This window comes from Talpa europaea (genome assembly GCF_964194135.1).
Source record: "Talpa europaea genome assembly, chromosome: 6".
NCBI classification, from domain to species: domain Eukaryota; kingdom Metazoa; phylum Chordata; class Mammalia; order Eulipotyphla; family Talpidae; genus Talpa; species Talpa europaea.
The window spans coordinates 89,621,561-89,693,649 of NC_140072.1; the positions used below are offsets into that span (position 1 = coordinate 89,621,561).

Below are 72,089 nucleotides of genomic sequence, written 5' to 3' on the forward strand. Positions count from 1 at the left end.
ATACTGGAGAGTACAGAGCTCCTGTGGAGAAAATCCAATACAGCAAAGTGAGCAGACAAAATCAAAACAAAATGAACAAATGATAAAAAAAACAAACACCCAACCCACAACACAAGGAATCTTGAGTCCTCAGGTAAATACATCACCACAAGGACTTCTGTTACAAAGTCACCACTGAAGAAAAACAGAAAAAAAACAAAAACAAAAAATAAACAAAGTCACAACTGAGTCAGTCACTGATCACCCTAGCATCACTAAACAAGTGTAAGTTTTGTTAGTCTCCAGATAGTCCAAAAATAAATTTTTCTTGTATTTGAACTAGTTAAAACTTTGTAACTCAAAATAATTATGAATTTGCTTAGGTCCTGGAGGAAGGGGTGCCACCTGAGGCTGGCCCAGGATGATCAGATGGCAAAAGATCCTCATTCCTGGATCTACAATTTTGTCATTTGGCCTTGTTACTCTCTAATTGTAATTTATTTCTCCCATGTGTGTCATATGGAAAATATCTTGGAGACTATTTTAATGAAATTTTTTGAGTAATAAGTTTCAATCAGCTTCCAAGCTTTGAGAAATTTTCTTCAAGGACTTTGAGATATCCTCCTGAGAAAAGACATTTAAAAGGGAAATAGATGATTTTAATTTCATTTTCCTGGTTCAGAAGTAAACAAGATTGTTATTATGTATCTTCCATCTTTCCTAAACAGGATGTCAGACATCTGACATGTAAGCAGATAAATATATAATCAGATAAATATTAAGATAGATCTTTGTAATCACTCTTCCTCTCTTATTCACCAGTGCAAGAGAATAAGAAAACAGAAATACTTACATTTAACACTTTGTTTCTTGAGTAAATGTTGTATAAGACTATATGCAGTATTTATATTACAATACAAGCTAAAAAGAAGTATGTCTTACACAAATTCCTTGCTGATTTTACAAGATATATTTCCTTCTGACACTCTTGGGCATTCAAAAAATGATGGGGTGACTATGATTGGTGGAATTTTGCCATTTCTCGATTCTATCATGTCTATTTTCTGCCTCTCTGAGTTGCTTACAAACTTCAGGATGACAAAGTTGAGTGAAGAATCATTTTGGGTGCGATAAATTATGGAAATTATAGCACAAGTAGAAATGTAACAAACTGTCAAATACTGACTTAATCTGGCCTCAGAGTGATCATGAAGAGACAACTAATAGGGTATGTGTCTGTTTTCATGGATCGGTGATTTTAAAAAGAATAGGACATGGAACTGCAAAATTGGGTTACAAGTAGGGTTGGAAGAAGATAATACTGCTGCTACCTATGTACAAAAGTTCAGATATTTGTAATTTCATTTAAAATCCCTGATTATACCAAAATGAAAATGCATACATTGTGCAAAAATGAAAAATGATGTAAGAATTATATAAAATAAAATATTAAAATAAAATCCCTGATTATCAAGAATCTATTTCAGGAACTACAATGAACAGAAACTTAATTTTTATTAGAAATAAACCTTAAAATGAAACAAAGTGATGTTAACAAGCTTACCTATGTCTAACTCAGATAACTCACGTACCCTTTTTCTGTACATTTCTCTAAAGACTCATATGGACTTTTCAGAATATCTTTTTCTTTTCAAGACAAGATGTTGGTCATGTGTAGATCTTTGGTGGGGATTTGGATCAAGTAATTTGTCATCACCCTCTCCCACTCAGAGACAGCACATTGTATGACCTCTTAAATTCTGTAGTGATATTTAATTGATTTTTATATTATTTTGGAAAGTCATTGATGAACAGAGCTGGTGTTTTCATAACCACACAGAAATACTGCATTTATGAAACAAATCTGACCTACCACTTAGCACTTACTCAATTCAGAGACAAGAATATAAAATGCTAAAATCAAATATATTTCTGATGGTTTTCTATATACATAACAGTACAGAATAAGATTGTAAATCACCAAGCCATCAATTCTTCAGTGAGATACGTTGCCAACTTCCCTGATGTCTTTGACCTTGTGCTTCTCATGTCCACTGCTCAAAGGTTAGAGTGCAGAAATTCACAAACACAGTTCCCAGATGTTAGGTTCATGGGCCATGTTTCATGCTTTCCATGAAGAGAAGAGACACATTTGTGCTAAGATTGAAGTTCCCTAGGCTCAGGGTCTTTTCCTTTTTCATGTCCTTGATGTTGGGAAGTATATTAGGAAATAAACCATATGATGATCAAGGCAAGTAAAGTTTAATAAAATGTTGGTAAATATAGAAAACATGTTAAGAAGTGACTAGTCGTAGTGAAGAGACAAGATGAAGAAAAGTTTGAAACCATATGGAAAAGGGCAGCTTCATTAGTGAATAGGAATGTCATTTCTAGAATCCGATGGAAAGATTTCATTGATGTAAAAAATCTCCCACTTGATCAAAATGACAAAACTCACATAATGATTTTAGTAAATATTAAGCAATGAGAGATAAACATAAAGTCTGAGAATCTTTCTTTTCTGAATTCAACTTGATAGTTCATTTACTATGCAGTGGGATAACTGGTATTGCCAGGCAGTGTCTGACCCTGCATTTCATTACAGGAACTCAGGATGATGTGAACAACAAATAAATTAAATTACTGCCTCACACTGTGGAAAAAAAAGAGAAGAGAAAGAAAAATCTAAGATGTGTTTTGTTAACTGAAGTCCTGTTTCCTGACTTGATCTGGAAAGCATATTCTCTACCAGTCAATAAACCTTACTATGGTCTTTATTCAACTTAAAATAATATATGGACAAATGCAAAATAAAATTTTATTCACCTGAATTGTTTTTCACATATGAACTTTAGTTATAAAAACATGTCCAGGCCTTCACTTTTTATTTGCAAAATGCAAATCCAAACTTAACTGGCCTTTTTGTTAAAAACAATGGGAATTTATCCAACCAAGCAAATGATCCCAAATCAAGCACACTTCTTAAATTTCCTTTAACACTCTTATCTGTGCGTTCTCTGAATGCATAACTTGCCAGTCATAGAGATATGTTAAATAAGTTATACTTAAAAACATGGTAAAATATATTTTTTTTTGGTATTTGAAGTGCCTAATTTTTCCTTTGTGGCCTGGGAACAAGAAAAATATCTTGTCTGAGGTCTAAGCTTTTCTGACATTAAGTAAAAGTCAACAAGGTGACTGGTATGAGGTTTCATCACTGTGTGTGTCTGAGCATATATTACACATGGTAACTTTATATGAACTTTCCCAGCATTTGTACTCTACCCGCCTTCTTAGGACAGGAATTGAGGGGGATGAACATCTCAGAAATCCTTTGCTATCAGTTCAGGAGGATGCTGATGGTTTTATTGGACATTGAAAAGACAAGGAAAGAGATGTCAGTCTTCTGTTGTTACACTAAAATTAGATGTTGTGAATGTTTTTATTCTACTGAGAGGACATCTCAATTTAAAAGCAGACTTATGTGGTACTAACATGTGAATATTTGCTGGTAGTAGGTAGTGCTGACTAGCTAGAGATCAAATACATGTCAACCTACTATACATGCATTCACTGGCGCATTTCAGCCATGTGAGGGCGACAGGAACCCTTAGGTACAGTTCTCAGTACAGTGGATAGCAGTGCAGCTGCCCCTGGAACGCAAGGCCAGAAGTCACTCTGCTGTGCTCTCCGTGCAGAAAGGCTTGCTACTGGTGAAGATGAAAAGCATGGTGATGTCATTTTCCAAATGCTGTACTTTTTGTTTTTTTTTAGGTAGTCCATTGAAAGTGCAGATTCAAAACCATCACTAGGAAATTGGCTTCACTATACTGTCCCCAAGGGTGATTTTGTTCAAAACCTCAAGTTTAAGTGAGGAGGAGTCATCTGTGCACACAATGGATGTAGATAAACTTTTCTTTTTAGTTTTGAAATTAGCTTTCCTCCGATGCTTGTGCAGCAACTGTTTCAACTTGTCTTTGAAAAAGCTGGTTGTGAGAGTGTAGAGGATTGGGTTCAAGGCACTGTTTACTGGAAGGAAAAAAATGACTATCCAGGAAGTGATGGTACCTGGAGAGGGAAAAGGAGTGTGAAAAAGAGGAGTGAGGTTTTAAATACAAACAAATGCACATAACAGTTTGTTGTGAGTGCTCTCTTGGAGAAGGCTACCCAGTTTACTTGTGTTTTCGCTCATCTTAGTGAATCAGGGTTGTTCTTCTGAGGGAAGAACATAAAAGCGATGTCATAAATTTTTCTGAATTTCAGTAAGGATTCTGTAGGTTTTGTATAATCAATGAAAGGAAATACTTTCATGAATTATAAACTGACCATAATGTATTTTTTACTGTGTAGATTACCTTTTTTTTATAAAGAAAAATAGGAAAATAAGGACATAATTTTCATCAATAGAACAATGTTCAGGAAACTTCTGCTCTAGAGTTAGACCTAACCTTGATCCTGACTTAAATCTGGAGGGCCTATTGTTCCACCTCATATTCCTACTGTCTGTGGAATCTGAAGATATGAAAAACAAAGAATATATTCTCCAAACTTACAGAATTATTTTTACATGAAGTCTTACAAATACTAATACAATAGTATAGGAAAGATGCCTCGAAAATTCTTTATGAGAAGAAATTTTGGATGATAGGCCCCTTCCAAGTACAGGTGCCCTTTGAACTACAGGGGTTTGAACTGAGCAGGCTCACTGATTTGTGGATTTTCTTGTAAATGGATGATGTGAACTAACAGTATTAATAAATATAGTACAGTGCTGTTAGTGTATTTTCTTTTTCTTTGTGATTTTCTTAATAACATTTCCTTTTCATTAACTTACTTTATGGTAATAATACAGCATACAATATATATCACATACAGTGTATGTTAATCATACATTATCAGTAAGGCTTTAGAGTAGTTTGGAGAAAGTCAAATGTTACATGCAGATATTTGGCAGCAAGAGGAGGGAGGAGGTAAGTGTTCACATTGGTAAAGGGGCCACTGTACATCATTTCCCTGATTACAATGAGTGTTTTTCTTCCCCTAAATGCAGCCTGCTCTGAGATCAGATACTTCTTAGCTATCTAAGGCAATCACCTAAGCTTCCTATGCCTCAACTGCTCTATCTGTGAAAGGGGAAAATGATAAGTAACTTGATAGAAATCAGAGTTTGTGCCAGAGTCAGCAATGTTGAAGGCCCTTTTTAGCATGAATCCCTGCAATTTTCCACCAATTCTCACCTAACTGTATTCCTCCTTCCACATCTTCAAAATCTTGAAGATGTCCCAGCGCAGGTGATCTTTCCTTACATTTTCCTCACTCCCCAACCCTGTCATTTTCTTCTCCCTTGGACACTCTTCCTTGTTCTTTTCTTAGCCCCATTTACTCCTTCTTTCCATTTCCAGTTCTTCTCTTACTACTTATCTGTCCTACCCCCCCTTTTTATCTCCTTCCTCTGTTTCCATGTTTGCTTTCTTTTTTCCCCATACCGTCATTTTTTTTGTCCTTAATTTTTTTTAGCTAGAAGGAATATGGAAGAAAAATACCTATGCTTAGCATGTCTTAGATTTATATTACTATATTACTTGTCCTTAATTGTCACTAATATATGGAATATAAATTAACTAAATTAATGGTCAGTAAAGACAAGCTGAAAATCTAACCCTTGAAAGCTGACTATAGAACCAAGCAGGGAGGGAGGGTAGGGTTAAGGAGTAAGAACAAAGAGGAGGGAAGCTCAGTGGTCTACAGTGGTGGAAAATGGGTGAGTGGGTGGTGGGCTCACTATGGTGGTAATACCTGATGGGGTACCTCAATATTACTTAGTTAAAAATGAATTTTTAAAAATTATTTAAAAATATATGATATAAATAGATCATAGTTGAAGAAAAGCAAAATAAGTTGGTTTTTGTCTGTTGTGTCCCAAAGGAAATTTTTCTTAGAAATGTGGCTTCTCTTTCAGTCTCAGGGTGACTCAGTACTTAAGGTTAGCAGACATGTAGGCTAAGCTGGCTGGCTTTGGGGGCTGACACCAGGTACTATCAGTGACATACCATGATGGAGCAGACCACAAAGTTCTTGAAGGGTGGGGACAGGATGGGTTAGAAAGACTGTTGTGTGTCCTGATCATGTTTTCACAAGGTCTTTTCCCTGTTATAGTTCCCAAGCATGGTCTGAAATGCCTTAGAGACTCCAAGGATGATGATTACTCCTGTTATCACATACCCTTGATCACTAGACAGATCCTGATTCCAAGTCAGAGAGTGCTAATGACTGTGTCCTCCCCTGTTCACTCAAATTTATTTTTTGAATGCCTCTCCTCCCCTCAAGTGCTTCAGAGTATGACTATTTTTGGAGATAGGGCCTTTGGAGATGTGATTAATTTAAAATGAGGCCATTAGAGTGGGCCTTTTTCCAATCTGAGAGATGTCCTTATAAGAAAGCACATGTGGACACCCAGGGAGTGTGCACACAGAGGAAAGACCATGTGAGGGCATGGTGAGCAGGTGCCATCTGTCAGCCAAGGAGAGGCTCCAAGGAAAACAAATCTGCTGACATCTTGATCCCAGAACTCCAGCCTTCAGAGCTATGAGAAAATAAATGTCTGTTGCTTAAGCCACCCTGTCCATGGTACTTTGTTGCGGCAGCCCTAGCAACTAATACAGAGAGAAGACACCTCAAGGAAGTTAGTAGACTCACAGAATACTAAAAGTGAAAGGAACTTGAAAGACCCTCTTGGAATGGTCTGGAGGTCTCAGAATTTCAGCTGAGGAGATTTTGCTAAGTCCCCTGAACTGGTCAGTGGCAGAGTTAGTTCAGGAATAAGTTAGAGGAATTCAATTGACTAGATCAAAAATATATTTAAAATACATAAATCCTGCCTGTCTCACCTGGCCCTTCTTGCACCAACAAGGCTTCCTCCCATCCAAGAAAGCCAGTGCCTGGGGTTGGGAAAGACATTAAAAGATGTGAAACAGGAGTTGGGGAGGTTGATAAGACAAATCCACCTCTAACATCATTCTTGGACCAGTTCAGTATCCTTAATTAGAAATGCATTATTAAATAATGCTATATGAAAATCATATAGTCAGACAAATAAATCATGTACCCTACCCTCCTGCAGCTTATACTCTGAAAGGTGTGATGAACACATTAAAAAAAAAAAAACACTGCTATGAGGCAATGTAAATGAAGTTAAATTCGCAATCTGCACACAGAAGGCAATAGGCATTTAAGCAGCTGAGTTGGATGTGAGTAGTTTGGGGAGAAGTCTGGAATGGTACCATAGAAGAAGGAATATTTAGCTTTCTTGAAATATGAGAAGAGGGTTTAATAGGCTAGAATCTTATAGTTTAAAAATATAATCCAGGAGAGGGAATAGTTTCAGCAAAGGCGAGACATCAAAAAGTGCAGACTAAAAGCCCAGTAATTTTAAAGAACATGGAGCATAGAATATGTGAGAGTAAGAAATGTTTTCATGCTAGTTCCAGCTTGAACTTTATACCATGAGCAATGGTGACCAAAAGACATCTTAATCTTGTTGAATTAGAAATGTTAGGATGTAAAAATGGGGATAATCCAGGTAGCTCTGGTAGACTGGAGACTTTTTATCTGCAAACCCATTGTGGTCGCTTATGTTTCACGAACTCTGCTCGTCATGTAAACCTGGCTTTCCCCCAGCGATTGAACATTTTCTTATAGCTTCCGTTCATGCTATCTAGTAAAGGCTCCATTTCAAATCGTCAACCCTGGTCTCCCTTCTCGATCTTCATTTCTACATTTTACATGGCTCAAGCGCCATCTGTGCCTTAGAGTGAGACAAGCTGATAGGTTAAGCAGATGATGGGGATATGGTGTGTCATTTTGCAGTGAGGCATTTGACAAGGTCTCTCATGCACCAGCCGGAGAGAAGTAAATTGTTCCAGCTGTTCATTGTTCCAAACTGTACATTTATTACTCCTTCATAATGGCTTCCCAGGTGTCAACCCCATGCTTGACACTCGAGAACCAGATGAGTCAGATATTTGTGCCTTGGGTGCACTTCCCAAGTAGATTTGGAATAGACTGAAGCCAAGAGTTAATCCCAAACTGTTTCACCGAGTATCAGGCTGACGCTGTGGGAGGAACCCAAGCTAGTTATGATTTCTAGGTTCTAGAAAGGTCTTTAAGTAAAATCCTAATCAGAAAGGTGATTTTTCTCTGGTTAAAGTTGTGTTGTGAGTGGGGAACCTGGCCTTTCTGATGGAGTGCTTCTACAGAACACCTAGCCCTCCACAACCCAGGAGACAATGACTGGGCTGGGCCTGAGACAGATAGGTTCTCCACCAGGGCTGTGTGTGTCAGAGCCATGGGGGGATCTTTTCCAAGACACACATCCCTAGATGATACAGACTTTACTTTGTGTGTACTAAAACCCAGATGCTCTGGGTTAGAGCTGTATATATGCATGTATGTATACATGTGCTGCATGTATACTTTGGTTTTCTATGTGTACTCTTGGTTAAGAAACAGTATCTAACTCAGGTAAAGCAAAACACTAAGATGTAGTTTCTCTAGCTGCTGTATTTTCTTCTCTGGATTGTTCCATTATCAGATTTTGATTTTGGAATACTGATCATAAAAGACAGAGAAATAATAATTCTTTATATTGACATTGTAGGCATTAATGGAGAAGTTACTGTAAGAAGTTACTGTATGTAAGACACTGTAATATATATATGTATGTATGTATGTATGTACATATGTATGTATGTATGTCTGGCCTCACCAAACAAAGAGGGTAAGAAGGCACAGTGTATTTGGGAATAATAGAAGAGACTGACCTGGTATTTCCACCCGGAAGAGGGAAAGAATTTTAATTACAAATACAGGAATCCAGCAGATGGCATCAGAGAACACTATAAAAAAGAAACGATTTGCAACAGCCACTTCTCTTCCAATGTGATTCCTCACTTCCGAAGTTTGCAAGGCAGTTTTTTGAATGGAACAGAACATAGTAACATAGGCAAACACAATGATGAGAAAAGCCAGCAAGTTCACACCTGTTGGGAAAAGTACACCTCTTAACATCTCAGGTGTAAAAGTCAACAGTAAAAAGCATTATGTATGCTGTCTACTATGATGTTTTTTCACTATACTTCTAAGGAACATTCTTTTGTCTAAGCCCAGTAGTAACCAACTAAAACTCCAAGTCCAAGACTGTAAGTTGGAATAAATTACAAGAATTCAGTTGACCAGATCAAAAATAAATTTAAAATACATAAACCCTTTATAAAGAATTAGAGATCCCTGAAATTCAGATCTATGCATATCATGAAGTAAATTTTAGCTATTTTTTTAAGCAAGAAAAATGCTATTTTCTTTTTAGCTCTCTGTACATTCAAAATTTAAGGGATTGCTATAATGATGTGTGCATCTCCAAAAAAAAAAAAATATGACCCCATTCCTTTATTTACAAATATGAATAAGATAACTTTGGGACAGCAAGAAAATAATAGCTTTGGAAACATTAATCCTTATATTTTTTTATCTTAAAAGCATTACATAGAATAAAAACATTATTATTTATTTTTCTTCATGTTGCTTGCAGTAATTTAAATTACTATAGTTCAGCATTCACTTTAAAAAAGAAGAATAAGAAAAAATCTAAAAAATTCAAGTCTATGAATCACTCTTTTTGCTCACATATGTTCAGAATTTTCACTTAACATCACTATCTTATAAAGTCAACTTCTTAATCATTATTTTGCTCATGCTTTGATGAAAATTCTGTTTGATAATCTCATTTGTCATCATAAACACAAACTTTACATATAATTTTAAGTTTTTTAAAAAAATTCATCTGACCCTAGACTGTATGTAAAACTAATAAAATCTGGGGAAAATAATACAAATTCAAGGTATTTTGTTGCTTTTATCCAAAACATTTAATTTTCCATAAACTCTTCATTACAAACACATGCATTAGAGTTTTATAAAATTAATTTATCTTAGTCTTCTTGTTAGGAATTTAAGAATAAAATAAGATGACTGTTGAAGATGTTGCTCTGGTACAAATTCTAAAAAGAGACTTATAGAAAGGATCAAAAGTGTGTGTTCTGAATGTGAGGTGTTAACACAGGAAACTGGGTCAGGGTATATAGGATCCTTGCAACTTTTTTCCTAAAAAAACTACTGAAAAATAAAAACATTAATTAAAAAACTGTATTATATTCTGTAATGAGAAGAAAGAACACTACGCTGCCTTCTCTTACAAGTCAGTCAGTATACACAGATGATGATGATGTGTGTGTATTTCTTTATCTGGAATATATCACAGGTGTTAAAACCCTTGAAGAGGACGCCCCTCCCTCCACCACCACCACCATGTCTTAACTAAGATCCAATCATACCCAGCTGCTTTCATCCTTCAGCTGGGATTATTTACTAATTCTGTGCCTCTAAATCCTCTGTCTTTTCCTGGAACATAACATCTGCCTTCACTTGGCTAAAGCCTCCTCATCTTTTATGCCTGAGTTTGGATTCATCTCTGCTGGAAAGCTGCCCCTAGTCCTCACATCTGCGGCTTCTAGAACATCCTGTACTCCTCCTTTCACGGCATTTGTCAGTCTGTGATGTAAGGATGTGTTTATTTATCTTCAGATGTGTTTATTTATCTCCAGACTCTCTACCTGCAGATCTGTGAGGAATGACTGTTGTATCTCCAGTACCCAAAATGGTGCATGGCCTATTGTAGGTGTTTAATAAATTCATGTTGAATCAATTAATGGAATAGCTATATAGGTATATATGTATGTGTGCATGTGTGTGGGTGTGTGAGCATATGTGTGTGAGAGACAGTCTTCATGAAGTGTACCTGTGCTAGAAATAGTTTACAAAATCAGAGGTGTGACAAATTCATGAAAAATCAACTATAAAGTAGGGTACTAAGTGAGGAATAAGATAAAAGTGCAAATAAAAATGTTGTGTTTTTTTTTTCCAAAGGAAGAATAAAAAGTGGAGAAAAGCTGGGAATAGTAGTTAGGGTAATTTTGTGATGGGTTTCAAGTGACTAATCTAAACTTGACCTTGGCAGTACTGAGGAGTCATTGAAGGTCTCTGACCAAGGGCACACACATTCTTCTGGTTGCTTGGAGATTATAATAGTGATGGAGAACAGATAAATAGGATAGAAAGGCCCCAAAGGCCACAAGGCCAGTAAAAGCTAATGTAGTAACTCAAGGTTAAGATAGCAGATTTTTAGTGAAAGGTGATAGCAGTGGAAAAAAGAGGAGACAGAGTCATATTTAAACAAAACTATCTGATGGAAAAGAAAGGATAGTGAAGCTTGTTGCCTGTTTAGATGAGGGGAGAAGATGGATAAGGGGAGTTGAGAGGATAATACTGTCCTAGCTAAGAAGAGGACAAGGAAACAGCTTTAATTTAAACAGGAGAGACAGCTTTTAGACAACACAAACTTTCTTACTGTTAAAGGATTAAACTTCTCATTCATTTGGATCCACATTCTTTATAGCAACAGGATTTCATAGGTAGGATCTATTTTTTGTAAAAAATTTGGGGGCATTAAGAAAGTGAAAAGCAAAGAGTTTTCTTAAGTATCTGATGTTATAGTTGTATTTATCAAAGACAATAAACCTTCCTGGTATTTCCATTCTGATAATCCTCTGCTAGCAAGTTCCAGAGTTTTATTGTAATTATTTATTTGTATTGTATCCTTCAAATAACTTGGAGGAATTACAGGATAAGATAGGATTCCTCTAGCTCAGTCATGAGTGAACATGACCCTCCAAGGGTCTGAGAGCTAACAAAAAGAAACCCCAGAGGTCCTGATAGTATGTTGCTGTTTTCTACACTAACTCTATACAATAAAAAGTTTAATGAAAACTTTTACCGATATACAACAAGAGCTTTTCTTTAAAAAAGTCTTGACTATATTCACCTACTTTTTGAAATAGACAAGTTCTCCTTTACTGAAATTTATGGTATATACATCAAAATCATGTATGTACAGGAAGTGAAAAATATAATTTACCTAAGAAAATTCCAAGAGAATACCCTTTGCTTCCAAAATCTTCTGTTTGGTCATCATAAAGTGGGAAACAGACTCCATTTTTTCCATAAAAGTTTCCAAAATAATCCTCATTCCAAAGTGGAATTACAGCTATTAAAAACCCCACTATCCAAATGCAAATGAGGACCACTGAGGTCTGCCATTTTCCAGGACGAATGTTACTGAAGGGAAAGACAATGACAAGGAATTTCTCCAGAGTCAGATAGGTCAGCAACAGGACAGAGACTTCGGTGGACAGCATGGCCAGGAACCCTATGAGGCGGCATTGTAAGCTCTCCATCCACAGCAGCGCGTACTTCTGATACTGCCCGCGGTATTTTATATCAAAAAAACCAATGAAGAACAAGTACACACCCATCAGGCAGTCTGCACCTGTTGAGGAATCAACACAGTGTTGGAGTTCTCAACATCTCTGTTTCAACTTTGTTTAGTTTTAGTTCCAGCATCTTAGTTTTCTGATTAGGGCAACTTCCTTCAATCTGTATTAAAGGAACTAATGCAGACACCAGCAATAGTACCTAGAAGCCAATGGGTTTCAAAAGGTATGCTCTTTCTAAAGTTCCAGATGCCTCCTTGTTTTATAGTTACAAAAATGGGGATGGTGAGGTAGTTGTGGGGAGCTAGTCTTTAAATAGTAAACATGACTTACTTGCATAGTTAATAGAGGACAATTTCCTGGGCTTTAGGAGCAAGGGAATTATTGTAATTGAAGGTAAACAAATTTGGTGTTATAATCCAAAACCTGTCCTCTGGAGTCCATCCCTTATTCATGTGCTCACCATTACCCCATTTTCAAGACATAACTTCCAGGGATGTGTACCCCTAAAGCACTGTAAAGCCATGCAATCTACAACAGAGCAGCCAAGTAAAACAGAACCTTCACACTTAGGAAAAAATTCCCAGTACATGTAATTGACACTAAATGTCATTTGCGGAAGGCCAATATATATCTAGTGCACAACTCACAGACGATATCCTAAATCTATTTAGATTGTGAACATACTTACAACAAAGGATTTTGATGGACATAGCGTGAGTCGTATTTTCAGCTTTAATGAAAGATCTCATGCCAATGACAAAAAGATTTCCAAAGCAGGTTATGAAAGCTATAACCCAGACAAATATTCTGAGGATATTGTTAGCCAAGAGGTCCTCAAATGAAGAAATGCCGTCAGTCAAGGGCATACATATTCGGACATGGGGAGCATAGGAGCAGTATCGAAAGTTTTTGAAATAACTAAAGTCAAAAGGAAAAAAAGAGTCACTTTACAGCAATGACAGAGGAACTACAGTTGTCATCCTATTAGGGCTGCAGCTCTGTTAGGTATGCAACTTCACTAGATCTATTTATTTCTTGTCTAGTAGTGATTACATAAGTATAGAGTTCTTTATTAATTGTTATGTTACTCTGGATAGTAAGATGAAGAACCTAAAGGACATAGAAATTCCATAGCTTGTGTGAAGTAAGGGAGAGAAGACATGAGAAATGTGGTGTCCAGGACTATTTTTTTCCCCATCACATTGGCTTGTTCTCCAGAGTAATATAATAAATTGTTTGTCAGTGTTAATTTGATCGCTAGCAAGCATTCAGGGGTTTGAGTTTGGGATGTAAGGGACCAACAACAGTTCACTAAAAACAATCCTGTCATCTACTTAGTTTTAAATATACTCACTTCGACTAGTCTCATTTTCCGTGACACTGGCAGGAAAGGAGAGTTACTGAGACTAGGAAAAGTCATCTCACTGGAGCTAGGAGAAGCAGCAGTTGCCTTAAACACAGATGTCTTACAGGGGTTGGGAAGGGCTCAAGCAATTTCTAGAGGAAAATATAAGCTTGTTTGTGATCAATGCATTTATGACTTAAGCTTGTGGAATCTTGCAGTGTTTGAATTGGGATGGCCACTTGACTTATCACCATTCCCCAAATCTGTGTGCTTAGGATTTTCTCCCATAAAACTCATACTAATTTTATACTTCTGTATTTTTCTTTCAGTTCATATCTCTGCATCTAAACTTTTTCGGGTCATCTCCCTTTTTAATTCTAGACCAGCAAGTTTATTTTGCCATGGCTTCAAAGTCTCCCATGATCAGAATACTGGCTGCAGAATCTACCTCACCGCCTCTTAATCATTCACTCTGACACAGTGACCTTTCTCTTGAATCCTCCACCTCTGAGCCAGGCTCATCTCCTTCTTGGTATAGTGTTCTTGCTGTTCTCGCGGCCTGGAAGATTCTTCCCTTGACAGTGCCAGGAATACCCCACCCTCCACGCAAGCATGCTGGCATGTCACATCTCTTGGACTTGTATGTTGCCATCTACATCCTCCCTCTGTTCCTTTAACTTTACTTTTTTTTTTTTTTCACAGCACTTATTAACTATTTAGTTGTCTATGCTCTGAAGCTCCACGAAGTATTCTCTCTCCTGTTCATCCCTGGGTTTTCAGATCTCAAATAATTCCCCTGACACATGGAAGTCAACAAGTCCTTCTTAGATAAGCAAATGAATGATGGATCATTTCATGCTGGATAAGCAGGTGGAGAAATAGGAGGCAATCCCTGACCTGGAGTAATTTATAGTCTAACTTCCTGATATCATCTAAATAATTAAAGGGTCTTGACGTGTAATTCCCTTGTTTTCTTCTCCTTTCCTGGAGTCCCTGGCACACACTTGACCTGATCTCTTTGTTCTTTCAGGATTCCACCATGTCCACTGTCTTCAGATAGAGCCAGCTAGGATCCCTCAGAGATTCAACCTCTCCTCCTGCTGTGCCCATGGCTCTGGTTGGCAGATGGAAGGAATGGTGACTCTGGGGTGGAGGTGTTTCAATAAGTGGCGGGCAAAGGGGATGAAAAAGTTCACTTAGCATGAAGTAACTAATCAAACCAACTTTCTGTTAATTGTTGGGTCCTTCTGGACCTCAACCTGACATTCACATTTAAAATGGCAGATTTTCCGTCAAGTTCTAAAATGGTTGAATTCCTCTAAGAAAACCTCACATTTCTGCTTGCAACAAGGAATTGATAGCCTCATTAAATATTTACCTTTGGTGCCACAGAAAGACAAATTACAAAACCATCTGGATATGCATCAAATGCTTATCTTTTAGCTACCCCTACTGCACAGACGTAATAAAATGTTATCCCAAAAGAGCACCTTCACACCAACCATTTCATCCACTTGCTGCACCCAACTTGTAATCTTACATCGAATCCTCCCTATTGTTGTGGATAACAAGGGTTAATTTTTGAAAAAAATGAACACATAGATTATACAGTTGATAAAGAAATGATTGTCAAAAACACAATATATTAACACAACTTACACAGTGCACTTTAGCCAAATATATTATAGTGACTTATCAAAACTACTATAAAGATTAATTACCTCCATTTTGTAGTGCACTTAGTAACAGTAACAACACCTGGAATTTATATAGCACCTTTCTTCCTAAGGGCTCAAATCTTAGAGCAGCCGACTGCTCATTCATGTGAGGTGAATTAATGTTTCCAGGTCGCCTGAGTACCATTTAGCCAGTGACTTCATCTTGTGTAATATGTGGCATTCTGGTACCCTGATCTCTTATTGGGCCTCAATTGGATAAACAGCGTGTTTCCAGAGAGAAGTGTCATTCATGTCGGCACATCATAATATTGAACTCTATTTGAACAGGGACCAAAGGTGACAAAATTAAAAAGTTCTCAATAAAAAGACTTTTCTTGCATAAAAACACATTGCAGTGATACATTAGACAGTTTACATGAGATTATCTGAAACATTTCACTTTGCTCTCCACTCTTTTATACATACATACATGTGAGATAGATTCTTCATATGCTGAAACATCTGTGTGTTTATATTTGGAATCTCTATCCTTTCCAGGTCTCTGAAAAAACATGAACAATAGGCTTAATGCTTTAAGGGATTAACATTTAAATGACTGCATTCTTTGTCACATCCTAAATATCATTCTTCTGATTTGTATGCAACCAATTCAAATTAGGATGAATATTTTACAATAAACTATCTTAGAAAATTACCATTTCTATTTTTGTCTCCTATAAGTTTGGGCTGATTTGGTCACTTCATAAGCAGAAATACATTCTAAAGAACACTGTCATTCATTTCTTTGATTTAAAAATGACAGTGTTGATTTGTGTGATTATGAAATTGGTTTTGTAGCCTGATTTTTTGAACCACATCACATGAGTTAGAGGGTTTCAGACAGGAGCTAATATTTCCAACCTGAGAGTATCACTGAAATGGGTTTGTTGGAGAATCTGGATTTAAATCCAGTCATTTCTCCCTCGTCTATATGTCTTTGGGGTGGAAATCCACAGAGGCAGAAGGAAGAGCTCCAATTCAAGACAATTGTTTTATAAGACAACAATGGGAAATATATTTCCATTCATTCCTTCGGGCCCCATAAAATGTCTTCAGAAGACTCCAATGATAACCCCTAGACTCCTCATTATCTAGACATCTCTTCAAATATAGATTCCTTGAAGATCTCTTGAATGATAGCATGAATTATGGAAGTCTGCCATGTTTTCAGAAAACACAAGTGGAGAGAGAAAAATAAAAAAAAAAACCAGAAGCTTTTTCTTTTTACTTTGAAGATGTTTGATTCTCAGTTTCATTTTGACTAATCTGAATAAGGAGTTCAAGTTGTGGTTCTAAGTTTTCTTTGGCCCATTGAGTACTTCAGTGAAGAATCACCCTGCTCTTTCAGTCAGAGCTGAAAGGTAGAAAAAATTATACTGTTGAATCATCACAAGGTCCCCCCGGCAGAAGAGTTTTGAATCTTTTTGAAAGAATTTTCCCTTCTTCTGCTTTCCAGCTTTCTGCTGGACCTAAAATTTTAGCTTTACATGGTTTGTGTAATTATTTTACTGATAGCTTATGGTGTCCAAAAGAGCAGCAGCTACTCTATCCTGGATGTCTAAGACAGTGCTATGAATAGGTGGTGCTCAATGAATAGGAAGTGGGCGTGTAGATAAATCTGTAGCAAAAAATAAATGAGACCAAAAAAAAAAAAAAAAAGAGAGAGAGAGAGATGAAGAAAGAATGAAGTAAATAGTTATTACTTTGACTTTTCATGACGTGGGAACTTGATATTTTGACTTTCAGACCAGTATATGGTAAGTGAAGATCCATTTTGTCCACATCCTGAGATCTAATCTTATATCAAAACAAAGTATTCAATTTGAGTGTTTTATATTCTAGTTTATTGAGAGCAGGAATCAAGTCTTTTTAATTAGTGGAATGCTCATTAATATCTATTCAGAGAGATCATATATCTTGCATTAAACTCTAATAGAAAACTATTTAACAAGAATAAAAGGGGATATTAAACATTGGCCACTGGAATTAAATGAAGAAAAACTTTAGGCTGAGATCAAGTAATATAGCATACTCTGTAAAAGTAAGAAAATCAATTTTAACTACCAGTGGCTATTCATGGGAAAGGAGTGATGACATTCAAAGGGTAACTGGCAGAGTTCTTCACATTATTTGAAACAGTGCATTTTACATTTTAAAATATGAAGTAACTTTATCTGAATATTCACATTTGTGGGATAATATTTTCTTTACTGATGAAAAAGTAAAACTTATGTACTATAGACAGGTATAAAATAGATTGTTGAGTGAAAGGGGAAGGAAAAAAGCAGGCAAATCTGACCTCATTTGTGTTTTAGCAACTGTTCAGTAACAAAAGTATTGAAAATTGGGCCTCCCGGGTGGTGCAGCTGTTGAGCACCGGGTTGCGAAGCTGCCCGCGGCCTCTGCGGCGCCAGTTCGATCCCCGGCTGCTCCCCAGCCACCAGAGGAGGGTCCCACATGGCGCGCAGACCTCTCCTGCCGCCCGCTGCTCCCCTCAGCAGTGTGATTCGGTCCTTCTGCCTGCTCTGCTCCCCGCTCTGGCTCTGGTGAATTCTCTCACCCTCCCGCGCTTCTGACTGTACCCAGTGCTTGTATAAATAAAATAAATAAAAATCTAAAAAAAAAAAAAGTATTGAAAATTTAATTCTCTGTGATAATTGTAGGATAAGAGTTTTCCACATGAACCCAGTTTCCTGAAGGAGTGACATATAGCTTCAAATACAGAAATGATCTATAAGCCTATTGGATGGTATGCGACTTTGTTGCAAAATGAGACTTTGTCTTTCAACAAACATCTGATGGCAACCAAATTTTGCAACCATCTGAGGATACTCAAGTGAACAACCCTTCTGTGTATCAAATATCATTTAAACATAAATATATTTCTAGGTAAAGTACATCTACTAAAATGATAATCAACATACTATTTTATTTCACTTACAGAGACTGAAGTTGCTTAAGACTTTCAAACTGGTTCTTGTGAAGATACAAAAGAGGATTGGACGACAGACTCCTTTTGTACCATTAGAAGGAAGAAGGGGAGAAGCATCAGGACATTATTATTTTGGAAGCTCAAGTGGTTGCCATTTCAATCTGATGATGACAAAAAGAACTTACAGTTTTTGTAGAAGCTTCAAGTCTTTAAAAATGTGGGGTGGTAGCTCCATTATCATATTGCTAGATAGATCCCTGTTGGTGACAGTTAAAACCCAAAGCAATTGCATTAGAAATAAATGACATAGTTAATATTGCTCACGATTATTCATTCCATTTGATGTAATAGAAAATATGATCCAATTTAACCAACCTGATAACTTGTTACACAACCAGGCCACGTGAGTCAGCCAAATGGATATGTTTTCTATCACTTTCAGACATGTGACAATTTGTTCATCCAGTTCCTGTCTGGAATTTCCTCTCACATCCTTTCCAACACATGTCCGACCTGGCTTCAATATCTACTTTGATTAAATTTTTGGTACTCCTTGTACACTTCTACCAGTCATAAGTTTCTGTGATTCCTACTTGGTCCATGTAGGTGATAACTTGTTTGCCCAACAAAATATGAAGCTTTCTGAGGAAGCTTTACATTCTAACAAGATAGTATTGGCCACACAATTTATGCTCCAATAATATTGAATGTTAAAGTTCACACATTTGGACTATCCAACACATAAGGACTCAAAAAGAAGTATGTCTACAGAATGTGGAAAAGAGATTTCTTAGGATCAGAAGGAATAAGGAATCTCTAAGTGTCCAAATATCCTGAACTAATATTGTTAAAAGTGAAACAGATGTGAAATTACCTAAGAGTCAAATAAAACTCTTGGGGTTTTTTTTGGTACTTTGAAACTGCTTTTGGATATGTGGGAGTTGGAAGTAACTAAGACTTAGCTCTCTCTCTCAAGGAGCTTAGTGTCAGAGTAAACAACTAGATTACAAAACAAGGAAAGAATACAACAAGTTCTATTTCATAATTACAGATAAAAATCAGGAGATGGAGTCCTTGAACTTGGCCTGGGAAATTAGGTAATGTTTGGACAAAGTTTGATGATTTTTATAGGTAGAGTTCAAGAAGAGCAGTGTTTTAGGGGAGGGGACAGGCAGGATCAGCGAAACAGATGCATGAAATTCAGTGACATCTTCAGGAGTCAGCAAGTGGTCCACCATGAAAGGAGAAGAGAAAGGATGAGGAGAGGTAGGGGAGGTGAGCCTGGGGAGAGATGGAGACAGGATAGAAGGATCAGAAACACCTTCCAAGGCAGTATTTCCCAGAATATTGCCCAGTCATTGGAATCAAGGAAGATGCATATTAGAAAGTACATTTCTGGTGCCCACTCCAGAACTATCACACTAGAAATTCTGCAAGGGAGCCAGGTTGACATGCATGTACAGTCAATATCCCCTGTGATTCTTCTGCACACTGACATTTGAGAACTGTGTCAAGAAATTCAATAAATAACAGGCAACAAGGAAGGAGAACAGTAAGCAGGACAGTGGTATAATAGGCTATAGGTTACGGGGTGAAAATTCTGTCAGAAGCTTGAAAGCCAGAGAGTTGGGGGACTCTGACCCTGGACCAGGTGGGAGTTGATGAGGATTAAAGGGTGCAGGGTGGTGGGGGAGCACTCGCAGGGATTATAGTCTGATAGCTCTTAAAGTAGAAAGAGAATAAAGGAAAAGGGAGCAGATTTTCCTGGAGTCATCTGGCAGGAAGGATGCATATACCATTAAAATGGTAAGTCCAGGGGAGAAGCTGACTGTGAGGTAAGGACCATCTATAAATTTAGTTTTGACAAACTGTTTTTGAGATGCTGTCATGACATCCAAGTGTAGGGGTCCTGCCAACTGGAAATTTTAATGTAGTGTCCCAGGTGAGAGGCAGGATCTGAGTAACAGGCCGGGAGAAAGCCATGGGTGTGCACAGGTCAGAGAGAACAAGATGATGGTGACCTTGAAAACCTAGAAATGGCCTGCAGAGAGTTCCCTTGAAAAATAAAGTACAGTCTTTAAGGGGGAAGGACTTTCCAAGCCTCATCTATGTGTGCTCATTTCTTTCCAGGAAGGGTTTGTTGTAATGAAGACACATCAAACTTAGTCAACATTTTTACAAATTCAGAAAACATAAATGTCTTATTCCATTAACTTCTGAATTTCTTTTAGCTCACTAATATTAAATGGATTGGAATGGGCTATAGATGGCCTTTTAAAAAACCAAAATCTTTGAATATTTTTCAATGAGCCTAATCCTCATTCTAGACCTTTGTAGTTTCTCCATCTACTCTAGAAATCATAATTTCTTAAGGGATAATAAGCATCTCTGAATTGGCTCTTTTTTGGGAGATGTGTCTGGTTCTGCCTAAGTCTAGGATAAAAGGATAATTTTTTAATATATGGATGTCATACCACTCTTTCCTTAGCTTTCTACAGAAAACATGCCCATTTGTTCTGTGATGCTACCGCACTCTATCCCTCTGACCCAAATCCACACCCATCCTCCAAGGTCTGATCAGGAACGCCCCTGTGAGAAACGAGGGAACTCTTCTGCGTGAGTTACCCTTAATTTTTGTCATAAAATGATAATATTTTTAGTTTTAATGCACATGCTAGGCATTTAGTAAATGCTGATTTGGTTCATGACACTCACTAATTAGACTGAAATATCTTAATGAGTTATAAATTATTTTTCAAATGACTTACATGTCCCAGTTCTTCTGGATTTTAAAACAAGGTATAAAGGATGGGATAGAGGTTAATTAAGGTAATAATTTCTATTTTCAGACCTCAGTTCAGGAGGGGGAGTGCTCTGTCCTAATCGCCAGTACTTATAATGTAACAGACTTAATTTGAACATCCAATGATGCATAATTTTGTGGGAAGCGGTCAATTAACGGCAAGACAGATGTTTTTTAAAAGATTCATTCTATAAGATATATATTTGAACAGAAGAAAATAACATGACATCTTTGAATATTTTTCAATGAGCCTAATTCTCATTCTAGACCTTTGTAACTTCTCCATCTACTCTAGAAATCATAATTTCTTAAGGGATAATAAGCATCTTCATGCCTTTGTTCAGTTGCAATTAATATTATTTCAGTCAGTCAGTTACTCATTCAACAGCAATTTATTGAAAATTGGCAGTACTCAAATCACCAGGAATAATCAGCCCTGAGTTTTAGGAGTTATGGAACACTCTTTTACTCCCAAACACATATATATATGAAATCACTGGGAGAAAATCGGCAGGAAATTAGAGTGAGCTAAATCCATATTAAGTCCACTGTCTGATTTTAATTTGCTCTTGATTTTAGGAAAATGTTGGTTTTCTTGTTTGATTTTGAATATCCAGCCGTCTACAGGATTTTGATTGTTACTAGTGAAAAAGCAATCTCACTAGTCAGTTAAATTTATAATCCTGGAAGAAGCAATCCTATTTTCCTAGTAGACAAAGCTACTTACAGTTCTCCTAAATTTTTTAATGAAGAAAATGTCTTCTCTGGAACAAAATCAATTTGATTTCTAGGCAGAAACCTGTAAGACATGGTGAGAGTCAGCACTGTTGGTTTGTGTCTGCTGTAATAACCAGTTTTCATTGGGAGATGCCATTGATCTGGGTGTCATTTAATAAGCCTCTACTGAAGTCTCAAAGTGAGGCACCTTCCGGTGTGGAACACAAGGCATTAGCTTCTCACCAAGGATATCCACATTCTCTCCAGGAAGTGCTGCCATGAGTAATTTGAAGTATTGAGTGTGGTTTACAAAGCTGCCCTTTGTTTGGATTCTAATTATTTCAAAAAGTGTTTCTCTCCCAAAACACACATATAATGTCAAATTTTGACCCTGTTAATAATTCCCAGAGAAGGCTTTGAGAGGATCCTTGTGTAAGGCACGTTTCTTAGGAGAAGATGGTCAGCAAGAGCAAAGCTTGAACCAACTCCATAGCAGTTCCTGGGGACACAAACACATTTTAGATTTGGTGGAAGGATAGTAATCTTACTTTTCTTTCATTTAGAAATGGAATCCTTTGAGACACAGGGCAAAAGAGGAATCAGCCACTAACAGCCTTACTGAGGTATTAACAAATGAGATAATGAATGTGAAAATGATTCAAAAGCTAGATGGAGCTGTAAAATAGAAGCTCATGGAACTTTTTAAAATAGTTTTCCAGTGTCCTCTCTTATTATCTATAAGAAAAAGAATAAACCCTTTGCATCTCCTAAATGAGACAGCCTTTGTTCTTACTAAATACTCCTATTCTGCATTCAGTGACAAATATGCAAAAAAGTCTTATCTTTTTGTTGGAGAAAAGTGGTTAGATTATTATAAATGGATATACTTTGATTTTTCATTTCCAACCACCAATCCAAACAGCAAATATTAGATATGGAAAACTATGATTAAAACAAAAGCAATTTTGTGTTTTTGAGCTTGCCAGTGGAAATGTGCCACTTAACCAATTCATTTGCCTTCCTGCTGTCACAAAATACATAAACAACCAGATTTATCAATCAGAAACCTTTGGCCAGTCAGAATACATTAGCTGTCCTTCTCTTTATCATGCAATTATTATTTTTTTCTTTAGAGAGAAAAAGAGAGGCATCAAATAATATGTGTTATGGGCATTAACAATAGTGGCGTGACTAACCACTTTCACACACATTATCTCATTTCTTTGGTGATCCTGGGATTAGGTGCCAGTTTACCTGAGAGGATACAAAGAAATAATGAGAACACCTGGAAACCTAAATGATGGGCAGCTAAGCATAAGGCTAGACCCCACTATCAAAATCATGGGTGCATTTTCTAGCACTGCAGAGGACAAACACTGTAAACAAAATACTACTTTCAAGTTCCTTGTCAAAGTTTTCTATTGATTTCCAATACTACTGAGTTGCCCCTCATCTGTGTTTGTTCACTGTATACTTACAGCACTGTGAGAGATTCACACGAGAGGAAGGTAGAATTCATGAGATGTTTTATTCTATTGCCTTCCAAATCTCTATAAGGCAGAGAGAAAAATATTTTAATATTTTTGCACCAACCATATATCTAAAGGTACTTCATGTTATAACTCAATTTTATTTTACTTCATTCCAGTTTTTATGCTTTCCTCCTAATTATTGCAGGGTTAGTATAACTAACATTATGTTTCTTTTCACCTTCCAGTTAATGCTAGAAAATGATAAAATTGAGGACAGGGAAGTCTAGCATTTATGGTGTGTCAATCTGTGCCAAATACCATGCTATTAATTATTGCCACCAAAATAGTACTTACTAACATTTATTGGGTTTTTATGGTATCAGGAGCTGTTCTAAATGCCTTACAAAGTTGGTATTATTACCCCTCTACTTAACATAAGAGGGATCTGAGGCTCTTGGAAATTCACTTCAGATCACACAGCTAGCAAGTGGTGTATTAACATTCTAGTGCAGATATGTCTGAGTCTAAGCCAGACACTAGGCCACAGCATCACAGATCGCTATATTCTCACATTCCTCCCAACATCAATTTTGTCTCTCTTTTACTGAAGAAGAAACTCAGGTCAGCGTTACCTGGCATGTACTGAATGCTAGATTTAGAACCTGTATCTGGTCTGTGTGTTCTTTGAGCCACACCTTAGTGATGTGGATGTGAGTATGGCTGGGACAGGCATCACCATTACAGGAACTTTTAGGATGAAGATTCTTAGGTTCCACCCCAGGCCTATTGAATCAGAAACTTTAGAAGTTCTCTTGTGCGCCTATGCACACAATGCTCGAGAAGCACTGGTGCTGATTACATCCTGCCAGGTGATTCCTTAGGGCAGGGACATCCCGTAAACTCAGGGAATGCCTCAGGACCCCTCAAACATTCCGCCTCCAGCAGTGCCAGGGAATGAGAAAAAGTGGCCTTTTCTGAAAGATAGGACTTTCCTAACTTTTTTGTTTCAGTATGAACATATTGTAAAGTTTTCTGGAACTACTCCCTTGGCCCCCAGATCTAGTAGGCAAGAAAGCAAAGCCATTTTCATAGACTTAATGTCAGAATCAGGCTCCATTCTGTAGTCTATGCAGGAGTTTGCTGCCTGAAGGTCAAGCCATTGATGTCCAAGAAGCTGGAAGATTTTAACAGTGGGTGCCCTGGCTTTGCATCTTTGTATCACATGCTTTAGAAAGTAGAAAGGGAGATTAGGTTCTACATTGTCTTTCTCTAGGATCAGCATATCCTCAGGTCAGGACAACTAAGAACTAGAAGCTCCTTCTGTGTTATATTCTTAATGTCATTGGCTCACTGTTCCTAAACTAAATTCAAATTTGTGTTTATTGAAACAGTTCTGGCAGATTAATATCTGCTGGACTGCTACCTGGGTTAGAATCCTCACTTTGATTATCTAATACACTCTTTATCTGACTATCATTGAGATTTTATTTCCAGTTAACAGTAGTCAGCTTCCTATACTCTCCCCTATATAGGACAATAACTATTTTGCTATCTCTGAATTTGCTGACATTCACACTAAAATCACTGATTCCTTTCTCATTTCCTTTTAAATACTATTTTTAATGACATCTTGGATGTCTAAGAAATTAGACTTTTTTTCCACCCTTAAAATACTGTGATTAAAAATAATAAACACTATATTCTCTTGTCTGAACATTGTCAAATAGAATAGGAAAAATGTTTCTACTTCTTGTAAGCACAGTATTTTGGAGTTGTGACCTACAGGTGTAGATGACAGCAAATGGAAGATGAGAAGCCTGGTCAGAGCAGATTTCTCCTGCCTTTGAAATGGAGCAATTCTGGTCTGACCTCTCAGTTCTCTGTTCTCATGAAAGCCTGTTCTCATTTGTGTTCAAGCAACCTTGCTAACTACATACTGACACTGGATGTCTATGAGTATAGTGAAAATGAGAAACCAAGGAAACCCAGCTTTATGCTGGTTCATGATTTCTTCCTTGTCACTGATGCTAATTTGGGGGTACAGGACAGGCCAAGACTTTGATATATTTTTCTGCTAATTTTACTCTTTCCTGCTTGTTTCCTATCATATAGATGTGCTTAGTTAGTTCCTCAGCATTTCTTTTACTTACTCTTAATGAGTTTTATTCTCATAGTTTTTGGATCATTATTTTCATTTTTAACAATGGCACCCTTTTAGGAGACCTCTACTGCCTTAAGAGCCTTTTGATAGCAGGCATAAAAATAATTACCCAATAAAGTCAGTAGATAAACACAAGCCACATAATAATGTTGTAACAAGAAATTCTGAGGCCAGTTCAGAGAGGATCAAGAGCTGAGGGACTGATAGCTATCATCTTATGGGCATCACATCCCCTGATTTGACCATTGAAGGAGTTCTGGGGGCTGATACACTCAGCATTTTCATAGAGTAGGAAATAGCTGCCTGTGACAATATTGCCATGTCCAGAGATGGTGAGGATGAGCACAAAGGGAGTGGTGGGTAGTGGTGCTGAACTCATAGTAACTTACACAAATGTCTTGAACAGGTATTGTTTCAAAGTTCCACTTCAAAAGGAGTCGAAATGGTTTGAACATTCACTTAGCTAAGATTCATTGAGCACCTATTATATGCTAATCATTGTGCTAATGCTGGAGTATAAAATCATAAGAAAAGTTGCAGGTACATAGAGTTTATAGAATAATATATGACAAATCAATGAGTATATCAAGATAACCCTGTGAGAAGATGTGTAGTGTAGAAAATGGGTGGCATGGTGGGAAGTCTGTTTCTGATGTCATGGGAACACAAAGGCAGTCACTGATGCTGGCTGCTGTGTCAGACAACTTCCTGGAGGTGATGTTTAGGCTGACTGTTGAAAGAATTCTTGGAGTTACCAAAAACAATAAAGGAGCAAGACTTCTGAAGTTAATTGATTATAGAAGAGGTAGTTTGGTACATCTGGAAGGAAGGCCCATCAGGAAGCGGGGTAGTGAAAGAGACTAAGTGTGTAAGAGATAGAAAATGAGGGCTCTTGTGTGCTCAAGGGCAATTTTGAATTTTACCCCATGGAGGAGTTTAAATGAGGAAGAAATTATATGATCAGATTTTGGTTTTAGAAAGATCATAGATGGGCTCTTTCAATTCTTGAATTTAGGTGCTAGTTTCCTGGGTGAACAACAAATTAGATACTAAATGCATACTCACATCCAGTTGAGTTGAGGCATGTGGGCACACATCTGCCTGGGAAGAGCTTCTAAGTAGTTATTAATCATAGACCTTTACAAAGAAGATGTTAATTAGAAGCAAAATGATCTACCAATTTAAGGACAACATTTTCATTCTCTCCACATTTTGGAGACTTCCATGATAAAATTGATATATTAGGATGAATAATATAAACATAACTACCACTTAAAAGTGGTCTTTAGATATTGTATAGCACAGGTAGGAGAGCAAATGTCAATGAAACTGTGAATGCACGAGTGTAATACATTACCAAGGAATAAATATTATATAGTTTAATTTTATGAGATGAAACTAAAGTATATTTTGTGTAATAATTTTGAAATTCATGGTAATTTTCCCTGTGAACTTCAAATTTGCAATCATTTCCAATACTAGACAGCCTAAGTTTCTTCTAAAGGGAAACATTAATCATTTACAATAGTAAAGGCCACCTTGAAAACTGCATCAAACCTTAGAAGTTATGGGAGGGAAATTTGGGGAACAAAAACAACTCTTGAAAACATTAAGTGGCATGATTAATTTGTGACATCATGATTCCTTTTGAAAAATGGAAAATAAAGCTCTACAATCAACTGTAAAGGAACAAGATGATCCCCTGCTGATGGACAGTGTATGAACAAGTAGTGGAAATGTAATTATGAGAACAACCCTGTTGGTAAGCTAAAGATTTTGAATTTTTCAGTGATTCTTGCTGGGTAAAGGCACCTCTTCCTCTGTTAAAATGTATTTGGTGCTAAACTCCTGGGAGAGTCTAACGTATTTAAATGCAGCGAGGAAATTGACATGGGTGTTATCTTTGTCAAACATTGTGAATAAAAACATGCTTTAGAACAAAAGGACATGCAAGGGATTCAAAAAGAAATCTACCGAAAAGCTCAATATATACCAGGAGTCATGGCCTGGAAGTAGCAGTGGTAATTGCAAATGCAACTACAAAAAGGATTTCACTAATACACATTTTTGATTTTCTTAAAGTTCTTTTTGTAAACTAGAGCTAGATTTCATTGCAAATTGTAGACAGCATAGTGAAAAGTAGATGAATACTTACAGGAAAAACAAGGAATTTAATCCAGTAAACAACCGCTGAGAAATTCTGGTTATTGGATTGTCATCTAGAATTCTGACAAAATATATCACAAACATTTCCAACATTAGAGACATTTGTGAAATAAAACCAGGAAAAAATAGAAGACCCATCACAGTCCCACCTCCCCCCAACTTGCTCCTCTTCTCTGTGTACTCCCACATTTGGCTGGCAGCTCTCCTCCTTGACAACCTTTCCTTCACCCTGTGGTTGTAGCAATTCTTACCTCCAAATCCTCATAACTCTCCCTTCCCCACCAGCACTATTCAAGTCCATTCAGATTGGTTTCTCTCCCTGTATCCACCTCCCACTGGACTGAAAGACTCAAGTTGTACCTTTCACCTCTGGATACCTGGGTCCAGCACAAGCTTCCCTTATTTACTGACCAAATATGGGCTCTGTATATGATATCATCTGATCCTAATTGCTGAGTAAAGAATGAATGAATGAAAAAACTTCCTACTTCGAAATCATGAATGGTTCTTTGGTCTCATGGTGTTTAAATAATGCATTCAATAAGATATGTATAAATAAGTCTGTTAGGAAATTTGAGGGTAAAGAGTAAAAGTATTTGTATCACTATTATTAATTACATATGATATTTTCTAGAAAAAATTAGACTATTGGGAATTGTGCCTTCTTATCTTTTGTTACCTCTGAAACCAAGTACTATTTCCTTTTACTCTCTGTAGTTGGCGAGGATAGGAATTGAAGAAGGTAGTTACATTGAGCACCAACTATATATCACTGTATGTGCACTTTCTATATGCTAAGTGATTTAGTTCTCTCAATAGTCCCTCTTACAAAGGAACTGTGATTGTAGTTTATGAGTGAGGACAAAGAGGCCTAGGAAGATTAAGAAAGTTGCTTGGATCATTAAACATTGGGCCACAGCACACACATGGATCTGGATGAAGCTGGATTCTGCTCTTCTGTAAGATCAGACTCACCCACAGAAAATGGTAAGTTTGGCACAGAGTGTCTCCTGCCTGCACTTTGTTTATTTTTTGATGAAAACACAAACTTCTGAGGGGACTCCTTGGGATGTTGTTGATGGCTTAGTAAGCAAAGAGGTGAAACACCACAAGCTATTATATTATCAGACTTATCTCTGAAAATCAAAAAAGTCCTTAACTTGCTTACTTTCTAGGTTAGTGGTTTTCCATAGAGGGTGCTCTCTCCTTTCCCTCCTTTCTCTCCAAGAGACATGGGCAGTGTCTGGGGATATTTTAGGTTGTCACAACTCTGGGAATGAGTATTACTATGGAGTTCTAGTAAGGTAGAGACCACAGATGCGGCTAAACATCCAAAAATATATAGGACATACCCTCTTTTGTCCCTAGTAAAGAATTTTCTTGGCCAAAGTGCCAAGAGTATTAAGCCTGAGAAACCCCCTACATGGATGATGCACACCGAGAGTGGCTTGTCTCATCTGGTGAGCAGCTCCTCCTGTCAGTAAAAGGAGGCCCTGCAGTTCCTCAAACATTATCACATAGGAGCTCAGTGGACCAATCAGGATCTGTTGCCTGAGTACTTTGAGGATAGGCCAGAGCCATCTCTCAATAGAAAACATCTACTTCGCAACAGGAGAACAGAACTTGGGACTTTATAAACCAGTTTCACGAACTGGTTTTGGGTGAAGAAAGGGGAGCTCGAAGGCTACCTGGAAGCTTGGCACCCATTTCTTTTCACATAACTACCATCTGGGATGCAATTGTCAGAATTGCTTGGGTAAAGTGTTCCAGATTATATGACAAAAATAAGTACAATAAACAGGATATATAAATAGAGTGAAATTATGTGCATTTATGTACTTTATTAAGACTGTGATACTTTGTGAGTGAAGAACAAAATAGAATACTTACAGCCAAGTTAGCTGATGTAAGTCTTTGAATACTCCAGGTCTGAGAGTTGTGATGCAATTATGGCTGAGATATCTACAAACAGCACAGGGGGGTTAATTAGGCAAACTCAGTATTCCACTTTAGTCACATATGATTCAAATATGAGCCTCTGATGATGATTATTACGAAAAATAACATCTGTTTCCAAAAGCATTCTGCTGGTGAGCAGAGGGGCAGAAATCAAAGAATCTTCAGGATATACAGGTAACCACTAGTGTGTGCAACACCAGGGTCAGGGCCAAGGCAAGAAAAGTATTGGGATATTATGTCAGAGTATAAGAGTACAATAAATATGTGGAGTGAGTTTTATGCTTTTTCCTTTATGCTTTTCCTTTTCATATTGTTTGGTAGACTAGCATTTTATAAGTATGTAGGTGAAATAGCAAAACTTAGAAAAAAGTGTTAAGTTTTGTGGAAGTGACCCAAACTGGAGAAGACAAGGCCAAGGAGAGCCTTAATATAGATTCTCTGGTAAAATCAGAAATCTTGTATAAGTATTTCAGTGTAATAACTAATCCAAGTACTTTTTGATAAGTACTATGCCTCCCATTTCCCTACAACCAGGTCAAACCTTTAAGAAGTACGATTTTAATCTTTTCTTAAAATTATACTCAAAGTATAATTATAAAGAAATTACTCACAATATTTGCAGATTATACAATCCAAAAAACGCTTTCCTGGATATGTGTCTAATACAATTATACTGGAGAAATCTGGTAGGAATAAGAAAAAAGTCATGTGATTATGGTTTATGTACTTCATTAGGTGATTGAATGTGAGCTCCCCTTTCTTCACCCAAAACCAGTTCGTGAAACTGGTTTATAAAGTCCCAAGTTCTGTTCTCCTGTTGCGAAGTAGATGTTTTCTATTGAGAGATGGCTCTGGCCTATCCTCAAAGTACTCAGGCAACAGATCCTGATTGGTCCACTGAGCTCCTATGTGATAATGTTTGAGGAACTGCAGGGCCTCCTTTTACTGACAGGAGGAGCTGCTCACCAGATGAGACAAGCCACTCTCGGTGCTGAGCTTCTGTACTTGCTCAGCAGAGTTCCACCTGTAACTCCTCATTCATGTTCATTTTATTCCCACTAAAAAAGGGAGAGGGCAAATCTTATTCTTTTCTTATTTTGAGAAGCAGAACGACCAGCACAAAGCAGTTAACAAGGTGCTCAAGGTCATAAATGTCATCAGTAGCAGAACAGGGACTCATATATCACTTTCAGATCACAGGGTCATGATTTACTTAACCTCTGAAACAAATTAGCAATATAACATTGATTTAAAATAGCACAGTTGGGTGATCTGAATAAATAATTTCCATTTCCTGTATATATTATTTGATAATTAGCCCTGATTTACAGTTTCTAAATGCCTTTAGGGGCAGGAAATAGCCACACAAATAATATTAATGACTATGTAGTTTTTTAAATGATGTCCATATCTCTTATTTTGATTTAAATTAGTTGCTAAAATACTATACAGCATTGCTATGATACTCTACTGTAAAACTACTGGCAAAACATATGTTCATTTGGAATCTGGCTATATTCTCATTTTTGCAATACCACAATTACTACCCCAGGTTTCCCAGCCTGCAACTCATGTAAGCATTATAGGCGTGACAGGAAAAGTGCCGATCAGCGTCTAGTTATTATTAACAAATCCATTCTCAGAACAAATTATGTCATTTTCTCTGTGTACCACCATGTGGAAAAGGTTGGTACTGCAGAGCACATGCATTATCTCTATAACCATATGCAAAGCATCAGTTTCAATCCTAAGTAAACTTGAAACCGACCTCCTTCTCCCTCCATCCTGTTTGAGGAGATGCTTTCACCCTACAGCAAAAAATTCTACTTTTGGTTTAAAGTTGTGGTATGAGAAGATTGAATCCATATAGATTCAACCAGTTTTAGCATTTTCAGAGCTGTTGGATTGATGTAATGAAAATTGGGACGACGGATTAGGATTCAATAGAAAAATGAAAATAGGAAAAGAATATAATGTTATAGATATGTTGAAGTTTATCTTAAAAGTAAAATTTACTACTTAACTAGTGCTACTTACATTTTATTAAGGATAATTAATTCAGAAGTGTAATGCACATTTACCTACATGTCACATCTTGAAAAGAAGGACCATAAATTGTGAATTTGACCTTGTGTGTACTTACCTGACATGTACAGCCTATCTCCTTTTACTGACTCTAGTTAAGATTTATACGTTCAAAATAAGGAGACTCTAGTCTTCAATTTAGTCTGCATGCTGGCACCCCATAGAAAACTAGAGTCCCTCGTTCCTTGTTTCAGATTTAGGTTGCTGAATTTTAACTTGATCCTTTAGTATCCATGTACTGTGCAGAAGAGTAGCTTGATGAATATAAGGGGAAGTTTGGAAACATGACAATTTGGCAAGTGGTGTCCTCTTTTTATTCAGAGTTGAGATATGAGCCCATTTAATATACTTTACATTGAATGGCTTTCTAAGAATAACTTACTGGTTCATGAATTCCTGCTGTTTCAGCTGTCAGGACTTTTCAAGCAGAAACGCCAGGAATTTATGTACCTGAAACTAAACCAAATAAATGCTTTAATGACATGCATGTTTATAGGCTATTTTTTAATACAACATTTTGTATTCATGAGCCAAGCAGACTCTTGAATTACATTTGTTGCCAGTGATTGTGTTGAACGAAACCTATTTTAAAAAGGAATTTTTTATATGGTTTCTGTTACAATGAGAACTGCTGTTGGTTTCCATGGCAGCAGTGATAAAGTATTATAGTCAATCTCATATATTATGTTTTATTACTCTGAAAGGTCATCTTAGATTGCCCTCCCTTTGTTAGAGAGGCTTGATATTTTGAAAGATTATTAAAACAAATAAACTGATCAATAGTAAAAGCACTCAGATTAGCTGAACAACATTTATTCATCTAGCAATTAAAATTTCAGTTTTATTTAGGAATTAACTTTTCTGGATGTCTAAATGACCTCAGCTCCATTGTGAACATTTAGAGCACCCCAGGCCAAAAAGTCAATGTAAAATTCACTTATCTCTTGGATATATCCGAATACAACTTAAAAATGAACATCAACTTTTTGAGCTCAATGCAATCTAAAATACATATTTACATCTGTCTTTTTCTTGCTTAAACAGAATAAGTCCCAGATTTTTTTTAAAAAAAAACCTTTTTTTTTTTTTAAGATTTATTTATTTATTTATACAAGCACTGGGTAAAGTCAGAAGCGCGGGAGGGTGAGAGAATTCACCAGAGCCAGAGCAGGGAGCAGAACAGACAGACTGATGAAATGCACTGCTGAGGGGAGCAGCGGGTGCAGCAGGAGATGTCTGCGTGCCATGTGGGACCCTCGCCAGAGGCCAGGGATTGAATGGGTGCTGCAGAGGCTGTGGGCAGTTTCAGAGCCCAGCGCTCAACCACTGAGCCACCAGGGGAGGCCCAGGCCCAGATTTTTTTAAGCCTGGCATTCAAAAGCCCCACAACCATGATTCAGTGACCTCTCCAACATAGGCTTCAGCATCTTCTTCAGACAAACTGCCAAAATTATCCTCTGCCCAGTACCCTTGTGTTTCTGCTTATGTTTCTTTATTCTTCCTGTCAAAAATGTGCCCCACCTTCTCTTTAGTCCTGCATGTTATTCCTGAATCTCATTCCTTTAACCAATAGTCATTGATCCTCGCTGAGCCCTTGCAATGTGTGTTTTCAGCATATGCTATGATGAGGGAAGGGTGGGTGTGGTGCTATGAGAGGACAGAAGGACCACCCATCTCAAAAGAAGGATTTCTTCAAAATTCAAGGATGAATGTGTGTGGTTCACAATATGGAATCATGGCAGAAAGAATGACGAAAGTCATGTTCAAAACTCAGGGAGTGAAGAATCTGTGGGCAACAGAAAAGCATTTCTGGTTATGTTTTAGAAATAAGAAAATGTTAAGAAAAAATCCAAGCCTGCAACATGGGCCCCACTTTATAATATTATGAAATATATAAAAGAAACACCACTCACATCTCAACTCTTAATTTGTCCTTTCTTCTCAGTCCCAAAAGATGATCTCAGGACTGAAGTGAATGAAAAGAATATGGGGGTAAAGGCAGTGCAAGCCCAACGTGGTTAATCAAAATGAGTTAAAGCCCTCTGGTTTGGAAAATTTCTTTTAAAAATTGAGAAATGGCAAAAATGAGAACACTAAATCATGATCACTTACTGAAGAATCGAGCCAGGAGAGGAGCAGTTTCTAATTTAAGGAGGAAATAAATTAAACATGGCAAATGTAGATTTGCTTTTTCAAAAAAGGGAAGATGTAGACTTCATAAGCTCTAGCATGAGCTCCATGTTGATCCTGGGGAAGATCCCGGCTGTTAAGGGGCTTCTCTGTGAGCACCTCAAGAGAAGTTGAACAGGGCCATTGATGAGAAGTAGGACAACCTGGTTTCCTTCTTTAATGGAGTGATTGCACAAAACATGTGGCCAGTAGTGCTTACATGGCCACCAGACATTGATCAAGTGGTTTTACGATTTTTTATGGACAAAATAAAGAACAATATACATTATCCAGAGGGTGATAATGAACGACTCTGGATAGATGATTTGGCACTGTCTTCTTCAGTATTTTATTCCATGACTTAGGTAAAACGGTTTATCTTAAGATGGCAGAATGCTAGGAGGAACAGTAAATATGTTAAATGATCTAGAGATATCTCCACAGTTTGGTTGAAAAAAAAAAGCCAAATCTAACAAGATGAAATTGAATAGGGGGTACATGTAAAGACCCACAAACAGCTCTCAAATCTAAACACACATGTACAGGATGGAGAAGTGATCACTCAGCATAGAACAGATGTAACTTTAGCACACATGATGTTTAGGAGGAAAGGGTCGCTGCTAACTTCATCCTGTTCTGGCTGGTCAAATCACAGTGATAACATTATAATTTATTCTGAATTCTCACATGAGCATTTAGGTGAAAATATACAGATTAGTGTGACCAGATAATGAACAGATGTGAAAGCAGACTCTTTGGGGAGAATAACGTAAGGAATGGAGGTTGTTGGGAGAAGAGACTTGTGATATGGTGCAGGTAATAACACCCAGCTTTACACATCTGAGGAGTTGTGCGTTCTGATCAGTCCTTGGGATATGTCTAAGAATGCTGGGCAGCTTTAGTGATACCTTGGGTGGCAGTAGAGCTATGTGATAGTACACAATTTGCCAGCTCACTGTTTGAAATCCCACTCCCTTAACATTCTCATATTCCTTTCGTGGTTTATATTTCTCTATAACCTAATTTCTATATTACAAATTTTTAAAACATTACTAAAATGTATTTTTTTATTTTATTGTCTATTCTCCGCTATTGGATGATCCTGAAGAGAGGTTTTCATAATGTTCTTTCTTCTTGTGTCCTCAGCCTCTGGCACCTTAATAGGTTTCAGCACAAATTTGTTGAAAGAATAAATGAACAAGAGGGTTCTGGCAATTTTTAACTTCCTACTATCTGCTACTAAGGCTTCTGTGTTGTCCATCTAGATTCTCCCTTCTCTTGACACCTTTTCCTGGGGATGGTTTGGGTTTTGCTTTGGTGGTTATTTGGGCTGTACTAACACAGAATTGTGAAAGTAAATGGTTCGAGTAGAAGAACAGGAAAGACAAGGGGCTGGCTGAGTCTTGAGATTTTTCTGGGATTTGGAAAAGAGCTGCAGGAGGAGTGAAGGGGAGGGCCTGCGAGGCAAGGATACTTAAGGAAGGATTGTTGAACAAATGGGTTGCTTTAGGATATCTGAATAATGCTTGTAAAGAACTTGAGGTTTAGCTTTGAGATGAAGCATGAACTCTTTCCAGCTAACTGACTCTGCACAAGCTCTCTCTTCCAAGAGTGGGTTCCTCACTCCTGAAAAGGATCTAGTGAGTCTGTCCCACCTCACAGACTCTGGGTATCAAACTCTGAATGTTAGAATTCTTTGTAAACTTTGAAAAGTGATATATGAATGTAAGAAATTCTGTTTTATCCCACCACACTGTAGATTACACATAATAGACAGCAAGTATTTATTGATGGTTGTCTCATAATTTCTTTTTTATGAGTCTCTGGGAGAATCCAATTGTCTAGAGAGCATCAAATCACAGCATGCATCAGGACAACCACTGCTGAGGGATATTCAGGTCATACTACAGTAGCTGTGTTTTCGAAGTAGAATTAAACATTTGTTTGGAGAAGTTTCCATCTGCCCCAGATAATTGAGATTAATCCCCACACTTTCTCCAGGGGAAACGATAGGGGCCTGAGTTATCAAAGTTAGTTTTCGATAATTTTCAGTGGGTTACAGTTTCCATGTAAAAAATAGTGACACAGAACTAGGTTATGAATCAGTAGTCCAGGAAAGGACTTAGCCCTAGAAGTTTAATTTAATTCTACTTCCTTGACCCGCTAATGATCCCTCTGCCTCCCCAGAAATCAAGTCTTTCCAAATGAGGGAACAAAAAGCACACAGAGGGATTCTGCATGGGGAAGTTGTACAATGCGTGGTAGAAGATTCAAATAAATGTTAGAGCAATTTTTTTCCACTGCTAGGTTTCTGGCTATTATAGAATAAACACTATGTTAGGTTTAAGAAGATACGGATTTTAACTTTAGCTCTTCCACTAACTAGTAATAGGGTTTGGTAAATTATTTGACTATTGCAGACTTCCCTACCTTAAGAATAATAGCAAGATTCAATTAGATATTCACAAAACTTCTCTGGCTCTAGATAATAATATTCAAATGCTATTCTAAAACATGAAGCTCTTTTCTGTGTTAGTGCTATTTTGTTTTCCCTTCATTGAGCATAATTCAGGCAGTGCAAGGACAATATTGATTCATACAATGATCATGTCATAATTCTAAGGATTTCCAGTAAGACTGGAAACAGAAAAGCTTGAATTTCCTTTCTAGGGAGCTGCTCCAGTGTGATGACACTTCAAGCACAAGTTCTGGAATAGAGCAGAAGGTCCTGGCTCCAGAAGGGCTTTACAGAGGCTATACTTAAATGCTGGTATGATAACCTGTGTTCACACAAGATTGTACCTCACTATCAGACTTCCTTTTGTGACTTCTCTTGTTGGGGGAATCTATACCTAAATTCATGAACTGCACAAAATTGTTGATGGAATTTCAAACCAAATGAGTTTATCCAACAAAGGATCAGATTATTTTTATTACTGGATTTAAACATATTTCTAGATACTTTCTCCTCTATGCTGAATATTGAAGGATAAAATGAGATGATGGTACTGCTATGGGACCTTTATAGCATTGCCTTGACACTTCTAAAACTTAGTCTAATGATCACCTTAGAAAGCATAGAAATTTGATCTCTCCATTATCCCAGAGTGACTGAGTTCTGAGGAACTGACACACAGTAAGCAAACTCATGAGAGGATGAATATTCTCAATGTCTATTTAAAAAGCAGAGAACCCATTCCACTATTAGGAATGTCATTATTCCCTATCCAAGGTAACTTCCCAAATAATTTTGTATAAATAATTTGGGAGGTAATTGCAGCCATCATAAAGTGCAGGTGAGGAAGGAATCAAAGGAGAAGGGATCTCCATCTAGATGCATCATGTCAGAAAAGAGTCCATGCAATTTGTAGTGGAGAGCCACAAATAATGCCTGACTCCCAAGAGACTATATCTAGGAATTATATCTCTTAGACCTTGGTTTTCTTTCTGGATGATGCTAGAATAACTCCAATACTTTGTTTCTGATTGGCTACCATTTCTTCATTGCTGAAAGTACCCTTTATATTATCATTTTCTTTAGATATGCTAATATCACAGGTCTCACTAAGATAATTTTTTTCTTTTATTATCCTGATAGACAGTTTGCATCCCACATTATGTATTTAAAATGATCTGATTGCTATTTTCTATGTTAAAACTCACTCATAGCAGGAATCTAGAAAACTTAAATAAGGGACCGGGAAAATGAATAACTATAAGAAAGTGAAAATCAAAATCAACAAAAAACTATGAACCAGAGACACTTTTTGGGGGGTGAGGGGCGGGGGGCGGGAGGGGAGGGATTGGGGTCAAAATAAGGGGGTTGCAATTGTATGGGAATATAAAAATAAAATTTATTATTTAAAAAAATAAATAAATCTTTAAAAAATTCTCAAAATGTTTAAAATAAACTAGTTTACATAATTCAGTAAAAAAAAAAGAAAATTCAGAAATAAACCCACAGATTTATGGTCAACTAATCTTTGACAAAGGAGCAAAGAATATGCATTGGAGCAAAGAAAGTTTGTTCAGTAAATGGTGCTAGGAAAACTGGGTCGTTACATACAAAAGAATGAAGCTTGACTACCACCTAACACCATGTACAAAAACCAACTCAAAATGGATTAAAGAACTAGACATAAGACCTGAAACCTTAAAATACATAGAAAGAAATATAGGCGAAACACTACATGATATGCACATCAAAGACATCTTTACAGGCACATCACCAAAAGCAGTGATAGTGAAGGCAAAGGTCAACAGCTGAGTAACCACTTTTCAAAACAAGACACCAAAAAAACGAACAAACAAAAAAACCCTCTGTTTTTAGAGGTTTTTCTAAACAAAGAGAAAATTCCATATTTAAAATAGTAGTTAGGGCCTCCCCTGGTGGCGAAAAAAAAAAAAAAAACAAAACTCTTCTTCCAACTTGAAATATGTATCCAGTGCCTCTGATTCTGTAGTGTCATTTTCCAGATGGTCTTGAGTAGAATAATGGGGATATATATGTTCTTATTGAGATTCTTGATTACAATTCCAATTTAAGTCTCTCAAAAAAATTTAAAATATATTCAACTACTTTAAATTATGAAATGGAAAAATAACATGCATTTCATTGCTTTATTTTCTAATGTTAATTACATTTAGAAAATTAATGATAAAGGTAATCAATTTACTATTTCATTTCTTTTTAGACCAAAAACATCTTAAGGAAAGTATCACAAAAATTTTCCTGTAAAAACACTATTGATGGCTACTTACATCTTTTCAAGTTCTGGATATTTGATGAAAACTTTTCCTGGAAGACTGTGAATTTTGTTTTTCTTAAGGGACCTAAAATAACAAATAACATGTAAATCAGAGTTCATTATGGATCTTACGACCAAACAAGCTCTTCCTTTGAAGCTGTGTGTTTGAGAAGAGTGTATCTGGTGATGGTCCATGCTACTTAACACACATTTGAAAGTGACCACAGCAACTGAAAACTTCCTTACATGAAAATGAAAAGTTCATAGACCAAAATTAAAGAAGTTTTCAAATATTTGACAAGATTAGTCAGCATAATGACTGGATTCTATGGTAAGGCAACATTTTCTTTTACTTTCTTGGCATTTTAATAAAACACAAAGACAAAACCAAAAGTAAAAAATTTAAGCATGTCATGCATGCCTAAGTCATGACATGACAGCAAATTCTTGAGATTCTCAAAATGTTTATGCAAAATACAGGAAAACTGGCATGATTACATGATTACCTTGATGGATCTTTTATACCTTTGTAGCTTTGGACAAATTACACCATTAAAAGTAAGATAGTATAAATGAGTGCTGTTCTTTTTAAAATTTTTATTTGGACTTGTACAGTGCTGGCATATGGATAATAATACATAAATCAGAAAGTAATTGAAAATAGAAGTATCAGACCACAGTCATCTGTGAGCTAAAGGACAACTTGTCTAACATACAGTGTTTAAGACATTTTTCTCCTGGAGGGAATCATGTGAGATTTTCTGATGGCCAGTGGTTTTAAAGGCAGTTTCTATTATTTTGTTACTATACAATTGCAGACAAGTAGAACAAAGAGAGAATGGATGAGATAACATGGTTTTCATATGACTTTAAGGGCAAATTTCCTCAGGATTTGAACTCTACTCACAGTAATGTCACATTGCTGGAGATGGTGGGCACAGACATTAAGCCAGCATTTACACATTCTAATTCCGTGTCTTTGCAGTCACAGCCTTGTGGATACTGGTTAAGAACTAGAGGACAAAAAGAGTAGATTCACTAGGAAAAAAGTACTTGTCTTTAAATATGATTTTAACTGACACTGTTATGTTTTCATTGAATGCTTAACATTTACATCTTGCTATATAGACTAGTTCAGGCCTATAAGCAAATAAGAATTCTCTCTTAGTCAAATATATAGACAAATGTGGTGTTTATCTCAATCAGTCTTGTTTTCAGCAGTCAGTTCAGAGACATTTTAAAAGTGACAAAAAAGAAACAACAGAAGTTTTTATATAACATAAAAGCATAGAGTGAAGCAAGATTAAGTACTTAAAGAAAAACATTAATAGGACTGGGTAACTCATTAATGGGAATAATAACATGTTAAATTTTAGATTGGTATAAAATTGAAAATATGGTGTTAGAAACTCCAATTTGCTAATGATATAATTCCATATAGACCAAGCTGGACTTGTTGCCTAAACCAGTAATGTGACACAATGTCTTCTCTTGTAGGCCTCATACCCCTAAGCTCTGTGCTTATTGCATCTCAAATGCTTATTGCATCTCTTTCCACCTCACTCTTCCTGGCTCAGACTCTTAGTATTAGTCTGCGACACTGCAAGAAACAATCATCAGTATCTTCATTCTTTCTCTTCAACTTTGGCAAGGTCGATATTTGGATGACCATTCTCCGCTGTAGGGGCTGCTGTGTGCATTAAAGAGTGTCAGTAGCATCCTTGGCCTCTACTCACTAGATACCAGTTGCAATCTGGCCTCTACTCACTAGATACCAGTTGCAAACTGCACCTCCAGTTGTCTCAATCAAAATTATCCTAAGAAGTGTTCTCTTCACCCCAGATTCTCTGGAGACAAATTGTCCCAAATTGTCTCACATTCACTTCTTATCATGTACTCCTTCCTGTACATTAAAGGAAAATAAGCCCACACGTTTGGTGGTGGTCCATTGTATGCAGCAGAGATCTTCACAATGAGACAGATGAAGGTGATCCACTGAAGTTCAGGAAGAAAATATTAGAACTTTCAGTTACATTTTTAATTTTTTTTTCTAATTTTCCTTATATACTTGTGAATAATGAAGCATATAATAAGTGTAATTATAAACTGGTGTTATAAAGTGCATAATATGCTGTTAGTGTTGCATTTAATGTAGATACACTCCAAACCACTGTGAAAGGTGCTGGAAAGCATGCTCTGTACCTTCCAACCCCAGTGTTTTGCTAATCTTGCTCCTCTGTTCATTCTGTCATCTCTTACCCTCTCCTCTATCCATGGACTTCAAAGTCCATCTCCATGTCATTTTCTCTGATGATCTTTTCCCATCCCTGGCACAGGCATCATTGTTTTTGTTGGCCTTCCACATACCCTGTGTGAATGCCATTCTGCCAGTGTAGCTTTAATGTTGTATTATTTCCTATTTCTAAAAGGGTTTGTCTCTCCTGCTACAATGGAAGGCATTTGTAGCTGGGACCACCTCTTAGTTATCATTGTATTTTTGGTGCCTAACGTAAGGACTTGAAAGTAGTTGGTGCTCAATATTTTTATTGAAAAAGTAATGAAAGGGAATAAAACTTTGATTATTTGTCACGATTATTCAACACCCATATATTCTTGCAATCACCAGCTAATACATAACATTAGAACACGCTGCTTTTTCTTTTTATCTTTTCATACCCACTAACAGACAATAAATCTGTGTCCGCTAAAATACATTGAAATTGAAATTTGAAAGGAAATTTATCACACTACACATATAAATCCATGCACCACAAATCATGCTGCTAGCAAAAGTTGATTCCGAGTCTTTGAACCAATACCACTTACAGCACTCCTGTGTGAATGCCACATTATTAGCATTTCCATGGACTGTGCCAAATATAGTCGCCCATCCACTAGTGTCGCCTGTGAAATGGTGATGAATATGGGTCAGTTAGTCTATAACCAAATATCAAATTACAAAACAAAATATGAAAATGTGATAATGAAATCAAGTAAAATTTAAGTAATAGAATGACACATCAATAGTAAGGGAGAAAAAGCTAGGCAAACATCTGGAGTTTCCCACTTTTTTTATTTTGCAATTATGAGTATTTCAAATGTATGTAGCACAAACATGTCATGGAAATAGATAACTATTTTACATACATGTATTTCCATCTTGAAAAATATTACCTATTCCCAATGTGAACATTTTAAATGTGTGATCTTAATTCTGAGGTCCTTAGAAGAAAATATAATCTGAATTTTATTTTGTCATATGTATACTGTTGCATAGGTATATATACATACTCAATAAATGTAATGAATTCTGATAAAAACTATGTCACCTGGTCTTTTTAATAAACAAAGTTCCATTTAATAAAGGTTGTCTAATCCTGTTGAGAGAAATATTTCTTCGGTTTGTCAGAGGATGTGATCTGCTTGTCACATTTCCCTCTTTTTTGTATAAAATTATATTCTTTAAAAAAAGGACTGACTTTGAAGTATCATTACTTTAGCATATACTATTAAAATAAGACACACATTATAATGCATGTTTGATTGCTACAAGTAGAAAAGTAAATTTAAATAATTGCCCATAGGTCCACTTGAACCCTACAAGTTTTAATTTATTTCAATTTCTCATTAGTAGCCTCAATGTTTTTAAAATGGTTCTACTTGATGCTTGTACATGAATTATTTAGTTTATGTTTAGAATAGCCTCATGAGGTAGGTATATCCCCATGATCTCTGATTCCCGTGCAGTGAAGAGGAAAGGCTGAGAATTTGATGACTTGTTCATTGGCATCCACAGATGCTTTCATTGCTGAGCACTCATTGAATACCTACTGTGTACTCTACTGTTCTAGGCACTGGCGACACCACAACAAATATAACGTAAATAAGAACTCTTTTTGAGTAGTTCCTGTTTAGTGAGAGAAGTACAGTGAAAAGACAAGGCAATCCTTAGTACAACCACACAGGTATACCTGGGTGATATGTCAACAGACGGAAAGGGTATTTGGTTTGGACTGGAGACACACTTCAGGGTAAGGCGTCGTACCAGGGAAGCAAGCTTCTCAGATGAGAAGGGAACCCCTGAGTTACAACCTAAACATGAGTAGGAATGATTCATGGAGGTTGGGGGAGAAGGTTCCATGAGAGGGAGGCACACCCTCCCTTTCCAGGGAGGGGAAAGCAGATTCTAGAGACAGAGGCCCATCATTTCTGGACTTTGCATTCCCAATTTGATTGCTAGTTGGGCAATGCGATGGAGTACCAGTCTGTGATAGAAAACACATCAGATTCTTTCGGATTTATGAGATCTGGGTTCTAGTATTTACTCTGACTAACTTGATGTATCAGTCTCTCTTGGAATCAGTTTCTTGAAGAGAAAAATATACAACATATTAGATAATATAAATAGTTCTGATACACAGACCTTTTGAGATCTGATACCCCTTCACCCTCTATATCCTTGTTCATTTCGCTTAAGCCTATTGGCTTTTCTGTTCTACAAACACATTAACTGGGGTTGGTCAGCCTCAGGGCCTTTGCACTTGCTATTTTCCTTACCTGGAATTCTGTTCCTCCACAATACTTTGCAGTTTCTTTCTTCTTTTCCCTTAATTCTCAATTCAAATGCCATTATTTCAGGGAGGCTTTCTGTGGTTATGTCTTTAAAATAGTCCTCCCTCCAAGTCACTTTCTAAGTCATTATCCTGTTTTATATACTTCATGACACTTATCACTCTAAAATTATTTAACTCATATGCAAGTATATTGTCCTCCATGAGGGCAAAACCCCTTGCTTCCTTAAGTCTGCTGGGTGTCTGTGATTTGGAGAGCACCTGGCACAGTGCTGTTCAATGAATTAGTCCTCTAGGAAGGCCCTTTACACTATGTGGATATTCTTGTAGCTGAATCAAATTATCATAAGGTAGTCAGAGGAAGTCATTTATAATTAAAATATGGATATCAAGGTAGATTTTAAAATATAATTCCAATTCTTATCAAACATAACATTTTATAATACTGTACTTTTTCTCTTAAAATATTTTATTGAAGTAACATTAACTTACAATATTATATAGCTTTCAGGTGTCCATCATTATGCATCAGCATCTGTATATTAAGTTCATTACTAAAAGTACAATTCCATCTTTCACTATACAACTGATCCCTTTTACCCTTTTACTCAACCTCCTTCTCCCTTCTCCTTTCCCTTCTGATAACCACTAATTGTATCTTATAGCCTAAAAATTGTATCTTATAGCCTACAAAATACTTTTGTATAATACTTATTTCTGATTTAAGCAGCCTCTGTATTTGAAAATTCAGGCAATTACCACAAGGAAATTGAGGAGCAATTATTTGCATTTTAAAAGTATTCCCTAAAGAATATCAAACCATCTCTTCCCATTCATTGTAGTTGTGACTTAAACCCCCTGCATTTTGGGGGGTAGACAAGAGAAGGTTTGCACGAGGCACACTGGGAGGACTCACCACAGTTTTCCTCATCAGCACCGTTCCCACAGTCATTCACGCCATCACAGTGGAAAGCTCGGGGTAGGCATTTGGTAAGGTTTCCACAGGGGAAGTAGCCTTTTGGGCACAAAGATGTTATTGTGCTTCCTTCAGTCAGTAAAAAACCTAGTGATAGAAAGGACAAAAATTTAATTTAACAATTAATACGTTTTCACTCTTTCCATATTATCCCATTTAATTTTCACAAGAACCTTATTTGAGTTTTCTGGTGCTGTTCTTAGTGCATAATTTCTGGAACAATAATTTTAGTACCATTTTGAACAATCATGTTCATGACTAACGTCAGCTTTACCCGAGAATGGAATCAGGTTTATTTTGAATTTGATGCAGGAAGGCAATAGCAAGCAAAAGGAAATCAATTGTTCTACTTTTGTATGAAATCAAAACTTGTCTACTCCTAGAAACAGAAAGGCAAAACCATGAGCTAATGTTAGATATCAAACAGAGGAATTTACTTACTTACCAATACTGTAGAGGACTTTGAGTAGATTTAAAAACATAGATGCAAAAGGGCAGTTTCAGTGTGAATTAGAGAAATCCAGACTCACATTTGAATAAGAGCTAACACTAAATAACAGTATCTAATACTCATGGAGCTTGCTGTCTGTAGGGCAGTGGGCACAGTGGTTTTTCTCAGTCAGTCCTTTAATGAAACTATGACTGGATGATATCATTCATGTTTCAGGGTTAGGGAAGGCTAATGCAGTCATCTGTCTGAAAAGTCACATAGGCGGACCGTAATTGATCCCCTGAACCCAGAGGCCCACACTAAATCATTGTGTTAGGAAGACATCAGTTGAATCAGAAATCTGTATTTCTAGAAGTTAACATCCTCAATGAGTACTAATTAAAAATAGTCTTCATTTGTGCGAGGAACACACACAAAAAAGACAAATGAGAGCTGAAAAGCTAGTGGGTTGAATGACAATGTACAGAAAGTAAATATAACTAACATTTGTAAAATTACAGTGTCTATGGATAGGATGACCAAAAAATTCCCCAAATTTAGAAATTCTGAGAATACTTTCTAGAAAATAAATAGATGTGTTCTTTATAAATATTCTAAATTATAGAAGTCATATATTTCTTTTTTTTTTAAAAGATTTATTTATTTATTTACACAAGCACTGGGTACAGTCAGAAGCGTGGGAGGGTAAGAGGATTCACCAGAGCCAGAGCGGGGAGCAGAACAGGCAGACTGATGAAGTACACTGCTGAGGGGAGCAGTGGGTGCAGCAGAAGAGGTCTGCTTGCCATGTGGGACCCACGCCAGTGGCCAGGGATCGAACTGGTGCTGCAGAGGCTGTGGGCAGCTTCGCAGCCCAGCACTCAACCACTGCACCATCAGGGGAGGCCCCAAGTCATATATTTCTTAAAAAGGAGTACAAGATGAACCTTCACAGAAATAGATTTAAGGAAAATGTAGACTCACGCATGGCTTCTAATTGAAGGGAGGAGGGATGTTGGCACATCATTCTTAACCATGTCAACTTGAGGTTGCATCATGACTGGGAATAGCCTTGGGACACTACAATGCTTTTCATAGAGCAGGATCAGGAACACACCTTGTGGAAATCATTCACTTCATGCTGGGTGTAAAGGCAGGATGGCCCAGTGCAGGATCTCTATGACCCGAGCAGACAGGTAAAGGAGAGTCCTGGAGCCCTTGGTGACTTTTCAGGCTTTTATTGGGATTTTACCAGGTACACAGCAGGCAGGGGTGCCGGGGCGCTGGGAGGCTGGCAGGTCTCCTAGCCCCCAGCGAATCTTCACTCCTTCTGGGCTCTCCCATGTTCTCTCATGGCCTCTTCTTCTCTGTTGGTTCTCTTCCTGCTGGTCTTTCTCTCTTCTGGTAGTTCTGCTCCTTGACGCCGCCCTTATAAGCCCAGTCTCAGCCCAGGTCTACCCACCTACATATGCCCACACCCTCCAGGTGCGCACCATCAGGCATGCATTCAGGACTGCAAGGATCCGTCATCAACCCCAATGGCAGGAAGGCAGAAAAGCCTGACCATCATTTGCCCTACGCTGGAGTTTTCCTAATTATTTTATTTAATTTGATAACAGCTTTGTATGGCTGTTATTATTTCTTCCATCTAAAGATGAAAAAAGAAAGACTGAGAACGTGAAAGCATTTCCACTCTGGCTGTTAGGGAAATGCCCTTGTGAAGTTTGGGTCCTCCAAGCAAATGCAGCTTTATATCTAAGGGTTCTGCAAGGTAACAGACTGATCTGGAACCACCAGATTAGTCTTTTACCTTGCTTTCATAAAGTAAGCAAAACCTTGGACTCTCATTGCTTAACAAATAGTCATTTGCTAAAGGGAAGGAGTTTAAGATTAGGCACTAAAGTTACGTCTGAGTTTCAAATGCATGCTGAACAGTTAGTTATATCATTAGACAGGATGAGCAGATTATTTGGTTAGTTGAGCTTCAGATATGCTAAACCTTACAATCCAGCAAACACATAAAAGAGTCTTGCCCTCTCTTGGATGCAGCAGTATACATTCCCCCTTAGACTGCTGAGATGCATCTGCTGGCCTTCCTGGAAGGGTGGGGGTTGGGGGGGAGTGAGGACATGAAGGGAAGGGAGGTTGGATGTTTTTCTACTCACAGGGTTTTTGTTCATACAAAAGCAAAACATATTTTCTCTGCTATTGCTGCTGTGTTGAATGATTTACTATCAGCAACTGGGCATAAGACCAGTCAGGTCTGGCTATTTTAGGAAAATGCTGTTTTGTGGCTCGGAGGGTTAGCTTGTTAAGCCTGTTCACACAGGGAGAGGCATAGTTAAATCTCTTAACTTTCTTGTAAAGATTTCTATAGAGGGAAGATTTATAAAAACTAGTAGTCCTCTTGTATTTAGAAATGAATGAATGAGAGTCAATATATTTTAGTGTAGCGGCATTGAATTTTTTTTTTTAAGATAGTCACAGAAATAAATTTTGTATCACAATTCGGCATGCATACACTCACTGAAAATTTTTTTTAAAAAACATTGTTTATTTACCTTTTACTGTGTGTGGTGAACTCTGATCATTTCTATACTGTCTTTATTCACTGGAAAAGGGATCGCAAGTCACCAAGCTGATCTCACTCATTAGTGATGAAGCACTCTGGCCTGGAGGCATCAGAACTGGTTTAGCGCCCTCTCTGCCACTCACCAGCTGCGTGATTTTGAGCAAGCTGCTTAACCTCTTTAAACTTTAGTTTTCTCATATTTAAAGTAGAGTTAATGATAATACCCTTCTGGTATGTTTTGGGTACTAGACAAGTTAATGTTTGTAACATATGGGAGAGTGCCTGACCCAGGGTCAGCGCTTCATTCATGATGGCAATTTCAAACAGAAGGTAAGAAAGTAGGAGCCGAGAAATCAAATACTGCCCAATAATTATCAATGATATAAGAAAATAAATTAAAAAAATTTTAAAAATTTAAAAAGAAGAAAGCTTCTTCTTTGAAGAGGGAGTTTGCAGTGCCTTAGCCTTGCATGAATGTGATTTCTAGGAAAGAAATAACAGGGACTACAAGAAAACTTCCCTTCTTCATGTTATTCTATTTTTTTTTTAAATAGAGGCATGTTTTATTTATTTGTTTGTTTGTTTTTTGTTTATGCAAGCATTGGGTAAAGTCAGAAGCGCGGGAGGGTGAGAAAATTCACCAGAGCCAGAGCAGGGAGCAGAGCAGGCAGAAGGACCGAAGTACACTGCTGAGGGGAGCAGCGGGCGGCAGGAGAGGTCTGCGCGCCATGCAGGACCCTCCTCTGGTGGCCGGGGAGCAGCTGGGGATCGAACGGGTGCTGCAGAGGCTGCGGGCAGCTTCGCAACCCAGCGCTCAACCGCTGCTCCACCGGGGAGGCCCATGTTATTCTATTTTAAAAGCCTTATATCACACATGGTTTCTATTTTAAGAAGTTTCAAATCTCTTCTGAAGGCTGAAGGGGGATTATAAATCAGCCGCAATGAAAATACCATTAAAACCGCCTAATAATAATTTTCTTAATTATGTAGAAGAGGCGATCAAATATTTGATGAAAGACAAATCTGAGATAGAAAGTTGAGGTTGGATAAGATATGTTAAAGGTCATATACTGTCTTCCCTTATGGAGTTTATCATGGAGATAACCTTGAGTTTTCTGAGGGCTGGATCCAACTAATTCCCATCTCACAGAAGCAGATGTATTTAAAGGAAGATGACTAATCTACTGTAATAGAAAGAATTAAGATTATTTTCTTTTCCCTGGAAATAAGTTGAGTTTTATCTAGCAAGTATGTGGGGGGGGGGCAAGGGAAGAGTGACCACGTACAAACAGAATTTATGGATTACAATTCTTGTAAATTCTTATTTTCCACCTAACAATAGCTTCTTTCTACAGATAGCTTAAGGTATAAATTTTGTGCGGAACAAAAATAAATAAATGAAATCAATTGCTTCTCCCTTGCTCTCTGTATGCTAAACCCCCATTGTCTAACTTAGTGTCTGGCACTCACATAGCGCTCAATATTTTTTAATGAATGAATGAATGAATGGGCCATTTAGGAATACACAGCAATGAAGGAAGAGCCCTTTTCATAATTTAAACCTCCCAAATTTGCAGGCTTATATTTTTATTCTTATGACAAATATTTCTTAGTCTTCTATATAATCCATTTATCATTCTGTTCTGTCATTCTAAAATTTAAAAAAATAATTAAGAATCCCTGCTGTATTTGGCACATACTGAAAGAGAATCAATAACCATCTGCAGAAAGCATATTCTGCTGTCTATTTTTCTTGCCATCTGTGGAAGTGGAAAGAGATAGTTTTTATTGAAACCTGGGGATGATAAAAATGGAAGATGCCTTCATAAAAACTATGTTGATAGCTTCTGCAGCAATTTTTATGGGACCCCTGCCAAACACACAGCAGAGGCAAGTCTTGAACATATGAAATACATTGCTTAGTAATAGTTCTTCTTTTCTTTTCTGGCCAATACTTGGGACAAGTCTGCACAGAGAAATTTGAAAATGACTCCATGATAGCCTTTTGGAGCCAACTGGACTACTGCCCAAAGACATTTTTGGCTGTCCACAAACACCTTCCCTGTGTTATCAGAAAGCAACAGGTGAGGATGATCTTTTAGGTCCTCAGTTTTAGAACTGGTGGAGAGGTGAGTGTATCTTTCTCTCTTTGATTGTCTACCAGTGATAGTCTTGCATGGACTGAAGAAGTCTTTATCTTCTGAGTTCTGGCTGAGTCTGTTCCCACATTGATGACAGACATGAGCACTCCACAGTTCCAAGGTGAGCACAGAGCACACTGGCCAAGGAGGTCATGTCCCACAATGAACCACTTTTAGTGGAGATCAATCCAATTTAGATTAAGATGGAGCCTCCGCCATTTAATTGCATGAGCCAACAACTCTTTAAGGAACAGCACCAGAGAAAACATTCACGTAATATCCAGGGAATATTAGAGAGTGCTACATCAACAAGGTGGCAACATCTTCCCCACCTGGAACTCCAATGCAAGGATCTGGGGGGAGCAGCAACATCAGAGTAGCTGATTCACTCACTGGATCTACTTCTCTCCTACTTCTCAGAAGAGTCTGTGTTGGCTTCACTAAAAGTTTACTTTGTGGGAGAGTCAATTAACTGTTAGTTTGAAGGAAACTAATAAAGTCTTTCTAAAAAAGTTTTATGTTAAGATGAACTGAGAGAAGCTGGTCTCTTGATTTTTTTTTAAAAAAACTTAGAAACCTTGTACTTTTATGCTACTGTTTGGACCTCGGCCTTGACAGTATTTTTTGTGTGGCCATATCAAGTCTTGCTGAGCTAGTTTATCTTCTCTTTCTCCATATTCCCTAAATAAGCCTCTCCCCAACCCCATCTCTGCCCTTGCCCTTATCTCCTTAATTCATTGACTCCTTTTTCTTTGTCAAGATCCTCAATGTCACAGATACACATTAGGTCACAGATTTCTTACACCAATCAAATCAATTAAAGAAATTAGAGAGACCTGCAAAGAGTTACTAATGTTTTAGTTTGTCAAATAAAAACATTTAAAAACCCCAAATTACCATATAATAGTGATTTATTAGAAGGAGCATTTTCTTGTTGAAATTAGAGAGGACATATTCACAGAAGAAAAGACAATTCTTAGAAATACTTTTAGCTTTATGAAAAACTAACTTATTTATGCTCATGGACTGGTGAAACTTTCATTCCTCACAGCCGTTGTTGGAACAGAGCATTTGGAACTATGTGTGAGAAAGCGGAACCTGGCAATGTTACCAGAATTCTTTAGGGAGATTAGCCCTCTGTTCTATTTTCTCCCAGTTTGTCACTTGTCTTTAACTTTGTTTATGATAAGGGCTCCCAAGACGGGACTATCAGATTCTGACTTTAAAATAACCATGCAAGCTAAAAATAAAAGCAATTTAATTAAGGATAGCTATAAAAACTCACATCATATAATGTAATTAATGGTGAATTTTGGAAGACTTTCCTTTTGAGGTTGGGAACAGGATAATGATGTTCACTGTTATTACATCTTTTCAACAGGGTACCGATGAATTGGCTAATGTAGTAAGACAGGGCAAGTGTATCAACAGTAGAAATATTGGAAGAGAAGAAATTTCAGATTTTTATGTTTACAATAACATCATTCATAAAAATCTAAAATAATGAAGGATCATTTTAGTGAGTTTAGCAAGGTTTCTGTAAAATCATTCTAATTTCTATATATTAACAACCAACAAGAAAATGAAACATTTAAGAAAATATACTTTTTACTATAGTGTCAATGGTGTCATAATTTTGGGAGTAAATCTAGCAAAAATATATGAAATTTATGCAAAATATAAAAGACTATTGAATTAGACATAAATAAATGGAGACATTTTAAAGATATTAATTCTCCCCCAAAAATTGATCTGTAAGTTCACAGCAATTCCAGTAAAAATCTAGGAAAGCATATGTGTGTGTCTAGAAATGGATGACTTGTTTCTAAAAGGCAGTTGGTAATACAAAGAACCTGAGGAGTCAGGGCAGTCTTGAAGAAGGAAAGCAAGACAAAAGAATTTGTCTACACAGCAAGACATAGTGGCGCAATAATTCAGGCAGTACTGGTGCACAGATAAAAAGAGCAGACCATTGGAACAGAATAGAAAATTCAGGTAAAGACAGACACACATATGGACATTTGATTTGTGACCAAGTGGTCATGTGGAGCAGAGGTGGGAGGTAGTCAATCCTAAGTGGAGTATAAATCTAAAAATGAAAGGTAGAACAGTAACATTTCAGGAAGATAATACAGAAGAAAATTTTCATGACTTTGGGGTAGACATTTTAAGTGGAATACCCAGACAACAAATAAACACACTCATTAATCATAAAGTAAAAGAAATTTAAATTACATTGTATTAAAAGTAAGAACTCTAGTAGGAAAGTCACCTTTAAGAAAGTATAAAGTCAAATTGCAGTGTAGATATTTGCAAAAAGTCTGCAACTCATATAGCCTACAGTCTGAAAAACATATAGCCTGTTTTTCAGCCTATAGTCTGAAAAACATATAGCCTACAAATTAATAAGGGAAAATATAAATAATAAATTAAAAAATGAACAAGAAATGTGAATAGACAAACAGGATATCCACGTAACTGAAAAGCATCAAAAAAGTATTAAATCTAATATGTAAACAAGGAAATGCAAATTAAAACTACAGTGACATGTCATTACAGATGAACAGTATGAATATACTTAAAAAGCAACCAGACATATACTCTTTGTTGAGAACGGAAGGTTACACAAAGTCTCATACACTGGTGGTGTGTTAACTCAAATAACTGCTTTGGAAAAGAGTTTGTTACTTATTTTCTATGGGACCTGCAAACCTTAGAGTTAGGAATTTTACTTCTAGGTATGAGTCTGCAGAAATATGTGCACACACGCATTAGGAAACTCCAGGAATAGCCCCAGAAACATTCTTCCCAGCAGCTCCAAAAAGGAAAGAAGACACAAGTCTTAGGAAAATAAAATGTATAAAAATCATGCTGTATTCATCAAAGGCATCTTATATGGAATGAAAATGAACAAGAAAAACCATTCAAAATGATTTCAGATCAAGCATAGTCAGATGCCAGTTCTCTTACTTTTTATAATTATTGTGTATGAGGTGAGGAAAACATCCCTGGCAGCCCTGACTTTTATGGTTGGTGCTGCTTCCTGTATCTGGAATGCAATTTTTCTCTTTTTTTACTCCATCATTATTTGCTATTCATTTAAACAGTCATTTCTGTGAAAACTTTATTGATCTTTTCCAAAATATGACTCTTCCCAAATCATCTTTCACATGCCTCTCCTGTATATTTATGGTATTTTATTATAATTACAGGTGCAAGTGGGGAGCACATAGGCATTTCAGTGATAGTCAAACATAGGTGTACACATGTTTGTTGTTGTGTCAGTGTGAGTTAGGTACATTTAAAAGCTTTATGCTAACTTTTATCAGTAATCTTATATCAGTGTTTCAGTTTTTTAATGTTGCTATTTTTGCCTGAAGCTATCTACTCTGAAAGAGGAGAGCTGGTTTGACCCCTCCTAATTTTCAGGTGTATTCTACATAGGTTGGGGTAAAGTGGACACACTGGTTTACTACATCATATGCTGTATGTCTGGGAATCAGGATATAGTAGAGGCAATTTCCTCAAGCTTCGCTCTTGGTGACACTTGCAATTTACACATACAATCGGTGAAAATAACATCGTATTTTTAAATTCAGGGTTCATAGGGAGGGCAATTTGTTTTTCTCAGTAGATAATTAAGAGTGACTTTTTAAAAATTTTTATTTTATTTTTTTTAAAGATTTATTTATTTTTTTATTTATTATTTATTTATACAAGCACTGGGTACAGTCAGAGCATGGGAGGGTGAGAGAATTCACCAGAGCCAGAGCAGGGAGCAGAGCAGGCAGAAGGACTGAAGTACACTGCTGAGGGGAGCAGCGGGTGGCAGGAGAGCTCTGCGCGCCATGTGGGACCCTCCTCCGGTGGCAGGGGAGCAGCCGGGGATTGAACTGGCGCTGCAGAGGCTGCGGGCAGCTTTGCAACCCAGTGCTCAACCGCTGCGCCACCGGGCAGGCCCAAAAGCGACTTTTTGTTAAAGTAGATAACAGGAAAACAACCATAAACGAAAGGCATCTGAATAAAGAAACCGAGATTTTCAGTAACAATTAGCTTGGATTGGTATCTTTTTTCTGCCTATGAGTAAGTTTAAATAAAGACTCTTATCTCACACTCAAACAGAATTTGAGGCATTTGAAGGAATATTTTTGCACTGGTCCTCAAAGACAAAATGGAAGAGTACAATTGCTTTTGAATTTTTATATTCCATGAATTTAAAAGGAAGTTAAGAGTAGAAATATCTATGATGACAGACATTCTGTTTTTAGCCTATGTGATGGAGACAGAAAGTCTCAAGCAAGGGATATGAATAAGAGACACACAGAGAGACAGAGGAGAGGAAGGAGAGGAACAAGAGAAGAAAGAGGGGATCCCAAGTAAGCACTCTTGTCTTACTACATGCAAATGACCAGTCCAGTGTCCACTGGGACAGTAATAGAACTAAAAAATGGATAATGAAAATTAAGTGATGAATGAGAAAGAGGATCTTCCTTCAAATCAGAAGGCTCTGCATAGCCATCTTGTGTCATAGGTTTGCTACTTTCTTCTTATTGGCTATTAATTATTAAGGAAGAAGTCATAACTAAGATGGAGACAATTCTATAGTTAAACTTGCATACTAACTAATTTATATGAATTATAGTATCCATTAAGAGGGTGTATATTAAGGCCTTCCTGGTGGTGCAAGGGATTAAGCACAGAACTGTGAAACTATCCACAGCCTCTGCAGCACAAGTTCGATTCCCTGGCGGGCCACAGAGCTACCCACATGGTGCAGCAGACCTCTCCTGTCTCGCCCGCTGCTCCCCTCAGCAAGTGTATTTCAGTCAACCTGCCTGTTCTGTTCCCCACTCTGTCTCTGGTGAATCCTCTCACCACCCCCTACCCCACAATAGTCCTGCCTCACCACCCAAGGTTGTGATTTGGAAATAGCCCCTTGCCAAGGCCAGCAGCAAAAGAAGAAAGTACCTCTACAAATTGGGTATGAGATGTGGAGCTTGATGACCCACAAGTAAAATACCTGGCACCCTAACATTAATAATGAGAGCTCAACATGCCCATTGACTGTTGAGGCAATCATGAGACCACTGAGAGAGAGCTAAGTCCCTCCACCTTCAGGAAAATGTCTAGGACTCCACAAAAGGGAAGAATTCATTCTTGGGGACCTAACTCCATGTTAAAACTCAGCTTTAAGTCTACGTAGTTAAAATTTTCAAAGAAACAATGCAAGGGATATTGTCATGAAATAAAAGTGGAAGTTGGTAAAACTAGAATAGACATATTTACGTACACTCAGAATTACTGGAATGAAAAATATAGTCATTGAAATGTTTAAAAAACATAATAGTATAAAAAATAAACTAGAATCAGAGAGAATGAGTTAAAAACTCTCTATCCCTCATTTAATACATATGCTATTAAGATAGATCCTCCCTGGGCACAGAGAACACTTACATACTGCTGGGGAGTGTCATATGCCATGGGATACAGATCCATAATATCTTAGCAGGAACACTTTCAGTGTCTGTGTATTTCAGAATATGTAATTTGTTTGTAATGTGTTTGTAATATGTAATGTGTTTCAGAATATGTAATTTGTTTTATTTTAGGAAATTTTATGATGCACATGCTATTAATTAACTTTCCCTGCTAAAATCCCATAATCTAACACATTAATTTTTTTAAAAGATTTCTTTTTTATTTATGCATCTAAGAACTAGGGTACAGGCCAGACATGTCAGGGGGATGAGTGAGAGGATTCACCAGAGACAGAGCAGGGAGCAAAACAGGCAGACGGACTGAAGACATTGCTGCGGGGAGAAGCAGGTGAGGCAGGAGAGGTCTACTGGGCCACGTGGGTTAGCTCCCTGGTTGGGTATTGAACTCAGGCCACAGTGGCTGCCAACAGCTTCATTGTGCTCAGACTTTACCCCTTGCACCACCAGGGAGCCCCCTAACACAAATATTTATTTAAGCACAATGTATGAAATTTTATAGTAAGTGCAGAGAATCTAAAAGGCTTTCTGAAAGTTTGGATAAGATTTCATAAGCAAAAGAGTTTAAACTTCCAGTTTTTTGAATTTCAGAACTGTAGATTAATCACTGTGGTCCTATGAAAGCAAGCCAGTGCTGAAGTTATAACCAGATATAACACTGCTTTGGTTCTGTTTGGGCTTGTGTCTGGCAAGCAGAAATGATGATCGTTGACCAAGTCAGGGGATAACGAGTCTAGAATCAAATGACAGGAAGAAGGACCCCAAAAGGGAGACCTGAACATGCATGAAGACCCTGGAGAGGTAGTTTGGCAAATGGAAGAGGTGATTTAGAGGCAAGGAATACTTGAGAAAGGGGAAATTGAGGGCCGGATAAATTCCAAGGTGGAGATGAAAAGGCAGATACTAGTAGTCAGGATGGAGCAGACATGGGAATCAGAGAGAATGGATGTAGAGAGGATGAGCACTGAGCTGGAGAAGATGAGCGATCTAGAGCATTGAGAAGCTACTACAAGAAAATAAGAGAGGGGCCTCCCCTGGTGGTGCAGGTGGTTGAGTGCAGCCCTGTGAAGCTGTCCGCAGCCTCTGCAGCGCCAGTTCCATCCGGGCCGGCCGGTGAGGGTCCCACACGGCACAGCAGACCTCTCCTGTCTCACCCGCTGCTCCCCTCAGCAGTGTATTTGGTCAGTCTGCCTGTTCTGTTCCCCGCTCTGTCTCTGGTGGATCCTCTCACCTTCCCACACATCTGGGCTGTACCCCGGATCTTGTATAAATAAATAAAATAAATCTTTTTTTTTTTAAAGAAAAAACAAGAGAGGAAAGTTTCAGAGGTGAGGAAAGCAAGAAGATAGAGACCGCAGTGACAGGCTGAAATGAAGCCAGAGGAGCAGCAAGGCAGATGTGTGCAAGGAAAGGAGACGAGGGGATAAATTCGCTGGCAAGAAAAACTGAGCAGAAAGCCACAGAGAAGTGGGAGAGGCTTGAATAGGAACAGAGGCAAGAGGCAGAAGAACAGTGGCAGCAGGACTGGGACAAGATTAGAGTTCTAGGATTTCATCAGTCATGTGGAACATTAATTTTAAAGCTTTTTCTTAGTCAATTCTTCAAAGGTAATTCCTTTCTAAACATCCTTCCTAAAGGTTTATTCCATTCTAAAACCTTTTCATCACATAAGCATTCAGTCACTTTATTTTGGCTGTGGACACTTTTCTGAGTATCTAGCAATGTTGAAATTTATTGCAAACATTTTTTTTTCTATACACACTCAACAACTGGAAGTACAGGGATGAAAAATTAATGCATATGAATAAAGCATAGAAAGGAGATCTACTTTTCATTTCTGGTAATTATACCTCTAGGTGCACAATTATTTCTTTTATAAAACAAGTACATTGATATTTTCCAAAGAATGTTAAGTTATATAATCTCTAGCCAAAAAATCAAGTTATTTGAGTTCTCAAACACCCATACACTCCTAAAACATCTGTGCATTTATCATTATATAACTATGTACACAAAAACTATGCCTAGGTAATTGAATTTTATTCAGGCCATGATTTTCTAGGATTAAAAATGTGCCATTTTTCAATCTTGACTTATTTGAAGCAGCGTCTCAATTTTGTCTATTAAATTCAGGTGACAGTCACTTTTGTCACTTCAAGTGAGAGTTTTTTAAACTCTTTAATTATATCTGGCTATGCATAGTCACGAAAAGATGAGCAAATGAGTAAATATTTGTTGTGGGACTTATTTAGCTAGTGTCTGTTGTGGGACCTATTTAGCTAGAGTCTTTAGAGAGAACACATCTGAATGGCTTTAACTTCTAGGTTTCTCTTATTTTCCCTCTTTCACAGTGGGCTCCACTCAGCCCTCAAACAGGTGCTTTTTCATTAATGGTGCTGTTTTAGCCTCTCAGTATGACTGGCCTGAAGTATAATTGATTTTCACAGCTATCAGCAGCATGGATGTAATTGTGTGAAATTAAAATTTAGTTGGAAATCTTTTTCAAGTAACAGTGACCAAGGTGAACTGACACTGCTTGAAAGGGACATTCCAAGTCGAGCTTTGAGCTTGTCCATTAGGGGGCAGTCAAATATTGCTCACTTCAAAATGCTGCTCAGACCCTGCTTTTGAGGACGGCAGTTTTCTCGGTTAGCTCGTTGAATAACTAGCATTGGGTAGTTAATCATGTAGCATTCTCTGTACTTCTTGCTTTAAATTCCCCCTAGAAACCCATGTTTTGGATTGGATTATTGTCCGTAATTAGTCCATTGGAAAACCAACTTTTTTTTTTTTTTTGAGAAGGAAGTGGCTTGTGGCTATTTAGCATGAATACCCAGTGAATAAATTGATGATAAAACACATGTGGAAAGTGACACGTTGTCTTTATTTATCAACTAATGTCTGAAACATAGTCAACATCATTCATTCATTGGGCACTCAATAATCAGGCCAGAAGAGAAATGACAGACACATAATTTCTAACTTTTCCTTTTTGTTTAGGCCAAATATTTAAATTTAAAAAACAATCTTTACGTTTACATAATTTTAAATGACATGTCTTTGTTTAGTATAGCCTTACTGCTTTGCCTAAAATTTTGTCCTCAAAAATAAACTAATGTAGTATCAAAACATCGATTAACATGCTTTACTTTGAAAATAAATAATTTTAAATATAAAGGTTTAAACTAAGAATTGAAAGTAATATAATGTTAGAAACTAAAAATTTCCAGGGAATTACAATTAATCAATAGATATTGATTACCTTGGTAGCATGGATGTGGAATATGGCATTTACTCAGAAATAAAAAGCAATCTAAAATCATGTGTTTAAAATTTCTTTCCTTATTTTTTAAGTTAAAGGAAACCATTATATTATGGTAAATCCTAAAACATTACTTTAGTAGCTGTTTATCATCTCATAAAGGTTTTTGTTTTTCTAAGCAAAATTAATTAGGTGCATTACTACAAGTAAAAGTAGTCCAATAGTAAAGTTGTCTAACTATAGTTATATTGTTGTATGTTAAAGAATTATCTAAGGGCACAGATGATCTCCATGAAGTGTGTTGCACCCAAGAGCCTACTTTTAAAATTGTCAATTCTTAAAAATTATTTAAGATTGAATGTTATAAATGTGCATAAGACATGAACTTCTGAAAATCAAAGAAACAGACTGCTTTCCACAACTGAACTTCATGCAAAATTAGTTTATATACTGTTTGTCCTTAGATAATATTAAAGTTTTAATGTTTAAGAGAGTAAAATACAACAAAAAAATCATGCTGTGTATTAGAATAGTATTTTAAAATAAAGAAAAGGTTTTGATATTTCAAATTCAAACTAATATTTAAATCTTTTACTTGTTAGAGGTTTTAAAATAATTATTCATCAGTAATGCATTTTATGTCAGGATTAAAAACTTCAGTTGAAGTTTATTCATTTCAGTTTATTCATTTCATAAAAATTTTACAGAATCTTACAGAAAATAAAAGTAATTTCAAACTCTAACTTTTATATAAGGGTTTTATCAAAAACTTCTTAATAAAAACTATGAATTTGTTTTTGAATAATAATTATGATAATAAATCCAACAAGTCTTGGGTATGAAAGAAAGTCTACTTCTTTCTTTGAAACCAAATGAAATTAATTTTTTTCTCAGCTTTACAATAAAAATGCCACTAACTTAAAAATTAGCAGCTTGACTGAAATACAAATATTTCAAAATTAAAGGCAGAAAATTATCTAAATAGGACAATTCTGTACATTTTTAATAATTCCATTTTAGATAACTCTGCTCATAGGGATTGATGCTGATTTTTAGATTTGTCTGTGGTTTTACAGTTCCCAGTTTAGTTTACAGAACCTATGTTAACAATGAAACACCAACAATTACATAAATTTTATGAACCTATTTCAACAGGTTGAAATTTAGTAAAACAAATTTTTAATTCATTAATTTGTTATGCTTTTTAAAACAAACACTAAAAATATCCTCCCTACTATAATTGGTATTTAACATTGTTTTTTTAAGAAATATCTGTAATTTTACTCACATATAAAAGCAAGTTTTCATGAAATATTTGTGGAATATAGAAATTACTAGCATGGGACCCTGAGCAAGTAGTGATAACTACAGTGAAAGTGCAAAGTGGATGCAATGAATCAAACACTGCCATGAGTCTATTATAAGTATGATAGAACTAATTAGAAATGTCATATTCTTTTTGAATTACACTCATTTAAGCAAGAAAGCAGCAGCCTTACCTTTGGCATCTATCAGAACGACGAGGTGAAGTAGAAGGAACATCACAATCAATCTGAGACTGAAGAGATGTTTAATACCAGAAAAATAACAATAGGTTTACAGCAATTGAGTTATTAGACGTATCCTCCTTATACCACAGAAGAAGTTCTGATATAGCAACTTCGGCGCCTCCCATGTGCCTGAGCATGCTCACAGCTTGGACTTTACTGGCATGAAAGGAGATGATCTTTAGTCACTACGCAGCCTATCTCTTTTTGTTCTTTCTTTTTGTCTCTTTTTAAATCTACTATTGAATTCTTGGTCATTAATTTCTTATAGTATGTACACAGAGCTATAATGAGATATTGGTATTTTTAGATAAGAGACTTTTTTATTCAAAATTTCCTCTCTCAAAGCAGGTAGTGCAATTTGTTCTTATTTAAATCCAAACATGTAAAGAAAATCTTATATATGTAGGGGTATATATTTACATAGAACAGATGATAAAACTCTTTACAAGCATTTTGTTTATGCAATAAGCAAGTGAGCAAAAGCTACTTAATGGCAAATACATGAACACCTATTTCTATTCAGATGCACTCAAAAATGTTCAAATGACTCACAGAAAGATGGTAATAATTAAAATATATGGCCTTGTGCGAATAGTTATTGTAAGACATTTATACAATATTTTAAGCTTCATTTACTTCCTCTACAATCATACTCCTTTTTTAAAGTAACTTTAATTTTTTCAATCTGTGTTGCACACCTATTATGAAACATTAATTGTAATTTCGTTCTTATATCCTGAAAGCAGACTTTAAAACAGCACAGTGAGTGCAAGTTAGAGTGTAGAAAAGGACATTTGAGCGAAATTGATCCTAACATAATCATAAATATTTCTCCAAAAGGACATAGTAGAATTTCAATGCCAGAGTATATATTTTACTAACTGGAAAAGGTCCACATAGAGATAGAAAGCAACGTGTAATCCTGATTTGAGCAGAGGATTTTGTAACTGAATGATACAGATTCTTTATATTTGGTTATTAATCGTGTCTTAATAATATTTGAAAAACTATACTGGGATACTGTTGTCATCACAAATCACAAAAAATGGAGTTTTCATTCTTCTTTCATTGCTTTTTCCAGCTTTTGATAGAACAAGAACTCAAATGGAATTTGAAAAAGAAAATATTTTATTTATCATATAATGTAGTTAGTTCTTTTTTCATTAAAGAAGTGAACTGAATGCCTCAAGACTCTTTCCAGATACTTTTAGATATCTTCTCATATGATTTTTGAAACTAAAAGAGATGGCAACAAAGAGAATAAAGTAAAAGATGAGAAGATACATTTCAACTTTTATTTTTTTTTTTTACATTCGAAGCTCCTTTTTTCCTTCACTAGCCTCGAGGTCTTTTTAGGTAAATGCCTTATTCACTTAAAAAAAATCGGGGTGGTCAGTTTTTCTTGCATAATGTGTCTTGCTACTAAGATGATAGATGTTAGTTTCTGGTACTGAAATTTTGAGCATGAATTTTTAAGTGCAATTAAACTGCCCATCATAAGTCTGTGTGAAGTTTAAATACATGTTCCATAAAAATGCAATTTGGTGGGGAAAAAATAAATGTCAAGATCTCAAAGAAACCAGTTTATGTTTCTTTGTGAAGATTAAACATTAAAAATAGATTAAAGTTGCTAAAATGTTGAAATGTCCCTTTCTATTAATTAAGCTTTTCAAAGTTAATCTTTGAAATGTTCATGCCAAAAATTTGAAACTGCGTAATTATAAAGAATAGTTAATAACACCTTTGACTCATTATTGGTTTTTCAAGCAGAAAGTGCAAGTATTGATAAGTATTTTATTAAATAAGTTTAGCTTTGATTTATCCAGCATTAACACCCAGCCTTTTGAACAGACATTGAAATAGTTGAAATATACCCAAAGATATAATGTCTGTGTTTAAATAAGAATGATTGCATTTACTCTTCCCTGAGAGGCATAGTGGGTAAGGAAGCTCCAGAGTGCTTCATGAAGAGCTGAGAGGGAGACTCACACAAACTGATTCATGTCTGAATATAAATTTATATAATTTTATTTTTATTAATTCTTGCCTTAATCAACTCAATCCTTTCTTTGTCTCCTGTGCGTAGCTCTCATAGTTAAAAGCTCATGTAAATATAATATTTACTCTGCAGCACAAGTCAATATAATTTGAGCAAATTCAAGGGAGCTTATTTATTGAAAGTACTAATTACCTAGTTCCATGTATGTGTGTGTGTGTGTGTGTGTGTGTGTGTGTTTTGGGAGTGTCATTATTTTTAGGTTCTACGGTAACTGTTATTCATGTCTTAGAAGCCATTGTTAAGTGTAAATTTTTGTCATTTTGAATTTATTTAGATATTGTCAGAAATCCCTGATTTTAATACATTTTCACAATTGTGATTGTTTTTCATATAGGCTGCAATTCACTGTCTTGTCACATTGTTTTCAATCAAGCTATTGACTAAATATCCACTCAACTTAATGCCAGTATAAGCTTATAAATGCCTTTCGCTTCTATAAACTAAACTTCATCAATTAACTGTGTAGTATCATTTTCTGTTTTGATGAAAAAGGACCTAATGATATATAATGAATACATTGTGTTAATAAGTAAGGGTTTTCCTCAAAAATATAAATTATAGAATGGTAAATACAAGAATTTCAAGTTCACGCTAGCAGGCCAACAATGGCAATTTCATGCAAGTAGTCTCCTTATTGTAAAGTAAGTTAAAATAAAACCTTATTGATTCAGCCATACTAGCTAAATGTTTTTTTATTTTAATCATGTTAGTTTTCTAAATGAGATTTTATCATTAAATCATCCTTCACCAAGGTTGATATTTTGAGCAACCTTTATAGCAGTGGGAGCAGATTTATTTGCACCATGCAGGCAGAAGAAATCTAGCTGAATCACATGATCTCATTAACATAGTGTGTCAGTCAGTTAAGCAAACCACTAGAGTCCATTTTGAGCAATAATGTCCACCTCCAGTGTGCAAGCTGTGATGTTCTGTTTAAAATAATGTAAGCCATGCTCCATTTATCTGGGAATTTCAAGATATATAGTATAGCTATACTAGGAGCATAGCTATAAACACAGAGTAAAAAATACCATTGCGCATCCACTACTGGCAGCATGGTAGATTAGATACTCTGAAAGGCCATCTTGCTTGAAAATAATTGCTTTTGCATAAAACAATTTTTGTTGCATTTCTAGAGTCTTTGAGATGAGAAGAATTAATTCTAAAGGAAAAACACGGGACAAAACAGAAACAAAGCTGAAACAGTAATGAGGAACATGAAGAAAATATATAAACAGCAGGATGCCCCTGCAAACAAAGGTGAATGTCAGCACTGTAATAGCACTGTCAGCCACGCCCTGGGTGTCAAAGCCTGAGTCAACCACAATCTTTTCAAAGGATTAAGTGGAGCATTGTCAAAGGAGCGCCCTCTAGCGGCCTCCATGACAAACATCGTAAAAAAAAAATCTAAATTTAGATCGTTAGGTTTTACCCAATTAACGTCAAACAAAAATTGGCTCATTGTCAAACATCACTTGGGTGAGTGTCAGCAGAAAAAAAAAATCCATAGAGTTATAATCCCAAGCACTTCAAATTTGGAAGTTAACAGTTATGAACTATAATATGTTTAAAGAACGAGAAATGGCATTGCAAAAATGAGTAGGAAATAAGAAACCACTCTAAAGAAGCCAAGAGAATTTTTAGAAATGAACTTGGTTTTTAGAAATAAAATTTAGAAACTTTGGTAGTTTGAGGAATTAAAAACTCAAATGGTTGGGTAAGATACTCATTGACATACAATAGAGAAAAAAATGTTACAAGTTGGAGGTGAAGAAATTATATGGATGGTAGTACAGATAAATAGGGAATGAAAAAATTAATGTTAAGAGATTTGGAAGAAAGCATGACAAGTTTCAACATAGCCAATTAGAGTCACACAAGGAAAGAATTGTGAAAATGAAGAAGAGACAATATCTGAGAAATGACAGTGTTTTCTAGGAATAATAAAGTATAAAGTTTACAGGTATAGGGGAAAAATCAAGTAGGCAGTATAAATAAAACTAAATCCACCTCTGGACATTGGTATTAAAATTGTATAATACCAAATATATAGTGAAGGTCTTAAAGGAAGCCAGAGAGAAGGGACAGATCACATACAAAGGAAAATCAGAATGCTAGCAGCCTTTTCTCTTCAAGGATAGAAGCCAGAGTAATGGCAAGAGCACTCAAAGTTCAGAGAGCAAAGTAACCGGCAACTAAAGACTGTGTACCCAGGAAAACTATCTTTTAAAGAGAGTATGAAATAAAGTCAAGCAGAAGGTATACTAAAAGTGCAGTTACAGCAGTTGTCCTGCCCGCTTGTATCTGGGGTCTTCTTTTCGTTGGGTTAAAATCTGAATTCGTTGGGTACAATCTGGATTTGAAAAACCATTAGGCAAAACCTTTCCAAGTTGAGTAATGGATTGAGAGGTGAAAAGGCTGTGTCGACCATTCTCACAGTGCTATTAAGACATATTCAAGTAGCACTGAAGGGAGCAGGAAATCAAGCATACTGTTCACACACGTGCATTCAGATCAAAGCAGGATAAATACTCAAAAGGCATATCAGAGATTTCTGTAGTACATTATCTTATTGTCCCCAATAATCCTACTCACTATAATAGGATTACATAACCCACCTTCCCTTTTATAGGTTATGTGCTATATATCACATCATATTAGAAGTTTTATTAAAAAGCCATTAAAATTATAAGGTACTCAAAGTTTTAGAGCTAATATCAGATTACTAACTAATGAACATTCATTATGTGACTAAAATACATGTGCCCCATTGGGGTAAACCAAAGTAAAAGCTCAGAAAAATTGCAATAACACAAGTAGTAGCTGAGGTTATATAAGTAATTAAATGCACATATGCATAATCTAAGCACATATGCAGGAAACTAGCTATATCTTAATCAAAATGATGTTTTTACATCTCAGAAGGATATTCAAGGCACAGAGAGCTAACAAATGATTGAGATGACATACTAAGTTGTGAAAATATATAAAAGTGTTATATATTCATGGGATATGATGTGGCTGTTAATTTCTAAATCAAGTTGATGAGCTCAAATAGCTACACATTTCCAAGCACAGGACTAGAAACAACTGCAATCCTGTATCAAATCACAAAACTGTCTTTGAGGCAGGTGCCTAAATGATGACTTCTTCAGTTTTTTTTTTTTTTTAAAGTATGCTGAGCTCCAATGAGGATCTAAGACTGGAGACTCAGGAAGGCAGCTTGGATAAAGGTTGAGGTATTGGAGAGAGAATTATTTCAGTTGCTGGTGCCAGTAGTGACCCAGAGTTCTTAAAACTATCACACAGCACAGCTGGCAGAATCTGTTCTTTCTTCCCTTTCCATGTATCTCTGTAGGCAGCAGATAAACCCCATTTTTTTTTTGTATATCAAAATCTATCCTTGATGTTCATTTTAACTATAATATCTATATTCAGATTTAGATATAATCTAGGTAGGTTGTTAATGACTTAGGAAGACGGGTGATGAAAAGGACATATCATCACAGTATGGTATTTGAAAACTGAATATGCCAAAAGAACAGAACTAAGCAGCAGTGTTACTGGAATTTGAAGTCTGGTTACTCATGACTTATAAGCCAAAATTTAAAAAACAAGTTGGTGGAAGGAAATCAGATTTAATCAGAAGCTCACAAATATGAGGAAATAGTGGTGTACCGCATCAAAGGCATCTCCCTGAATTGGGGAGAAGCAGGAACTTACATGGATGGGGGAGAACTAAGAAATGAGAGACTGAAGAGGATTTTAGAGGGTCTCCCCTGGTGGCCCAGGTGGTTGAGCACGGCAATGTGAAGCTGTCCACAGCCTCTGCAGTGCCAGTTCAATCCCGGCTGGCTGGCGAGGTTCCCACATGGCACAGCAGATCTCTCCTGTCATGCCTGCTGCTCCCCTCAGCAGTGTATTTCCTCAGTCTGCCTGTTCTGTTCCCTGCTCTGTCTCTGGTGGATCCTCTCACCCTCCCGCGCATCTGGCCTGTACCCCGGTCCTTGTATAAATAAATCTTTTTTAAAAAAGAGGATTTTAGAGAAGTAGGCAGGGTTCCCCAATAACTGCATTCATGCCCATTTGTCTTCAAAGTTTGGACTCAAATGGATCTGACACAACATTGGTGTGAGTGCTTCTTACTAATAAGGCTATAGTTTAACCGTTGTGTTACTTCTAGCTCCACCTTTGCTTCAGTCAGTTTTGCCTGGTTTTCTGTTTTTGTCAACAATAAAAGATAAACAGGAGCAGGGCAAAAATGAACTGGGAAAGGAAAGGAACATATGGCTACTAGGTTGGTGACGCTAGAACAATTAATGATAAATACTTAGGGAGTGAACATGTATAATGGAGAACAATTAAGAAAAATTTCCTATTGTCATAGCCACACTTAGGGTAAACCATGGAGAAGAAAGGGTGAATTCCAGAATTGTATGTGTGTGTATAAGTGTATGTAACACATATAAATATGTATATGATATTTTTTCTTGGAAAGCATCCTAGGGCAAGAAGGCCCACCTACTCTCCAAGCTATCGTGCTTGCTCACAGGAGCTAAGGCAGGATGCCAGTGAGTGTAGGACCAGATCAGGCACCTCCAAGATGGCAATGGGGTGGCAGTTACAAAAAGAAACGTACAGAAGTGCTGAGCAGGAAAAATCATCTGTGCATGGCCAATGGAACCCCTTCCCAGGCCTTAATGAGCAACTCTTCTTCCATAAGGGACCCAGCATCCCAGTGGTGAAGGAGAAGTTGTCTTTTAAGCAAGGCTCATCCTTTTCCATCTCTTTATCAGTGAATAACAGTTCTGCTCGCTGGCATGAACTTGGTTTCATTTCATTGGACAAATGATTTCAAGTAGGGAAAATACCAGTCAGGGTAAGTTTAGCCCCATGGGCCAGTAACAAATTCTCAGAATGAGGAAGTTTTTCTTGCAGGAATATGCTAATAATTAAAGGTTTTGTTCACCTCTGTCCTAGCAGTGTTATTTTTCTATGTGAGACAATTAACAACTAGTTACTCAGGAAGTCACATAACCACACCAGGCAGGATTATATTCAGTTAACAGAGCAACAATCCATGGCTCAACAATAAACATCCAGTTTCCAGGAATGGCTTGGCTGCTGGTTTTTGATGAATGCCAAAGATGATATCATCATTCTACTATGACACCACATGACTTTTGTGCTCAAGAAACATTTACTAAAACACTACAAGACATACATCTCAGAAACATCTTTAAAGATGCATCACCCAAAACAGTGATAGTGCAGGCAAAGATAAACACCTGGAATTACATCAAACTGAAAAGCTTCTGTACAGCAAAAGAGACATTAACCAAAACAGAGAGACACCCCACTGATTGGGAAAAAATCTTTGCACTCCATTCAACTGATAAGGGACTGATCACAAAGATTTACAAAGAACTCACAAGGCTCAACAAAATCAAAATAAACAATCCAGTCAAGAAATGGGCAGAAGAATTTAAAAGACATTTCTCCAAAGAGGAAATGCAAATGGCCAACAGGAATATGAAAATGTTCAACATCCCTTATAATCAGGGAAATGCAAATCAAAACCACACTGAGATACCACCTTACACCAGTAAGAATGGCACACACCAAAAAAACAAGCAACAACAAATGTTGGCAAGGATGTGGTGAAAAAGGAACTCTCCTACATTGCTGGTGGGAGTGCAAACTGGTCCAACCACTATGGAAAGCTGTCTGGAGGTTCCTCAGTCTACTAAAAATGGAGCTACCATACAACCAGGCAATTCCACTCCTAGGGATCTACCCAAAGGACACAAAAACAGTGATTCAAAAGAACACCTGTACCCCTATGTTTATTGCAGCATTATTTACAATAGGTAAAACCTGGAAATAACCCAAATGCCAAAAAATAAATGACTGGATCAAGAACATGTAGTATATATAGACAGTGGAATATTATTCAGCAATCAAAAAAACAAACTCATGTCATTCACAGCAACATGGATGGAGCTAGAAGGATTTATGCTCAGTGAAATAAGCCAGAAGGAAAAGGAAAAATATCAGATGGTTTCACTTACAACAGGAATATAGGGGAACCAAATAAGACATCAGCGTAAAAAAAAAATGACATTACAAAACACAACAAAGCAAAAACAGACAACTATAAATCAGAGACATCCTGCAGGGGAGGAGGGAGAGGGATCAGAGGGAGGGAGGGAGGAGCACAGGGGACTGTGGTGATGGTGCTTGGGTACCTTTGGGAAGGAAATTCTATGGGGACTCAATCTGAGGGGGTGGGGGGAAAGCAAATATTGTTTAAAAATAAAATAAAATACAAAAAGTGAAAGAAAAAAAAAAGAAGCATTTACTAAGGGACTTTGCTATAGCAGAGCTCTAGTATCATTTTCTCATTTTTATGTTCTTCAATGATTACCTTAAGTTTTTTAAAATTATTGAAGTTTTTCCATACATGAATCTGAAATGATTGAGGTAACTATTAAGTACTGTTCAAAATTATAATTATTACAGCTATTGCCAGATGTATCAATATATGAAATTTCTAGATACAGATGCATGTAGGAATAGTCCTAAAAAATGGAAACATTATAGGCAACTCTGTGTTTCATATGAAATGGAGATACATGATTTATAAAACCAGGACAGACCTTCTGGAACTTAGATGAGGTCATGGTTTGAATTGAGTACTTTGTAAAACACTGTCTTTTAAGGATAAAGTAATTTTAAATCATTTTTTATTATATCCAATATAAACAAGAATGAGTTATATACAAAATGGATATATATTTAAATCATTTTAAAAATTTATATACCAATTTGGCTTCAATATAATTTTGCAAATTGTATACATGTCATAAGCACACATAAATTTTAACTCTGGCATCTAAGTGTGGCGGCTTTCATCATGAAGATAAAACCGAATATGTTACCTAGTGTATATTATGGAGAACTCTGATATGCTGGCATGAAACCCTTCGACTTGATGCCGCAAGAGACAAACTGCTTGTGGCCACTGAGTAGAAAAGTGTGGGGGAAGCTATATTTTAGGAAGAGCTGTCAAGCAGATGTAGGGAAGATGGAACCAAGAAAGAAGAAAGATATCAGAGAATAGATAAGCAACTTGGGAAAAGATAAAACAAGATCTATATCTTATACCAAACACATAAATAAACCGCAAACATACAGAGATGTAAAGGTAAAGAAGAAATCTTGGATGAATTCTTTTTTACCCATGGTTTGGGGAAAGACTTTCTAATTATAAATCAAATGCCATCGTAATAATAGAAAAAATTCAATGTTTTAAACTGGAAGGAACTAAGTTACCCCAAATAAGTATATTAGTTATCTATTTCTGTGTAGGCAGTTACTACAAACTTAGCAACTTGGAATCATTTGCATTTGTTATCTCATTTTTTGTGGGTCAGGATTCTAGTTTCAGCAAAGTTGGAGCCTTTGGTCAGTGTCTCCCAAGTCTGTAATCAAAGTGTTGAGATCATTTCTGATTTGGAGTTTCGGCTGTGAAGAATCTACCTCCAAAATCACTCAGGTTATTCAGAATTGATTTCCTTGAAGTTGTAGGACTGAGAACTTGGACTTTTTTTTTTTTTCAATTTTTTGAAGATTTATTTATTTATGCATAGAAGAAGAACTGGGGTGTAAGCCCAGAGTGTAAGCCAGAAGTGTGAAGGGTAAGAGGATTCACCAGAGACTGAGTGGGGAACAGAACAGGCAGATTGACTGAAATACATTGCTGAGGGGAGAAGCGGGCGAGTCAGGAGAGGTCTGCTGTGCCATGTGGGTCACCTCCCTGGCCAGTGGGGATGGAAATCATGCTGCATTGGCTGCGGGTAGCTTCATAGTGCTGAGACTTAATCTCCTGTGCCGCCAGGGAGGCTCCAACTTGGACTTGTTATTAGTTGTCTCTGGAGGATGCCCTCTGCCCTCAGAGGCTGTCCCCAGCTGCTGGAAGCCTCTTGGAGGTCTTTCCCATGTGGGCTTCCCAACATGGCCGCAACATGGCCACAAGAGAGAAATGGACATGCAGTCTTTCATTCCAGGTGGCAATGTGCAAGTTGAAAAGCAGTATTATGTTACCAAGAAGGATGGAAAGAAGGGATATTGCAGTGGTCACTTTGCAATCTCTGAAATGTCCTACCTTAGCTTTCAGTCCTTAAGAAAACTTCCAGACCCCTGCTCATGGATTGGAAGAATAAACATTATTAAAATTGCCATCCTACCAAAAGCAATCTACAGATTCAATGCTATTCCAATCAAAATTTCAATGTCATTCTTCAAAGAAATAGAACAATTATTGATGAAATTCATATGGAATCACAAAAAACCCTGAATAGCCAAAGCTCTCCTGAAAAAAAAAAAAGGGGGAATGGAGGCATCACACTCCCAGATTTCAAACTATACTACAAAGCCATAATCATCAAAACTGCATGTTATTGAAACAAGAACAGACATACAGACCAATGGAATCGAATAGAAAATCCAGAAATAAATCCACAGATTTATGGTCAACTAATCTTTGACAAAGGAGCAAAGACTATGCATTGGAGCAAAGAAAGTTTGTTCAATAAATGGTGCTGGGAAAACTGGGTCGCTACATGCAAAAGAATGAATCTTGACCACTACCTCACACCATACACAAAAATCAACTCAAAATGGATTAAAGAACTAGATATAAGACCTGAAACCATAAAATACATAGAAGGAAATATAGGCCAAACACCACATGATATGCACATCAAAGACATCTTTACAGACACATCACCCAAAGCAGTGATAGTGAAGGCAAAGATCAACAGCTGGGACTACATCAAATTAAAGAGCTTCTGCACAGCAAAAGAGACAATAACAAAAACAAAGAGAAACCCCACCAACTGGGAGAACATTTTTGCACACAACACTAACGATAAAGGACTGATCACAAAAATCTGCAAAGAGCTGATGAGACTCAACAACAACAAAGAAAATAATCCAGTCAAAAAATGGGCAGAGGAGCTAAAAAGAAACTTCTCTGAAGAAGAAATGCAAATGGCCAACAGGCATATGAAAAAATGTTCAACATCACTTGTCATCAGGGAAATGCAAATCAAAACTACCATGAGATACCATCTCACACCAGTGAGAATGGCACATATTAAAAAAACTAGCAACAACAAATGTTGGCGAGGGTGTGGAGAAAAAGGAACTCTTCTGCACTGTTGGTGGGCGTGCAAACTGGTTCAACCACTATGGAGAGCTGTGTGGAGATTTCTGGACCTACTAAACATAGAGCTTCCATATGATCCAGCAATTCCACTCCTAGGTATTTACCCAAAGGACACAGAAACATCAATTCCAAAGAGCACCTGCACCCCTATGTTTACAGCAGCACTATTTACAATAGCTAAGCTTTGGAAACATCTCAAATGCCCAAAAATGGATGACTGGATCAAGAAGATGTGGTACATATATACCATGGAATATTACTCAGCATTCAAAAAAGATAAACACATGCAATTTGCAGCAACATGGATGGCGCTGGAAGGGATCATGCTCAGCGAAATAAGCAAGAAAGAAAAAGAAAAATACCAGATGGTCTCACTCATAGCAGGAATCTAGAAAACTTAAATAAGGGACCAGGAAAATGAATAACTATAAGAAAGTGAAAATCAAAATCAACAAAAAACTATGAACCAGAGACACTCTATGGGGTGTAGAGGGCGGGAGGGGAGAGATTGGGGTCAAAATAAGGGGGTTGCAATTGTATGGGGAATATAAAAATAAAATTTATTATAAAAAAAAAGAAAACTTCCAGAGTGCTTTTTATATTGTAATTTTTTTTGGTATATTCATTTCATCACTATATTAAGTAGCAAAGACTGTGCCTTTTATATCTTTTGTCCTGAATTCTTAACATAGCCCTTGTTATATACATATATATGATGTGTTAATTTACATTAATTGAAAAACCTGTCACTTCCATATTTTGTATTGTTGTATTGTGAGAAATTATAGTCCCCAATAGTAAGTGGAAAGATTATATATATATTTTTAAGATTTATTTATTTATACAAGCACTGGGGTACAAGTCAGAGGCGCAGGAAGGTGAGAGAATTAACCAGAGACAAAGTGGGGAACAGAACAGGCAGAAGGACCGAAATACACTGCTGAGGGGAGCAGTGGGTGCAACAGGAGAGATCTGCTGTACCATATGGGAATCTCCCAGGCCGGTGGGGAATCGATCTGGCACTGCAGAGGCTGTGGACAGCTTCACAGCGCTGTGCTCAAGCCACTACACCACCGGGGAGGCTCGGAAAGAGTATTTTTAAGGAGGAAAGTGTTTACAATGCTTTTTATATAATTTATCTCAAAAAGCAACTCTCATGCA

General features: G+C 36.8%; 1 protein-coding gene across 1 annotated transcript; it reads right to left on the bottom strand.

The window, feature by feature from the left end:
• Nucleotides 1-3,787: 3,787 nt before the first annotated feature.
• On the bottom strand, nucleotides 3,788-59,629 carry RXFP2 (relaxin family peptide receptor 2; the record flags this gene model as incomplete). Its single annotated transcript, XM_084235488.1, has 18 exons — nucleotides 3,788-4,047; nucleotides 8,799-9,017; nucleotides 12,008-12,418; nucleotides 13,054-13,283; nucleotides 15,859-15,930; nucleotides 18,370-18,441; nucleotides 18,546-18,617; nucleotides 21,891-21,962; nucleotides 23,359-23,430; nucleotides 26,579-26,650; nucleotides 27,669-27,740; nucleotides 29,570-29,641; nucleotides 30,250-30,321; nucleotides 38,654-38,725; nucleotides 39,548-39,653; nucleotides 41,467-41,544; nucleotides 44,128-44,274; nucleotides 59,587-59,629. 18 exons carry the CDS (start codon nucleotides 59,627-59,629, stop codon nucleotides 3,788-3,790), a joined length of 2,214 nt encoding a protein of 737 aa, XP_084091614.1.
• Nucleotides 59,630-72,089: the final 12,460 nt, after the last annotated feature.